The 70932-nt window shown below is 39.7% G+C and overlaps 2 protein-coding genes across 6 annotated transcripts in view; both read right to left on the reverse strand.

Moving 5' to 3' along the window:
• The window catches only part of LOC121869406 (sesquipedalian-1-like), a 15611-nt gene extending 1750 nt beyond the window's left edge, over positions 1–13861 (reverse strand). The window contains exons 1-6 of the mRNA XM_042370785.1: positions 13771–13861; positions 10904–11025; positions 10173–10314; positions 9818–9935; positions 9147–9335; positions 419–513 (exon numbers count right to left, since the gene is read on the reverse strand). Coding sequence (XP_042226719.1) covers positions 419–513; positions 9147–9335; positions 9818–9935; positions 10173–10259 — 489 coding nt within the window. The 5' untranslated portion in view covers positions 10260–10314; positions 10904–11025; positions 13771–13861. The remainder of the gene's footprint in view (positions 1–418; positions 514–9146; positions 9336–9817; positions 9936–10172; positions 10315–10903; positions 11026–13770) is intronic.
• Positions 13862–23670: 9809 nt separating this feature from the next.
• Positions 23671–60639, reverse strand: LOC121869506 (nocturnin-like). 5 transcript variants are annotated; one of them, XM_042370901.1, is made up of 5 exons: positions 59684–60639; positions 45261–45523; positions 35578–35699; positions 31193–31399; positions 23671–24923 (listed from the first exon to the last, which is right to left on the reverse strand). In XM_042370901.1, exons 1-5 carry the CDS (start codon positions 59845–59847, stop codon positions 24387–24389), a joined length of 1293 nt encoding a protein of 430 aa, XP_042226835.1. In that variant the 5' UTR covers positions 59848–60639; the 3' UTR covers positions 23671–24386. The 5 variants fall into 5 exon arrangements, with proteins under 5 accessions (XP_042226835.1, XP_042227012.1, XP_042227183.1 ...); XM_042371078.1 differs by lacking the exon at positions 59684–60639 and adding an exon at positions 57924–58018; XM_042371249.1 differs by lacking the exon at positions 59684–60639 and adding an exon at positions 51291–51337.
• Positions 60640–70932: the final 10293 nt, after the last annotated feature.

Consider the following 70932-nt stretch of genomic DNA (forward strand, 5'->3'; position numbering starts at 1 on the left):
ACATAACACTACAGTACTGTTGTACACCCACACGCCAGGTTTATTATGCAATACCCAAGATGTTAAATTGACAGAAAAATAAAATAGCCACGAAATAATATATCTAAATACCAAAAAAATATATCATACTAAGGTAGCCAGAAAATAACATGCTATGATATAAAAAACAACAAAAAATATCATGCTAAATCTGTCACATAATTTGGGGCCAGATCACAGATACAGGAGGAAGACAGAAAGAGAGAGACAAGGAGGAGGAGGATGAAGAGAGAGAGAAAGAAAAGAGACAAGGAGGAGAAGGATGAAGAGAGAGAGAGAGAGAGAGACAAAGAGGAGGAGGATGAAGACAGAAAGAGACAAGGAGGAGGAGGAACTAGCAAGACACTAAAGCTGAAGTGTCTGTAGTAATAACTCTCACCTGTGTTCTGTTGAATGGGTTCTGGCGCTGGCGTTGAGGGGCCTTGGGAGGATGCATGTTATTGTCGTCACCTCCCTTCCCTTGTTTCTCTGCATCTGGAAATTGACCCCCAAAAAGAAAGAAAAAAATCACAGGATATAATTATCAAACAGATGAAAGTGCAAGTGTCATGTGGGATACTGTACTGGTGTGTGAATCAGTGCAAGAGATTATGACTGAAATTTTTTTTTGGATTGCATGCCATTTAATATCCATCAGAAATATTCCATGATGTAAGTAGAATTATGAATATGGAAATTCTAGGAGTTATTTGGTTCCTCTGAGTACAAGTTTGTCAATTGAGACAAAATTTACAAAGTACCCTGTATTAGCATTTATAATGATTTACAATGGTTATGGGAGTAAGGCATGCAAGCAGTGGACACTTGTGGAATTTAAAGCAATATGAATGAAATATTTATATAAAAAGTCACAAAGGAATTTCAAAGGACTGGAAATTGCTGACCAGTGGAATGAGATGAAACTGGGAGAGCTCACATACTGTAGACACTACTGGGCCTCAGTTGCCACACATCATGATACAAAAGCAACTCCTAATTAAATGCACATCAGAAAAAGTGCTTCACATTACTAGGAATCCACATCACACTATATATATGTATGATGAGATGCAATAATGACATTCCTTATCCATAAACATATAAAGAAACTGGATATGAAGAGAAAAAACACTGAGTTTAAGTGAAAATTGACAGATGGGAGGAAGGAAGGTTGTAAGAATGTCCAAGTATGATTAAATGAAAAACTAAGGAAATATTTGGTCAGGGTGGAAGATTTTGGGAGAGGTTTTACATAAAGCCACCTATGGTACACTTCAGTGGGTTACTGCGTATAGAATTTAGAGACAGACATGATAAGAGGCAAGATATGTCACACTGGGGGAGTCGGTCCCTTTGGCTAATGGTGCTCATGCTAACAGCAGCATCACAAGGCATCTAAAGAATACAAAAACTCTTCATATCTTTCATAGTTGTCATATATACAGTGTGTTCCAGATAAATGTATACACACTGCCTTAAAGATTTTCATGGAGATGTAGTGAATGTTTGGATAACATCTGCAGTATTATCTTCATTTATTGAAGAGCTCAAACATCAACAAGTGATGAAAAAATTGCTGTTGTAAGTACAAACATTCAAGTGATCTCCATGAAAATCTGTATAGCAGCGTGTAGAAATTTATCTGGGACACCCTATATGCAGGTACTGTACAGTATATACAGTACTGTATTTATTAAGCTCTAATTCTGACCTGATACAATAGTAATAGGTGAGCAGCCTGAGTGTAAGTTATGGCTTACTGCCTGATATTCTGATCAACAAGACTCCACCTGTAGAGTAAATTCTATGTCCCTTGTATCTAATGTTCACAACACACCAGAGTACACACAATACTTCATTACCATTGTGATGCCCGGGATTAACTACTGTGCTCTCAAACATAATAGAAAACAAAGTGCTAAATTAATATAAAAATAACTATCACTTTCTTCTGGCCCGTCTCTAAACTGTACACCAAACCCTCCCCACACTGATATCCTACAATGGTAAAATATTTTTGTCCTGGCCAGTCAATTATAGCAAGCCTGTTTTCATGTATGTGTGTGTGTGTGTGTTTTAAGATACAGTAATATTTCCGTGGGCCGGAATCCCTCAAACCCAGAACTCTCTGATAGCCGGAATTGAAATTTTCTCGGAAATCGTTCCCAAAGCCAGAATTTTCCGGAAAATTCCAGCTTTGGGAACGATTTTCCAGAAAATTCTGAGAAAATTTTCCCAATACTCATAAAATTCCAAGGATAGGGGAGTTTTTTCCAGGTTTGAGAGATGAAAATCATGCACATTTTCTGGAAATTCCGGTCATTTTTCCGTTACCCTGAAAATTCCGGGGATGAGGAATTTTTATCCGGCGTTCAGTCGTCTCATTACCTGGAAATCTCTAATTCCCAGAAGTGCTCTGCACCAATTGTTCCGGCTAACGGGGATATCACTGTACTTGATTACAGGTCTTACCTTTAAAACTGTTAGAGGTACTTTGAGATTTCACTATTCTTTGTAACATCTTTGTAACATTAGTTGACACTAATCTGTTTTTATTAATATTAACATGTAAACCATTATAACAGATACACTGACAGTCATCATGTGCCTCAGAGTACAACTTGAAACTCATTTCTAAACTTCAAAATTGCTAAAGAAATTGCAGTATACAGCTCCTCCGAGACTTACGACGGGGTTAGGGACCCAAATCCAGGTCGTAAGTCAGAATGGTAGTACGTCGAAAATGCTTAAATAATACCTGTACATAGAAAATCTATAATGGGTGTCTCTTTTTCTTCTCAGCACCACAAAACTCTCAGTTTTAAGCTTGCCAGCCATTTTAAAGTGAATTACAAACGGAACTTTAGTCTGTGTACTGAAATTGGGACTCGAAAATACGTAATTTGACAAAATTTTGGTACGACTGAGGCAGGTCGTAAGTACGGGTGGTCGTAAGTCAAGTAGGTCGTAAGTCGGGGAGGAGCTGAAATTATAAGTGATTCCTCCAACATTTTCTGTTTCATCAAAATAAAAATTATTCCTTTTTCTTAAACCAAATACTGTAAACCAAAACCAACAATGGGTCACACTCTAAAACACTCACTACAAAAAGAATTAAGGAGTTGTAACAGAAAATTTCCTAATTCCGGTAGCTTTGAGGAGCATAACCCTACAGCAGTAAGCATCATCACTCAGAAAACAACTTGTCCAGTAACTTTGTAGTTGGTTATATTCACATAAAACATGACCAAAGGTCACCTGAAGATGAGAGCCCTGCCTGTAGCTTTCTGACAATTGGGGACCACAAATCCACCAAAAACCATCATAGTGAAACCATCTACAGTATACACATGCATTTCCCCAATCCCTACACAGTACACCATCTGTACCAAGTTGAGACAAAATTCTGTAGGGTATTACTGTAGTAGCACAGTTGGTTTTAAAAATTTTAATTTGACCACACACACACAAAATTACAGATAAGCATGGGTACGTCACCAAAGAATGGGACTAAATGTGGGGATATATGTGCAGTCTCGTTCAAGATTCTTCGAACACTGCTGGAAACAGCTAGCAACTCAAGGCCGTTTGTTTACTATAGTAAGCAGTATAATATAATACGAAACAACAAAGCCCAACCATTAAATTAAGCAACGGGGAACGAAGTAACCAATCACTGATCACTTTAACATTTCTTCATAATTTTTACTACGTACTACAGTAAACAAACGGCTTTGAGTTGCCAGCTGTCTCCCGCAGTGTTCGAAGAATCTTGAACGAGACTGTACCTGTATAATGCAGAGCTATATGGCAAGTTACACTTATCTCAATTCTTGGCAAGAAGTGATCAGTTAGACTGAACTGAAACTTTCAATGTCTTTCTCTGAGGTTTTAGATCTTCAAAACAACATATGTGGTTAGAACTGCTTCTGTTACAACTGTACAACTGAATGATATGAACTAAGTGGACACAGTCACTATGTTACACAATGGAGAAAACTTGAGACCTTGAGTGAGTTGAAATATTTCTTATATGAAGTGTCTATCACCTGTTGGTGCTTCACACTAACAGTCATACCATTGGCATTATATACTGAAGGATATCTACGTAGATAATAACTTGTGCTAATATTACACAAATCATAAGCAAAACTGTCCAATGTGCAGTACAGGTACAGTACTTCATTTAAGCACAAATACTTAAGAGTTGTCAACTCCTGCTGTTATTAAACTACTACAGTAATAGAGAAAATTAAACAATGAGATTGACAAGAAAAGGTACCGTGACCGACATGACAGAACAAGGTAGAAGGAAGAAAAACGGAAGAATAAAATGCAAAATATCACAACCATCAGAGCCCCACTGACTAGCCTGATCTATAGACAGGGGACATGACATGCTCCTGCCAAAGGTTACACTATCCAGCTGGATAAGAGTAAGTAATGTTCACAGTTCCACATCTAGTGAATCAACTTGGGCAGGCTGGTGAAGGCAAGCTGTCATGGTGGTGGTATCACAGGTCACTTGTTGACAATTTCTAGGCTACAAAAATTATGCTGGTAGGCTGGGTTCTTAGCCATAGGTAGAGTGAGGGGAGGACAATATTTGGTTGGCATTAGCATAACTTTATTTATAATCAGGTGCAGAGCTTGTGTTTATATTCATAGTTTAAGACTTAAAGTACTTCATGAATTATTTTTTCTCATGCAATCATACAAAATACATTCACTGTCTGTCTCTTTTTATTTCATCTTTAAACAAAATTACTTCTTCTCAGCATGAAAGGTGGCTCATTCAAGACCTCCTCAGTACTTCAGAACCCATACACTGCTGAAGGCAAATATCCAACGAATTTCTGGTGGTGACTTGAGTAAACATCTTGTGGGGAAAACTGCATGAGAGAGCCAATACAATCAAGTAAAGCTAAGACTAATAAATTCTATTCTTAAAATCTTAAAACAAAATCTCATGAGATACTAATTATACAGTAGTATTTGTATTTAATATCTCCTATACCATATCTACCACTCACCAAGGGGCATAAAAAATGTATTTGCTTTAATTATAAAAAAAAAAACCAGTACGGTACCATATTTTTTGGAAAAAGTGCGACAGGCTGGACAGTATCACTAATAATATAAACTACTGTATAAACACACGAGGTTGGTCTGGTCTAGACAGTAGCAAATAGGGTTCACAATATGTTGACCTTACAAGTCTGAACCACAAAGCTGAGCAAAACTGATGAGTGTTACTTGCCATTGTGAATGAAGAACCTGACACTCTTGCTCTCTTGGCTCCTGGTCTACTAAATTCTTTCCCTCCTTGGAAGCTTCTAACATAACTCAGGGAAAAACAGTGTAAATATTGGAAAAAAAAGTAAAAAAAAAACAGAAAGACAGAGAGAGAAAATATGTCAGTTTTATATTTGTGTGAAGACTAAAGCAACACCTTCTACATAGTATATACATTAGTGACACAATCTTATAATATTCATGATAATATCTGTACAGTGCCATCAACCCACAGCTGCATATCCCCAAACAACAAATGTTCATTAGACACTGAAGAAAAAGTTCTCTCACAGAACACAAAAATCTTTCTCTCATAACCCCTTGTACATCCTGCACAGTAGAAAATGACCTGTTCTATTAGGACTGTATACACACCTTACAGTTACACAATTTATACTTATCTACTTTTGCAATGTATAGTCAACTATTAAAGTCCATTCACCTCTCCCCTTGAACTACAAACCCTGAGATTGAGATTCATAAACTCAAAGGAGTAGACTGATACATTATTCTGTCCATAAATACTTCAATTTCATGAGTCTGAATCTCAGGGTTCATAGTTCAGGTGGGAGAGGTGAACGGACTTTAGTAATTGACTGTACAACTTTAGGATAGAGAACAATAACAATACATGTACATTCTTCCTCCGACATTGCCATTACTGAACATCTCTATACCTTGATGTGTCTGAAATTCATATACAAAGCATAAAACAATGTCAGAATTCTGAGTGTTGGATTGATTAGCCTAAGTGAAGCTCCTGTCTACTGCCTGTACTGAGAGCCTAGTTATAGTCCATCATGATTCAAGGGAATAATCCTGTTTGAGAGCCAATGAACCTTGTGACCTTGAAAAAATAAGTTAATGGCATTCTTCTCCAATCCCAATCTGGTCCACAGGAAGATACATACTTGGTAAAAATTTTGAAAGCCTCACTCTCATCTTTCATGGCAGTTAAATGTGGTGGTGTACAATAAAGAGAAAGATAGTTAGATGGATGGACAATCTGGCAAACAAATAGAGGGATTACTAAAGGACAGCCTATGGTGCACTAACTAGACAAGTTCTACTAAAGGTGACTTTATCTTGCCTGTACAGGTACAGTACTAGTGTAATAATTCAAACAAAGATTTAGGATTATGTTGATAATCAAACTAGACCCAGATAATATTAATTTTATGAAGCTACAACCCAAACTACCCATTACCCAAGGTGTTTAATCATCAGGTGAAATAAGCTGGAGGAGGGCTAATCCTCATGAGAAAATATATACGTATAGGTCTTTTATAAACCATTATCCATAACCTTGATGAAACTTTTGAAATGAGGGGGCAATAATTTAATACTCCAGACTTCCATATACAGTATCAGTACCTTAAAAGACTCATGTACCATTAGTAACAAGATTTTTTTTTAGCCCTGTAATATTGTTTTCAATAATATTACTTGGATAAATATTGATTTAAAACTCTCACATTACTCATTAAAAAATCTTGTAAGGAAATTTATAAAAAAAAAGACATGAAACACATGAAGATTAAGACACCCAAGCTTATTTCACTTGATGAGTAAACACACTAATGCTACTTGGGGTTAGGTTAGGTTAGTGTCAAGGATAGGTTATGTTAGATTAGGTTGGGTTTGGTTAGGTCGTTGGGTTAGATTTCAATGTTAAATTAGATTGGATTATATTAAATAAAGCTAGGTTGGTGTTTGGGAGTTTAATCCTCTGGTAAAATAAGGTATGGGAAACTACTGTAATCTTCATGTGATCTGCTAATCCCCCAAGAGTTTGAATGTGAAGATACTGACAACTGAAGCATCCATCTTAGAGCAGAAGGAGCTAGTAGGCATACGACAATTGGGCACAGTGGCATAAACCTTGAGGATAAACATATGAACTTCCACCCATTGAGTTAAAAAGTATCTCAAATAGGCAAAGTAAAATTAGCAGTCATAAAAAGCAAGAAAGATCTTTAACTGAACTTCCACCAAACAAAAATATATGAGTCAAGAAAATAGAAGCATAAAGTAGAAAAGATAAAAGATGGAAAATTTAGTAAATAGACATCGAGTGAATGACTATATAATTAACAATATGGATGATCACCTGAAGATTAGCCCCCACCCTTAGATTATTTCATCTTAAGATTAATTTAATTACTGCAACTCTACCTAGAGGGGAGGAGTTAGTTTGGGTAAGGTTAGTGTTGTGTCAGGTTAAGTTAGGGTGAAAAAAATTTTCACCTCTGGGTGCCGGGTAAGCTACCTGACTACCAGCCATGATGACTTGGGTACACGACAGGTTCTGAGATTCTACATAGTCTTAGGATGGTTAATCTTATGGTGAATTAAGCTTTGGGGCTAATCTCCAAGTGATACAATAAAATTCCTGATAGTACAGTACATACAATACTAGTAAAATTCAACAAGGTACTGTATATATGAAACAAACTTAAAGATAAAGCTATTAGCATGATGAGTGAGAAACTATGTTAACACAAAAGAGAAGAAAATTCAATACTTAAAAGTCAACTCCAAAGAACAAATACACCTCAGGTCTGATGTCATTAACATACTTTCACATACACAAAAAAACAATTTCAAGAAATGCACTATAAGTTTTAATGTTTGGTTTGTATACTGCAGTGTATTTTTAAACTATTGTTTGATGTTCATGTACACTTACTAAAAGATTATTCTGCACCTTTATGGGGTTATACAATATGACACACCAGACCAAGAAATATGATAACACTCATCACGGCTTCTGTCGCAGTGATCGTTGAGGATGGTTTCAGGGCCAAGGGTGCAGTATATTTTTTTTACTGAGTGCACGGAAAAATGAGCTGGGTCCATACAACTACGAAATTGGGCCTTTTGTTTTAACCTCATACAGAGTGCTAGAAAAGTCCCTGTGCACCTGCAATAATTAACAAAATAGTTGTTCCTTTACAGTTATATACTATTCCTTGTTGCACTTACAGTAAAAACTGGAAATGGTTACAGTAAATGTTGGAAGTGGACACCATTCCCAATATTTTCTGTAAGTACAACAAGATAAAGTACGAAGGTATAACAAGGAACACCTGTACGTATAGTTAATTATTGCAGGTGCGCAGGGACTTTTCTAACACCCAGTAGTTTCAACCTCCGATTGTTATTGATAATTTTAATAAATTACCTGAATTAAGACTGACCAGTTATATATATATATTTATGATACCAATGAATTATAGTAAACAATTCATTATCATTCAATAAAATGCAAGATTTGCAGAATTAGGTATTTGGCAACACAATGTGAGGCCTGTACTGTACTGCAATATATAAAGGTGAACCTGGCAGAGGTATCAGTGGTTTCCTGGCTGTCAGTGGATGAGTGTTTGTGGTTATATGGTTACTGCAGCATTAGTCTTTTTAAGAAGATTATTTCCAAATAGTGAAATAGGCTGTACAGTGAAACCTGACCAAATCAAGTAAATTATGAAGGGCTCTTGAATGATGCAAAATTTGAATTAGCTGTACAGTTATTACAATAAAAAAAGACAGGAATACAATTTTGTGCATTCCACAAAAAGTACAAATAAAAGGACAGAAAAAAAAATATAGGACTGGAGTTGACCTTTAAAGGATACCTTACAAAACATAGTACTATAAGAAAGCAGGACACAACAAACAACACCAATAAACTGAACTGCATAAAGAAATAACAGAAATACAGACACAGAAACAAGAAGTAAGACTGTCTATTGTAAGCATTATTAAAACTCTGGTTATGGAAGGAGAATCTCTGCATACTATGATAACTTGGTAATGATGTTGATACTAACCATTTAGTTCATCTAACTGTTTCTGCAGCTCAGCCACCATTAGCTTGAGGTAGTCATAGGAAGCACGAGCAAGTGCCTTCATCCATGCTTCCAGAGATTCTTGAGAGTCAGCTGCAAGGACGTAGGTTCTCCCTCCCCCACCATGAAAGAGTAACTTGAATGTGAACTGGTCCTCACATTCTGCCAGTTCTAGGGATAGAGTAAAAAAACACACACACAAAAAAGATTACCAATATGCATTTTATGTAAATCCAAAAAAATCCTTATCATGCCAAACTTCAATGTTATAGAGCTAGCTTTCAAGAATGCTACTTCCTTAAAGCTTGTGTAAAGACAGAGAACCTCATCTGTGGGGGAACTGTTTCACCATGTGCTTTCCTTTAGGGAGATGACTACCATAGATATATGGTATTAGTTGGAATTATTCACATGATATTTCTCTACTGTAACATGATTATTGATAAAGCATTGTTGGGTAAAATTTTACATGAACTATCATCATGTGTAAATACTGTACTATTGTCCATTACAAAGTAGCAAAAATATAAGTCAAGAATATTCAGAAGACTAAACAGTACTTAAGTTGCTGAAAACCTCAGTCCTTACTTAACAATTAATATGTCACATCCACACACAAATATGTTTCTGACTTCTTATACGAGGATACTTACCAATAGTACAGCCCTCAAGAATGATGACACCAATGGGTTCTCGGTCACCTTTCTTTTCAAAGTAAAACAGCAAGTTTCCCTTCAAAACAAACCATCGTCTCTGGAAACTTTTATTTACCTGAAAAACAAAAAGTAATTACTGTACTAGTAATACCACATGGCTGCATCAATAAAGTACTGTACTACCATTACAAGCTCACTAGAGAACATACTTGAATATACTGTACAAGTACTGTACTATAATTTTCTTTGGAAGTACAGTACAATATTTGCAGTTGTAAAATATACAGTTAATACATATATACCTATAGTATACTGCATATTTTCAATATTAACCCATAAATGAAACTCTCACCTCGCCCTTCTTCTGCAGATATCCTTCTTTATCAATCTGTGATGGAGAGATACTGTATGCACACAAATTTTTTTCATTGATCTTCATTTTGAAGAGCAAGGGCCGTTAAATTCTAAGAAACGATGTCGTCAGTGAGGAAAATCTGAAGAAATAAATGAGTTCTAAAGGATTATCACATTCTAGCTTTCATTACTATCCCCTCCCACAAATAGTAAAACATGCAAGGCCACGTAAACATCTGGGTATCTAGCATGTATGACTACTGGTAAGTTTTGTAAATTATTCGCTATCTGTACACTGTATTAGGAAAAATCCACATGACAGGGAAGTATTAATATTTGAATAATCAAGTCAGTCAAACTTACTTGTAATAATTGAACTACCTAACAGCAAAATATCATCATTTCACAGCAAATAACATTATGTAATACTGTACAAACTCTTCCTGCTTAATGATCTACTACACTATGTCAACACTCTTATACTGTACTATGAGCCATACAAAAGTTTCAAACACCACTAAACACCCAACATCAAGTCACTGTATCTTTCTCTGTTTATAAATTTCCTACAGATATCAAAATATTATTACAGTATAAGGATCAATTCAATAATCTCCACCCCAGCTTATTTCATCTAAAGATTAACCATTCTAATGCTAACCTAACCTCACTCCCCCAAATAGTTAGGATGGTTAATCTTTAGGTGAAATAGGTTGGGGTATTACTTACCTATCTAGGCATTAGGGTGGTGAAAATGATGACTCTAGTTTATAAATTATCATTCCTTTAATGTCTTTGGTTCTTTATTGTGATAACTTGAAGCTATCCTTGAATATCCACAGAAGGGGACACTGAAAAAGATAATTATGGCCATGGTGAAATTTTTTACAGAAATAACTTAAATTTATTAATTAAAATTTATTCAGTAAAATCACTATACAAGATTACAAAGTCTAGGAAGTATATAAACAATACATACAAGTATATAGGTCAGCATGCAAATAGACAATGCAGGTATACATAAAGTGTACATAGACTGTAGCCAGGCAAGTACAGTATACTATTTCCAATGTGTCTTTCTATTGACTCGGGCACAACTTACTGGTGGTATCAAGCTACTCTTTCATCAACCACCTGATTATGACTAAAACAGTCAAATCAAGGACCACCTGAAGAATCTCCACCCCAGTGCCAGCCAGAAGAATTCTCCCTCCCTACAACCTAACCCAACCTAATCGAACATTATGTGAAGTAGTGTGGATCTCAGGTCATGTAAGTGTGTACATCAACTATACAGGTCACATCAAGGTCACAGAGCCAACACACATTTGATCTGACCTCACCTGAAGAATCTCCACTCCAGCCCACTCCACCTTAAAAATATCCACTCCAGTGCTAACTGAGGTGATCTAAAATCGGTTACAGTCCAACTCGGCCCATCATATACCAACTCAGACCACTTTGGTTAACGAACTCGGACTAAAAAGTAAAATTTTACACATTTATTTTTGCATGAATGATAAAAGTACAATGATAAAAAGCAGCATAGATTGTAAGTGGGGGGGAGGGGGGGAATTGATTTTGTTATTATTTATCTTTTCATTCTATCTTATTAATATATTAATGTACATAAGTGGAAGAAGTTACAACCATTGCACTGGAGTTCTTCCTGTTGGGGACGTATTATTGCCATGCATACCGAGCATTGGTCAGCCATGGTCAAGACTCAGAATGTGACTAATCCTGTAATCTAAAACCAACACAGAAGGCGACCTCACTTTGCCTGGAGACCTGACAACGATAACCTGACAAAATATGACGGTTGAGGATAACCTGACCACAAGATTTGATGTTGACGAGTTCCACAGCAATTTACATAACGAGTTACTTAATGCACAAAGGCAGGACATACCATACAGAAAACTCAGATCAAATAACAATGACCCCAAATAGGTAAATAATTATTTAAATAATATTATTGGCCAAAGGAAGGCTATAGGTTGGAGAATAAATCGTGAAGCTTACCTCCGAGATTATTATAAGGTATTGGCCAGTAGGGTTAAGACCGAGATAAGAAAAACAAAGAGGAATAATGAGCTGAAGGTAACAAGGGAGGCAAAGTTAAACCCCAAGGGATTCTTTCAAATGTATCAAACTAAAACACGAGACAAGATTGGACCAATACCAGCGAGCTAACTGATAACGTCGGAGAAATGAGCAATAATCTGAACAGGTATTTTTCAACGGTTTTCACCACCAAAAATTTAAACATGATACCCGAGGCACCGACTATATACAGATATAGTGAAAAAAATATATTAAGTAATGATGTTAGTAAGCAAATAGACAAGTTAAAGCCTGATAAGTCACCAGGTCCCGATGAGATATTTCCAGAGTATTAAAGGATGTAAGGACGAGCTTAGTATGCCCTTAGCAAATTTGTTTAACATGTCAATAAAAACGGCTGTAGTACCAGAATCCTGGATATGGAATGTAATACCGATTTTCAAGAAGGGAGATAGATCACTATCCTCTAACTACTGTCCAATCAGTTTAACATCAATATTGTAGGCAAATTGCTGGAAGCAATAATTCCAAACCCTATTCAAAATCACCTAGAGAAGCACAAGTTAGGAATGTGAATCATGGTTCATTGATCAAGTTCTACTGACATAAACGCATAAAATTCGTCCTTCATACCGATTGAACCCTCGGTATTCACTCACTCACATAAAACATATCTCAAACTCATTCCTGAACCTCTAGTGGGTGGGTCGAGTTGGTCATTTAAGATGGGCCGAGTTGGAGGTGCACCCTAAAATCAATAGTCTTGGACAGTTTCATATGAAATCCAAACTACTACTGGTGGTTGGCTGCTTTTTATTTACATTTTCTAGTATATTACAGGATACTTTATTTTATGGCTGTAATCCTCAGCTTACCACATCATCCATATATAAACAATAACAATATGGTGTTTGAGCAAAGCTATGTTTCATGATCAAGGGTGTGGAGCCATGATGTTTCTCATAAAATTAAGTGAATGACTAAGAAAGGTTAGGTCGATTAGGTATATTAACACAAAACAATAATACAGTGATGACAATGTAAAGGAATACGGTTAACTGTAGAAATAACTTTTGTAATTGAACCAAAATTTCTGGAAATACAATGTTAATGGTGCTAAACACTTAACTTACTACCCAACCTTACCTAACGTCTGTCCCACTATTACCAATACAGTAAAAGTATTAATACATTGAAATATTTAGTTTGGGTTACACTTACACACATACAGTACAAGGTCCCAACACAAATGAGGCTGGACACTACAGGCTCACAGAAACCTCTACCAGAATATTGTACAGTAAATAGTTCAGACGGGCAATTGGTCTGAAATACAACCATTAAAATTATCTAATAAATCCTGGAAAACGGATGAGATAATCTACACTCACGTCACTGTAACCTGAGAAACACTCCCCTAATATTTACTCCAAATTTATAATACCTTAACATGTCATCTACCTCTTCAATACCTGCTACTGGCATTATATAAACGAGCACCATTATTATATACATTTAATAAGACTTACTGATGTGTGAGCTGATCGTTACTCTCTTAATGGCCCAGGGAATATCGTCTACTATATCAGGTTTACAATATCTGGTTAGCTGATGGACTCGATTAAATTTATCTTTAAAATACTTATATAAATATAATATTTATTTAAACAAGATACAAAACTCATACATAACTTACTTTATTTATGATCAGATTAATAAAATGTAACGGTATTAATATCCATTTCATGATCCGTAAATATTGTTTGTTTTGAGTGCTATTTGGGTATTTTTTCCCAGTACTAAATATTATACAACAAATTTATTAACTTTTGGATGGTTTTGCTTCTGTTCTTCATTGTGTTTAGTCTTTACTCCCATATAGGACAGTTTCTTAAGAATGGTAACCTGTTTATATGACACACATACACTTGATTATTTTAAAGAACATCTTGTCTTTTCTCAAGTGTGGGGTTAGAGATGTTGGTTCACAGTCAGGATGGATGGAGAAAGGAAACTCACAATGTGCTCTCTGTATATATATTGTATTGGATGTACAGTGCAGCTTGGTGCTGTAAAGTTGCAGCGTGGTTACAAGCGTGGATTAGAGCTGGTTGGTGAGGCGCGTGCTCAGAGGAGGTGTTGCGTGCTGCGTGGCTGTAGGTAGAAGGTGCTGGTCACGGCGAGGTGAGGTCTTATATAGCAGGTGAGGTCTTATATAGCGGAGGTAGGCGTGGCTTGATAGTTGACCTCCGCTTTGTTAGGCGGCGCTAGTAGCTGACCTTAGACTACGAGGCGTTGGCTGGGGAATTCGAAGAGGGGTGGGCTAGTCAGCAACAAATGGCAGTTGTAGTTGTAGGGGAAATATCCACTACAATACTCCCCCTTCCCTCCGGGCAGTGCAGTAGACTTGTTGTCGGCAGGGTTGTATCCCACATATGAGACATAACGGGCGGGTGTGTGGATGAGCCTGCCGCTATGGGAGACGACTCTGTCTGAAGACACGAGATCTGTGGGAGAAGCAGAGGTAGAAGGAGGGTTGTGGGTAAGATAAGGTTATACAGGCGAGGAATGTGGGGTTTCTCTCGCGGCAGGTACACAGTCCTCAGTGGTGCCTGGTGGGGTGTGTGGGTCCACGTCAGGAGCAGGGGCCACGTCAGGAGGAGGGTCCATGACAGCAGCAGGGTATTGGATATTTGGACCCATAATCTGGAACGGGGTGGTAATATCGACACTATATACCTAGATTTTGCCAATGCTTTCGACAGTGTGCCCCACGATAGGCTGAAAATCAAACTGGAAGGGTACGGAATTCGGGGAAATGCCCTTGCGTGGATAAAAGACTTTCTACATGACCGCAAGCAGTGTGTGGTGATTGATGGCACGAAATCATCATCTGTACCTGTCACAAGCAGGGTACCACAGGGCAGTGTATTGGGCCTGCTGTTGTTTGTTTGTTTCATAAATGACATGCCTGATGTTGTACACTCCTCCATACAAATGTTTGCCGATGACGCCAAGTTATTTTGGGAAATCAAGAACTGTGTGGACTGTGAAGAGCTGGAGAAGGATCTCTGTGAGCTCCAAGAATGGTCGAAGAAATGGCTGCTGAGATTCAATGTCACGAAGTGTACAAGGATGCACCTGGGGCGTACCAATGGTAAGGAGGCGTATCATATGTCCCGAAAGGGATGAAGAAACTGAACTATTTGAGAGTGAATGTGAGAAGGACCTAGGTGTGTATGTTGACAATGAGCTGAAGTTCTCAGGCCATTGCGAGAAGAAGGTAAATCAGGCAAATAAATTATTGGGTCTTATAAGAAGGTCGTTCAGATATCTAGAAGGTCTGTCCCTCGTAACGATCTTCAAGAGTGAAGTGCTTCCCCCATCTGGAGTACTGTCACCCCGCCTGGTCCCCGAGATATGCTAGGGACTGTCACTTGGTTGAAAATGTTCAAAGAAGGGCCACCAAACTGGTGCCTGCACCTCGGCACCTCAACTACCCTGAGAGATTGGAGCGCCTGAACTTGCCTAGCTTATACTGTACTACAGACGGGCAAGGGGCACTACTCAGTCGAGTGTCCTTACTTGGAGCTGGCGGACGCTCACCCCACAAGGGGTCACAGCTCAAGATTGAAGAAGCCGCAGGTACAGAAAATTGTGAGGGCAAACTTTTCGGAGTGAGAGTAGTGAACTCTTGGAACAATCTGCCGGAGAGTGTTGTGACGGCATTGAGTGTGAGCTCTTTCAAGACATACTTGACCAACACTGGAGCAGGTTCAGGTACATTCAGGAGCCAGTGCATGCCCAGTACTTGCCAACAGTGCGTAACAAACGTAACTGATCGCCCAAGCGGCTAACGAGCCAATCAGTGGTGAAGAGGATAAAAGTAAAGGTAAACTACAGATGGACAAAGGGCGACCTAACTGAAGTGCATAAACATCTCAGGGGGAACTACTTGATTGAATGTACATACCTGGAGCTGGCGGACGTCTGCCCCACAAGAGGTTGAAGAAGCCACAAAAACTGTGAACTCTTGGAACAATCTGCCGTGAGCATCGTGACGGCACCGAGTGTGAGCTCATTCAAGGCCAAACTTGACCAACACTGGAGCAGCTTCCGATACATTCAGGATGCCAGTGCATGCCCAGTATCTGCCAACAGTGAGTATCACAGACGTGACCGACTGGCCAAGCAGCTAACGAGCCGATCAGTTGCGAAGAAGATAAAAGAAAAAATAAGAAGTTGTGGGTGGGGGATCATGGCAAGCACAGCAAACCTTACCCAATATCATAGGGTATTTTAAGGCCATGTGCAATTGATATTAGGATAAATTCTGAGGTCAATAGTAATTACTTTTTACTCTACAAAAATTATTGAAATTTTCTGATGAAAAGGGGGGACTGGACCCCCTGGATCTGCCCCTGTGACTGATGTATGCCTAACAGCCTGGAGAGATTATTCCAGGCTTCTGTGACTTCGCCCGGTGGCCCATTAAGTCTGGAAAATGGCCTGCAAGCGAGAGTGCACTATTAGTACAGCAGGCAAAGTGACTAGGATAGTCATAAGTGTGTTTTTAAAAATGCAGTAATATGGAGGGTTGAGGAAGGTGAGGCAGACACGGGTCAGTCACACTTGACTTACTTGTGATTTTCTTTAATGTCAAAACAATATTCCATCAAAATTAGGTGGTGAGTGTTGAATAAATTTAGTTTCATATATTATTGCTGTTTATGTCTTTGTTTTATTTAAAAAAAGCCATAATAAATCTGCAGAGCCATTACCAAGGAAGCCATCCAATTGCTTTTATAGGGTAATAATTGACACTACCAGGAATATACCGAATACCGTATCTCTAGGCACCATGCTATAATGTCGTCTTTTAATGGATTAATTGTTTAAGGAACATGCCTCAGGAATATATCTTGTCTTTTGTAAGTGTGCAGTACTATTTAAGTTTTTGTCATCTTTGGTTTGATCTACTGACATAACACTAGATAAAACATTAAGTAAGCAACAGTTGTTTCTGGTTTAGTTGTGTTTATATATTTCAGGAAATGTTTATAGTAAACTTTATTTTGCTTGGGGTTTCTTTAATATTGAAGCTAAAAATTAAGTTGTAGGTCTAGCTACAGTAAAACCCTCTTAATCCAGACTAATCAGGGGAAAATCCAGTCTGTATTAGGTGAATTTCTGGATAAAACGATTTCCGAAGGGGTTAATTAATTCGGAATAAGTGTGGATTAACCGAGAAAAAATCCGAATGGTAATCTAGATTGGCATCTGGTGCACACGAACACCAGCCCCAGTCACACTGCTACAGCCATCGTGCACACCTGTACCTCCTATGGACTATTTGTGACTGGCCTAATTACCATGGTTTTCAAAGACAAGTTAACTTCTAAAGGAAGTCAGAAGAGGGCCAGAAAGGAGTCTAGCTTGAAGGACAAGCAAGAATTACTCTATAGTATACTATACTGCAGGCTAGTGATTCAAGTGAGTCAAAAGTGTTTATTTATTTTTGCCACATGATATAGCAGTGATAAAAATGTATGCAGTGTACATATACAGTACAGTTTCCCCACAACCGATTTTACACATTAAACCTGTACATAATGGTTACCCCTTGTGTTCAAGGATGGCCAGGTCTAGGGCCACCTAGGCGTAAATTTGTTTAAGGTGTAGAAGCTGTCGCCAACACAAGAACCACATCTTAAGTTAATGAGTTGCATTACCAAGTGTCAAGGAATAGTCCAAGAAGACTGGACAACTCGCCAACTGCACTGGCTAACCATTACCCCAGAACACGATCAGCAAACCAATTAACATCCAGGTCCAAGAGTTTACAATTCTCACTCTGAAAAAGTTTGCCCTGACAATTTTCCAAACTTGTGGCTTCTTCAACCATGAGCTGTGACCCCTAGTGGGACTGGCATCTGCCAGCTCCACATATGAACACTTGACTGAGTAATGCCTTCCGAGACACTTATAAAATTTAATTAAGTCACCCCTTGCCCATAGTATAAGCTAGGCAATTGTAGGCACTGTAAACTCTCTGGGTAACTGAAGAGTCATAGCACAGGCACAAGTTTGGTGCCCCTCCTTTGGATATTTTCAATCAACTAAAAGTCTCTGGTATATTTTGGGGACCAAACAAAGTGACATTACTCCAAATGGGGAAGAACCTCATACTTGAAGAGCAGTATAACCTTCTTCGAGAACCTACTAGCTCAGTTGATTGATTCACCTTTTCACAAAGGCCCGAGAACTTCAGTTCGTTGTCAGCATTACACACCCAGGTCCTTTTCAAATCTGTTTTCTGTTGATGCTGTTTCTTTGTCCTCTTGGGACATGTTTTAGGCCTACTTACTGTTGGTATGACCTGGGTGCCTCCTCTTACACTTCGTGACATTGAATCTTAACAGCCATTCCATTCACCACTCATGAAGAGTACAGATTTTCCTGTAGCTCTTCACAGTCTCTTGGTTCTTAATTTCTCTGAATAACTTGGCATTGTCTGCAAACATTTGTATGGAGGAGTGTATAGCTTCTGGCTTGTCACTTATGAAACAAAGAACAATGGGCCCAGTATATTGTCCTGTGGTACATGGTGGCAATATCAAGATCAGCATACCCCATGAAAGGCTGAGAATTAAACTGGAAGGCTACACGATTTGGGGAAATGTCCTAGCATGGGTTGGAGACTTTCTTGCATTTATATCTTCTATACCTGAATAAGCACAAAGGGGTGGCATTATTACTTCTTTATATACAGGTACAGTAGATTATAGGTGTTAATGCAAATGTTCTCGCCAAGTCCATTAGGTCTATACTGTACAGTACTCGAAAATTTGAGGTAAGTGTGGAGTAGCAGCTATGGGTTCATTGTATTCTTGTTGTTTGCTTAACAAACATAATTACCAGGTATTTATTTTAACAATACTGTACAAGGATTAAAATTATTTGGGGAAGTTTCAGCATTAGCTTTACCACTTTCACACTTAAAAAGTAGATTACAGTACAGTGAGTTCTGCTATAACGCGTGTTTTGATAACGCGAATTTGCTCTAACGCGATTTATGAATTCGGAACAATATTTGTATAACGCGATCGCTTGTTTGCTATAACGCGATTTTTGCTTACTATTTCTCCAATTTTGTGGTATTAACTGTGAATATGGTAAAGAAGAATATCTCCAAAAAGCATTCTGATGATAGAATTCCCGGTGATTATCGTAAAAGAAAGGATATAACACTTGAAGAGAAGCTTGATGTTATCAACCTCAAAATCACCCTTCTCCCCCATCAAGTTACATTCATATTTTTTCAAGGTAAAGTGTTAAATTTACTGTATGATTTCATTATTAGATATGAATGTAACATTTATTTAGACTGTGCTATCCTTTGTGTTAGGCTAACTACTAAATTTTTTCGATTTCGAGTAATCTGCACCTAACCCTATTTTCTCCATAAGCCCTGTTATTTCTATTACGCGATTTTCTATAACACGATATTTTACAAGAACACAATTATCGCGTTATAGCAGAACTACCTGTACTATACATTTGTACAATAATACAATACATACTGTTCATTGGTCTTTTTGACTTGACTCAGTATGACAAAAAATAAAAGATGAGAAGATGAAAGGCATGAAAGCTTGCCAACTGATGCCCTTAATAAACAAATGCAGGGGTATGAGACTACAATAAATATATATTTTTTGTTTTTACTTAAAAAATTCAAAACATTGGCCTGAAGTTGTCAAAGACTTTGTACACAGATCAAATGGCATTCAATCATGTATGTATATTACAGTATTACAAATGCCATGCAATAATAATGATCATATGTTATGGCAAACAATTTTAATTCTATCCAGTAAATGTCTTTGTAAAAAAAAATATTCCTCACAATGAATATCTAATCCCTGTAAAATGAAGGTTTATTTATGTGGCTAGAAGAAATAATTAATACAGGAGTTTACAACGTCTTCAAGGTCTGATTCTCTTCCACATAGCAGAAAAGTTAGTCAGAATCTCAATAAACCCATACAGTATATATATATATATATATATATATATATATATATATATATATATATATATATATATATATATATATATATATATATATATATATATATATATATATATATATATATATATATATACTGTATTAGTCTTTTTATAATTTACTATTTGACAATGTACAGTACTGTATATGTATACAGTACAGTCGTATAAATGTGACATTTACTACACATAAGCATTTCTTTTATTATACATTATACACTTTAATGATAGGGTTGTCTTGATTATTTCTTAATAGTAATCACAAACAATATATACAGCACTTCTCATCTGCCTCACAGTATTGTGCTAATAATTTAATTTTAAAATCACACCAAATATAAATTTTCAGATTTTTAATCATGGTAAAAGTTCCTGTCAACCGAAAATCTCTTCTAAGAAGAATCTATATACAGTACTATATATTAAATTAATATTGGATACAGTAATTTTATTTTACTGAACTTTCCACATACTGTATATATATATATATATATATATATATATATATATATATATATATATATATATATATATATATATATATATATATATATATATATATATATATATATATATATATATATATATATATAAATAAATAAATTGGATGAGCATGAATGAGGAAAAATGGATAATCAGGCTCAGGGACAGTGCTTGGTGGTTTGAGTGATGAGTCTTCCTGTCTTCACATGAGTGAGGAGTATGGTAAGTTATATGTTGATTGTACTGTAGCAGAGTGATGACACTTTGAAAGTTTGTATGTAGAATTAATAGTGTTGTGAGTGTGTAGAGAACTGATTGACGTGTAAAAACATCTTAAAGGGCACTACTCAGTCGCGGGTCCTTACCTGAAGCTGGCGGACGCCCGCCCCACAAGGGGTCACAGCTCAAGGTTGAAGAAGCCGCAAGTCCAGAAAACTGTGAGAGTGAACCTTTTCAGAGTGAGAGCTGTGAACTCTTGGAACAATCTGCCAGAGAGTGTTGTGATGGCACCAAGTGTGAGCTCCTTCAAGACTAGACTTGACCAACACTGGAGCAAGTTCAGATACATTCAGGAGCCGGTGCATGCCCAGTACTTGCCAACAGTGCATAACAGAGATGTGACCAATAGCCCAGGCAGCTAACGAGCCAATCGGTGGTGAAGAGGATAAAAGTAAAAACGAGAAAAATTAAGCTCTGTAAGGTGGTATACACTGTAGGTATTTGCAGAAACTATTAATATAACCAAAGTGACACAAGTATGGTAGCTACAGTATTATGGTTTACTGTATGCTTTCCTTAGACATGTGTTCATGATAGCACCAGTATCCCTTTTACGTAATTATCCACAGAAACCTTTTGGTCCCAAACTTTTCGGTTGACAGATAATTTACTGTACAGTACTACTATTTTTTGCAGTCTTTATACAGTACTGTATATAGAAACTAACTGCAGTATACTATTAAATACTTTGGTTATAATTTACCTTCAGAAATTATAACCTTCATAGACAGATTCCTTTCACTAATAATCAAAGTTCCACTTGATGAAAAAAGTTTCATGTGTTTTGAGAATAATGGATGAACAAGAGAAATCTTTTTCATTATCACCATTTGAACATAACAGGAATATAACAGTTCTGTACTATGACAGCTTTTGACAGTGTTAAGTAAAATGTAAATAAATAATGAAATAATATAAATAACTCATTTTGATTACAAAATGACAAATAAAAAATAGTACAGTATCCCTATACACACAAACCTTTACAGTACCATGCTTAGATTAATACACCTCAAAACTCAGATGAACTTGACAAAGGCAGCATCTATAGACCACTGGCCCACACCTCTATCAAAGTTGAAGTCTTAAGATGGCTTTGTATTACCATCACACCCATGAAAGGATGTAATGTTAACTGAAATATATACTGTACTGTACTCTAAAAAGTATTTCCTAAAAATGAAGAAAATGTAAAAATTCAAACTTTACTTGATTTCACTGAAGAGAATTAACCTATGGATCTTCACAAGCTCCATTTTAAGATTCTTAGAAATGACTTGTTATTCATTGACATATGTAAAAATAAATGTCTACTGTACACTACAGTACAGGTACATATCACTGAAGACTGATCCTGTAATTATTTCTTGAGCTACAATAGTACCAATATGCAGGTACAGAACTATAATAACTTAATTGCAGAGATTGATTGACCTTTGGTGAAATTATTAAAACAAATTACAGTAATTATATTCGCCCTCTTAACAATACTCTCAACAATTATGTAAAATATTTTTCCTCATTCCCAGTGTTGGGCATTCATGTCTGACAAACAAGAAAATGTGATAGCCATTAAAAAAAATTGCCTTATATCCATATGATAAATACCATAAGCTATGGACACTGTACAACATTATAATAAATTAATTCTTTGCATCTTGAATTTTCCTGTGCTTGATTACTCCATATAGCAAACAATTGCATTTCTACATTACCTAAGTCACTTAATGTTAGCGTTTGTGATTAAGTCCTTGAGTGACTAGGTACGTACTGCTATATGTTTATCTCGCCATTAAATTTGTTCTAATTGGAGCTTGTCAGTTCAGGGGGTCATCACATTCCTGTTACTGATATACAGTACAGTATAATAATAGTACAGTACTTTTAAAATCAAAATATAATATCACAAGCCACAATAATTTACAATTAACTTTATAATTTAAGTACATCCTTAACATAAGTCTGTGAACCTATTCAGAATGGCACTACCTAGAACAAATTGCCTAAAAGTAAAAGCTAAGTTCAGTAGCAGCCTCACAATATAGTTGATAGTGTGAGATTGCTCACTTCATCAAAACTCTTAAAAACTAAAAATTAATACAGTATCCCCTTTTGCTGCCTCCCACATATAAAGTTTTGTACAATGCCAACCTTCAGGCAATCCTGGTTAGCTTAGCCTGAGCCTTTCATAACAGTGACTGCCCTTGTCCACCATACACAATAATGCCAGCCAACACCACCTCGCTCTACAATTGAATTTGTGCCATATTGACCACTAGTCCAGAACATTACAAACTATACAGATATAGTAATACATTATAGTGAAAATGAGAAATTTGCAAATAGGAAGTAGTGCTCAACACAAGATCTGGACACACTGGTCACCAAATGATATACAATTAGAGTACAGTACCATTATGACAATCTAATATATAAAGCATAGTTTGTTTGTATGTGTGTTATAAATGACTGCAGTTTTGAAGATAGAGAGCTGAAATTTGGCATGGAAATGATCATGCACCCAAGATGTGTCATGAAAGTATATTTTTATGGGGTCAGCCCCCATAGTTGGAACCCCCTCATTAAAAATGTATTTACAGGGTACCTGTATTTTATTATTTCTTTACTGTACATGGCCATGGTTTTTAAGATTTAGATCTGAAATTTGGTATGGTGATGTAAACATCCTTAAGAATGTCTAATTTTGGGGCAGACACCCCCCTCCTCCTCCTCCTCAAAGCTGAAATTTGGTACACTATAGTTATAATTTGTATGTGCTCTTAATTTTTGGGAAGGGGGGGGGGGTGTCGTCAACACCATTGAAATTCTTTCTGGTTAACTTTACCTCATTAAAAACAAACCCAGGAAATGTCAGGTACCTTAACTAGTCTCAACCTAATTTACTCAAATGCAGATTTGTAATAAGTGAAAAATGCACAATTTATAGAATTTTTAATGTGGAATAAATATTGGAAATTGATCAGTGAATTGGTTTACTGTACATACATAAGTTTTAATGTAGTAGAAGCTCTAAATAAACTGTTATTGCAGTCAGTGCAACATTTTAATATACTGTACTGTACCTACACTAGTGAATAGTGACTGAGAATGAGATTCAGTAAGTCTAGGTTGATAATTCTCTGACATAATATACAATACTATCTGTATAGGCCTACTGCTATTAAAACTACCGTAGTTCCACAAGTTTGCAAACACTGAAATCAATAAAAACTTTTGTTCGTCTGCTAAAGGTCATATATTATTATTAAATTATTTATAGCTAGGAACTAACAAGAGATCATCAAACAACTGGTTATAGATTACTATCTATTTCTATTACATTAACATCAGTGGTGATATCTGCATCTTTTATTGGTGAGAAGGTGAAATCACAGATGAGAGAGAAGTGATCAGATGGGTAAGATAAGTTTGGGGCACGTCCAGGTCCCAAATCTTTTTCTGTAGGTACATCAAGACCTCCTTCAACATGTAGGCTTACTGGAGTGTAAAAGACATAATCTATATTATGACAGCAGTCCTGCTCCCCTCTCACTTTCCAGGTTGAGTAGCGTGGTTCCTGCCCTCCATGCAAGAGGGCATATGCTGATTCCAGTCCAGTAGTTTCTTCTGTCATGGTAGCATACACAGGCTCACTGGGCTCTGCATTAAAGTCTCCACACACAATGGTGGGTCGGAGGTGGCTATGTTCACTTAAAAATGATAGGAGATCTTTGCCTTGCTCATTGCGTAGGCTAGAAAGCAATGCCCCCTGTCGTGCCTTCAAGTGGGTCGTCAATACCACCAGCTGCTGTCCTGTTGTTCGTTCCTCTAGTACCAGAAGTATAGCCACCTGCAACAGTGCCATTTTAATATAATTTCTCACTTTTTATATATTCACAGATTAGGGAAAATTATTATCCTTTTAAAGCAAAATACCTGTACTACAAAAGCCTTGTCTTTAATGGTAGCACACACAGTGCAGCATTACCTTCATCAAAATAATTCTCCTGTATATCTTGAAGCTAGAACTTACCAGAACAGTTCAGGCATCAATAAAACTGAAAACATACACAGTACAATACAGTATGCTGAAAAATCTTTTGTTATTTTAAAACAACATATCATTAGAGGAGTGACACACACACACACACACACACACACCTTACACAAATAAGAAAAATATTTGAACTCTTTCTATTAATAACAATTATTAGGACCCATAAAGTTATCATATTACTGTAAGGACAATTATGCACATATATTACATAACATACAAATACTGTACCATATTGTATAAAATTACAATTTCACATCAATTTCTTTTAATCACCAAGTCACTTCTATGTCCAAGTTCTTAAAATAAATGCGAGTAAGAGAGAAATGGTAAATGATTGGCAGTAAAGTTATAGAAAGTTCCTTTCAAATACAGTACAGTACTACTGTAAAGGGTAAGACAGCATGGGAAGAAGGTCATCTACCAAAAGTAAATGAGCCAAGTTTGGATGAACTGTAATTATCATTGGGCTTTTAAGTTTGCTGAGTGAAGGGAGTCATGTGTACAGTTGGATAGAAATGAATGTTAAACAGTAGGTATGAAATCCCATTCTATAGTCTCTGTATGTAGCCCAGATTTGTCAGGTTGGCAGTTTTTATGCCAAATTTGAGTTGTTTTGAGTCTGCAGCGAACTTTTTTTTTATTGGCTGGTTTAAGTAAAGTGTGATATCAAGGACCTCTTTTCTCTGGGCCCTTCCTTCATCTCGGTAAGCTTAAATCTTTGACAATTCCTCTGTGTGTGAGAATTACGATGTCATTGGCAAGTAGATTAACGACAACTGGTGGTTGGGCCGGGCTGGCTGACTCGAGTCAAGCTGTCCTTTCAAAATCACAGAGGAACTGTGTATACATAATGTTAGGTCATTATGAGATTATAACCATAAGCGTTGTCAAAGGATCTGCTACAATGAGTTCAGCATAACACTCGCAAAACCAAATTGTGGTGGAAATATGTGAAAAAAGTCAGTGGCGTATGTTGTTTATGATACTGTATTTAATAAGAAATTATTTATTTTATATACTGTACCCATAATGCTATGCTATATTGTGTTGTCAATCTTTGAAAGTCATGTAGAGTATTGTTAATTAACAACCCCCTTAAAATGTTTTTGGTTTCGTTAATTTACTTGTTATTTAAATAAAATGTGACTACAGTATTTCTGTTCACCCAAAATCCGAACCCCTTCATAAAATCCTGGATCCACCCCTGGTAGTATAGTACTGTACAACAGTATTCCGAAAGCAGTATATTTTCCTTGAAGCAAATAAAATATCCTTTAACATACATAAAAGCAAACATACCTTAACTGTCAAAGAGCAATCCACAGAACATCAAGACATCACCAAATTTTCACTTCATCTGAAATAAACTGTACACCAACATAACTAAAGAAAAACAAAACAAGTGAAACTCAACTAACTTACCTACAAAACAGCAATCTGCACAACGAGTTGTACAAGTGGGACTTACTGACCCTGAGTCTTGAGTCATAATCCTGTATCAAATCCAAGTCCATCTCCTAAACTCAGACAATGAATAAGTGTTACACATGTTCACAGGTTTGGGCTCAGGTCTCATTTTCAAGTTATAATAGGGACTGGACTTTAAAAGTGTGTATGAAAAAAAGTGGAAATAAGAATGAAAAGTACAAAGTGGCCATGATTATAACTAATAATGGAGAAACACAAGATCATAAAGAATTAAAGATGTAATTAAACAATTCTATGCTTGGGTAGAAATTTCTTACAGGTCAAGTGCTAACTGAAACACCTACTAAATGGTTTTAGGAAAATAATTAAAGGACAAAAAAAAAAGAAGACAGTTGATCACAGTTTGCAAGGAGAGGTGTTACCACACAGTAAGACACTAGTAACTTGAGCTCTGTAACACACAATAGCTTGTCAAATGCAGTCAGTTTAGATGATTATTTTTATGTACGGATGTACACGTTCACAGGTACACTCGCCACAAATAGTTCTCGAACAGCTGGGCACAACAGATTTCAGAATGAACACTGTGGCTTGTGTCATCTCAGAATGATTGGTATGTCTAGTTGCACAGTGACTCAATAATTCGTAATAATAGAGGTTGTTTGTCTTTATAGTATTTACCGGTGAAAAGAAGTACCGTAATTAAATTGGCATTAACATTTCCTCAGAGAGAAATGTTCAGTTTTCTCATTTGTTTATATTGTATAATGCTTTGAGCGTTCTGGAACTTATTGTGGCGAGTGTATATTGTAAAGATAATTCGATAAAGGCATGTCCTATCAGCGTCAGTCACTTTTCATATAATCTCCAATGGTTCCTTAAGATAGGCCATTTCAGAAAATTGAGAGATTGATTCTGATATCTTGTTTTTTAGCAAAGCATATGTGGAGGAAGCTCCTACAATGCAGGCTACTCACTGGGGAACTACAATATGCCTGTACAGTACTTTCCTTTCTCCATATGTGCATGCAAAGGTGATTAATAAACCTCTTCCCCTTTACATTGTCCCCTTATTTTGGGTGACTAGGTGCAATAGCTGTTCTATTGGAGCAAAGTCATAAGTGGGCCAAGCCTCCACCTACACATTACTCATATTTCAGTTCCAGCTAAGTACTAACTAATCCAAGAAAAGGAGATTATCCAAGCTGCTTGACACTGGGTTGTGTTTGAAAACAGGATTGATTGTGCATCCACCTCTCGTTTTAAGCGGGGGTTACGTTCTTGAAAATCACCGCTTAATTAAAAAACGCGTAATTAAACATACTTTTCCCATAAGAATACCTGTACATGTAAATGGTACAGGTTAGGGAAACCTTCATATACAGTACAGGGTACGAACAGTGCTCTCACTTAAACCAAGCACGCTGCCAACCTCCAACACACGCTGTCCTCTCTGAAGGCGGGTGATCACATTTAATTTCACGGCCATTACGATTGTTTTTCGTGCCTACTTAGCTTTAGGCGCCCCAGAGGAGGCAGATGGACATATTCCAGACATGCTCAATGGGGAAAACAGCATTTAACACTAAAAAGGTATGTGATAAACACACAAGGCAAATGAAAACACAGAAAAAGTAGTGCTGGTATAAACTGAAAAAGCGGTATGCAGAAAGCTTGCTGGATGTCGTCACAGTTGTTGTACAGAATACTTCATTATCCTCATCATTAGTAGTAATAATCTTAATTATTACATTATTATAATAATTATTATTAATAACAATAATATTAAAATCGTTGATGTTGATATGACTGCGACTTTATAAAGCACCTCACCAGGCATCACACGCGACTCCACTGCCAGGCGAATACGTGCGGCAAATTTAAACTGTCTTGAGTGTGTTATTTCAAAAATAGGTGCGCGTAAATTAGATTTTGGTATTAATTGAACAATCGCGTTATTCTAAAAACACTTAAATCAAATGCGCGTAAAATGCGAGTTACCTGCTATGTTGCCAGGATAATTCCTGAGATAGCAGCTTGTACTTATCTGTGATAACCAGGTTTACCCAATAGCACTAAAAAAAAAACTGTAAGAGGGTCTTCCATAGTTGTGGCACCCTCCTGCAAATGTGGAATGACCTTTGGTACCCAGTAAGTGTTGCAGTCTAGTGGTGGCAAAAATTTTTTCTTCATTATTTAATAAAGGTATTGATGTTATACTGCCATATGCCTTGAAAATATATGCAGTACAGTAATACATATTATGATACATATGGTAAATAAATAAAGGCATGAAATCATAATGTACTTTTTTTTTTAGGTAAATGAAAGATTGTTTCGGCAATGCCGTCACATATAGGTGATTAGTGTCCCTCTGTCTCTGATTTTCTAGTGCTAATTTAACGTGATTCATCATTATGAATTACTATACAAAAAAGATGCAGGCACCTGAGGAAGATGATATCATCCTGTAGGAGTCAGATTCAATGTCAGAATTGGATTGTGATCCAGATAAACTAGATCAGAGAGATGAAGACAACCAGAGATTTTTGTTTTTGTTTTATCATTAAATCTTTTTTGCTTCTAATGCTGGTACTGTTTAACGGTACAGCTGTATCTAAGAATTTCTAACATTTGATATACAGTACCTTTGGCCAGTATAGGCATAACTAATGGAGACATTTAATAAAAAGAAATAACATCTAGAACTCAAATAAATTCTGGTGACTATCCCTTATGTGTCTCCCAAGGGCCTTTGACACTTAGGTTTTGTAGAAGTGGTCATAGTAGAGTCTGACTGGTGCTGTGCTCTCAATGGCTGCAAGCTAGGAAATAAAATAATGTATGAGTAATGTGTTGAAATTGGATTCTAACTGGTGGAGATAAACCTCAGCCTGGGATGTGATGACCTCTTACTGTAACTCGCAGAATGTAGCTGTTGTACCCAAATCAGGAGACAATGTGGTAGGGAGGGAGAGGGGATTGATAAACCCAAAGGGGCTAACAGAGTATATCTTAGCTCTAGTCAGCAGCCTGAACTGTATTACAAGAGCTACCTGGATTTAGGGCATAGTAAAAAAAAAAAAGGCTGCCAGTTGGCCATTCTTTTTTATTATACAGTACCTGTATACAAATATTATTTACTGTGCATTATTTATTGCAATACTCTTTTACTTGGCCAAGATCAATGAAAAACTTCAATGGTGTTGTATAATGAGCAGTATTGGGGATAGATAAATAGAGCAATACTTTTCTCTCCTAAGGTGGAAATAATGGCAGAATAGTGAAAGTTAGATTGCTAAGAACAGGGTGACAACAGTAATAACAGAGCACTTAGATGGTACAGACATATACAAGGAAAACAACTATAAGAAAGCTTGAGGTAACGGGTTAAAGGGAAAGACTAGAGAAGATAACCTAAGGTGATGGAAAAACAGTATGAGAAGACACAGATAAGAACAAGACAAAATACATCTCCTCCCCGACTTACGACGGGGTTAGGGACCCAAATCCAGGTTGTAAGTCGAAATGGTTGTAAGTTGAAAATGCTTAAATAATACATAGAAAATCTAAAATGGGTGTCTCTTTTTCTTCTCAGCACCACAAAACTCTCAGTTTTAAGCTTGCTAGCCATTTTAAAGTGAATTACAAACGAAAATTTTGTCAGTACACAGCGCAATCACTGACGTTGGGACTCGAAAATACGTAATTTGACAAAATTTTTGTGCGACTGAGGCGGTCGTCTGTCCGGGTCGTCGTAAGTCGAGTAGGTCGTGAATCGGGGAGTAGCTGTAATCATGATTTACGTAAGAGATGTCCAACTGTGCACGAAGTGGCCTCCATGAGTGTAAGTCATACATTTTTCAGAGGAATATGTAAGTAACATTAATGGAAGTCACATACTCTGATTTTAAAACAGTTTAGATGTCTTCACTTCTGATACATTCACTTAAATACAAAAACTGTCAAAACTAGACAATACAATCATCCTCTTTTGCACAACCTATACTTAAACATTCATATTCAATTTCACAGCCACAAATGTACATTCGTCTTTTTTCTTTTTTACAAAATGTTACTGCCCTATATCTATTGACATTCACAGGAGGCACCTCATATTTTGCCCTAAACTGGAGCCTTAATTAGAATTTCCAACTATAAACTTGTACCTGTATCTAAGTCTTAATTCAGTCCTCCCATAGGGCTCTTTCTATCCTGCCTCCTATTTTGTGTACTGTATTCTCTAAAATGAAAACTACGGATTACATAATTTTTTCTTTTATATAAAACTTTCTTCGCAGTCTTAAGGCACAATTCTAAACTACATAACCTCTGCTTCACATGATTATTTCTTTTACTCTCTTCATCTTCATGCATCCTATTCAATAGGTAATTGTCTGTAGCTTGTTACAACATGCACCACCACCACAACATGTACCAATACACATCACACATTTTGCCTATACTGTACTATAACATGTATCACACCACACAACATGCACCTCATTACTTACATGTACCAAACCAAACCCTAACTCAACACACTTAGCTCATTACTCTGCACAAACCAAACAGGAAAATTCTGTACACCACATCAAAATGTATTTCACGAACATAACACACTCAAAACGCACCTGGTTACTCTGCACATGCCACACCTCTACCACACGTGTCTCCTTGGTCACAAGTTTGAACCTGGTGTTGTCCCAGAAGATGGCACAACCATCGGGACCATTGTTGGTAGGCAAGTAGAGGCATGGCGAGTCTGGTTTGGGCATGAACACTCCCTCATACCCCACAGTGGCCAGAACCCGCTCCAGTAGGCTGTAGTGGTCCACCTCCTGTAGAGAAACACAAATTTCTGGTGGAAACATTAATGATGAAAAGACAAAAAAATATCAATTAGGTGAGGATGTAAAAGCTTGAGCCTGGTATAGACCTTTCGTGACATTTATGGCATTATGATAGTCGACACCCCATTTGGTCCAACAGGTGTCATCAAACTTAATGAAAGCCTGTATACCTCCCCACTACCCCTGGGGCTAATGTGTGTCCCCTGGCCTGACTCCAACCTAACGACCCCTGTTCATCAATGGACCACTCTTCTTTAACTCTTATTTCTTCTTCTGCCAGCAATGTTGCTGATCCTGGCTTTAGCCCAGACTGCTAAAGGGATTCTGTGAATAAAGTCTCAGGGATTGCCACCTTAAGCCCTTATAGTTTATTCTCATCCCCTTCAAGGGTGGCCAGGCAGCCCAAATCTGTCAAGTGACTTAATTTGCTCCAAGTTAAGCAGCTACTACCAATTACGATTTTGAAGGAGTAACATCTCTCTCAGGAGGCTTGGGTCTCTTTCTTCAAACATGAAAATGCCCTTACTTCATCTCGAGCCATCCCCACCACGGAAAATGACAGTAGGATTCTTATGGGTGTAGGGGACACCCCAAATTCACACGAGCATATGCTCACCTGCTCCACATGCTGATTGGCTATCAGACCAACCAAGTACAGACTGCCACTGGACCAATCACAGACCACCACTGGTTTCCCACACTGTTCCACACTGGGATAAAAAGGGCATGCCAGCAATCACCTTCGCTTTATTCCTCACCAGCTACGGAAAGAATAATACTTCTTACCCAGCACCAAACACAGCTCTCCAGACTCGACTAGAGTCCAGCACTCCACTGATCATTCTATAGAATAAACTTTATTTTTGTATGACAGTTTTCTTTTCCCATCTCCTGGTACTAGAGCATAACTTTATCTAACTGTGTATAAAGAGAATAGACCAAACACACTACAAAAGAACACATGTTCCAAAAATCTCCACAACCTGTACCTTGATGTTTATTGTCCACCTGATTGGAGAACTTGCATACTTCTACACAAACTCAGGCAGGGCAATCAACACAGACACCCCAAAGCATTGTGCTGATTGATTCTAATTGCCAGGGCTGAAAGGTGCAGCCTCATACAAATGGGTAGGCTCCTCCAACGTCAAGTTGGAGGAGCCTATAAGACCGATAAATGTTTTTGGAAGAACTCGGTTCTTCTTCATGCCAGGTCTTGCATGCTTAACATGATGAGACTGGAGCTGGATGGCATGATCAGGGACATTAAGACCCATGCATATTTTAGTTATGCCAATGGAATTGACTTTGAGACCGATCTGCATGACTTCGGGAGAGGAGATTCTTGATTTGTGCGAAGACTGTATGGAAAGTATATAAAGTCCTAACATTTGTTGACTCTGTCTTACCTTTTCACTTGGTCTTTGATAAAAGATAAAGATTAATACTATGCCCATATAAACCCATGCAATGTTACAGCTGCTATGGTTTTGGCTACTCAGTCAACAGCTGTAAAACAAGCAAGATCTGTGGCATCTGCTCTGGTCAAGAACATGGTCTGTGCTCCTTAACACCTAAGTTCATTAATTGTAAAGACCACAAACCTGTCAAGTAAATAATGCTTAGAATATCAGATCAACAAATCTGTTTTCTGCAAGAGTCATGCAAAATATACTACCATTGGCAAAGCCAAGTCTTTGCTAAATAATGGCAGGAAGTATGCAGCTGTTGTTTCCACTACAGTTCTAGCCTCCAGGGGCAATGTGCTACCCCCATGGGTTCAGCAACTCTCTCTCTTCCTCCCAACTACTTTGCCTATTAATTCCTCAACCCCATCCTGCTTGCTTACCAGCTCCTCCACCTGTTTATGTAATATAGAATCATTTTTATTTATTTTTTTGTACAGTATCTTGTGTTACTATATTTTTCTATGTACGTATGGTATTCTGTATGGTATTTAGCGCTTATTAAAGTTTTGTGTTACCAAACTATATTTTACGGGTATACTCTGTATAAAAAAAAAAATCTGGTAAAGTATTGTAACAATTTATCAGGAATAAAAATACCAAACTTTTTCATTGGACGATTTTTTTTATCTGGTTGATACAAAAACTCCTAATACCAAATTAGCTGCTCACCAATTATTTCGGTATAAAGAGGTGGTATGATTTACGAAAGGTTCTCCAGGAACAGAACCCTTTCATAAATCGAAATAGAGAAGTGCCAGTACTTCCTCTGGTGTGAACCATAACTTGACAGTCACATACTGTACTAGGAGAGTACAGTACAATGAACCTCTTAGAGCCATGTTCACAAAGCTGTTTCTGCTAATCATTTTCTTTGTTGAAGCTACGGTAACAGGGTCAGTTTATCTTGATATGTTTCAGCACTTTCTTGAATCTCAACTTCATTTAGAATAACACCATTGTCTTTCAATTAGAAGGAATTCCACAAGATTTTGCAAACATCATTCATGTGTGCCTTGATGAGCTCTTACCAAATAACTACTGTATACAGTACAGTACTGGACATGGTAGAAACAGACCCTGTGCAACACCATCTCTGGACTTTCCATCATAAACTTCTTTGCATGGGGCTCTGTGAAGTCATAGGTTTACAAAGCAAGAATTTCTGTACAGACTTACAAGATTGCTAAAACCTTACTGTCAGGACAATTGCTGAAATAATTCCAGATGTGTGTGAATATGTTCTGCAATGCAGTAGACAAATCTGGTGCTCACGTCAAATCTTAGACCTGTGCTCAATAATAAATACCTTACACACTTAATAAATTATTACATTTTTATCCAGAACAATCATTGCTTCAACAAAATAAATAAGGACCATTGGACCACCCTGCATTATGACCGACAATCATGGAAATGGCACCAAAAAACAGAATACAGTAATCACCAAGGTACAATACAGTACTGGCTAGTGAGCTGACTAGTGGCAAAGAGGATAAAGAAGAAAATGGTTGTCTTGAAACAAACTACAGGTACTCTTTTCTTTTCTTTTCTTTTATTCTCTTGGCCACTAATTGGTTTGTTAGCCGCTTGGGTGGTCAGTCACGTCTCTGTTATGCACTGTTGGCAAGTACTGGGCATGCACCAGCTCCTGAAAGTATCTGAACCTGCTCCAGTGTTGGTCAAGTCTGGTCTTGAAAGGGCTCACACTCGGTGCCGTCACAACACACTCTGGCAGATTGTTCCAAGAGTTCACAACTCTCACTCCGAAAAAGTTAACCCTCACAATAATTTTATATTTTCACTCTTGAAAGCCTTAACCTACTACATTATATTAAAAAGTGTCCAAAACGTTTCCTTCATCTACAGTCAATCAAAGACTCGTAACTGACTTCAACATTGCTAAAGCTGCCTCCCGAAAGCTGGGAATGCTGTACAGATGCCGTAGCTACTTCACTCCTGAGCATTTGCTTCAAGTATATAAGGGATTCATTTGTCCTAACTTGGAGTACTGCTCTCATATCTGGCTCCTCTTCAGTGCAATTGTTAGATAGGGTGGAATCAAAGGCATTTCGTCTTATTAACTCTCCTCTTTTAGTTGACAATCTTTCTTCCCTTTCTCTTCGCCGCAATGTTGCTTCACTCTCTCTCTTTTACAGGTACTTTAATGGGCAATATTCGGTGGATTTGGCATCCTGCGTACCGTCAGCAAGGCCGCTGGCTCGTAACACACATTTTGCCCGCGGTGCCCACCATGTCTCTGTGGATGTCGGACACACTAGAATAACCCATTATAGTACATCCTTCTTTCCTCACACAGTCAAACTGTGGAATGCTCTGCCTTCTTCTGTATTTCCACACTCAAACAATGTCTCGCTTTAAAAAGCTGGTTTTCCGGCATCTTCATGGCGTAGTTTAATATAACCCTTTCCATTCTATTTTTAATTTCTTTTTATTCTTATTTTTTCGCCCCCTAGGCCCTGATGTGGGTCAACGACCTGTGCCCGGGTGGGCTAATCCCCGTAAAAAAAAAAATTAATCTGCTGTGGTGCTCCTTTTCTACGACAAGGCCTAAAGACATCTATTTGGTACTCTGTCTGGTTTATTTATTTGTTGTCATTCTTCACAACATAACGGCACTCTTAAGCAGCAAATCCATTCTTAAATAAAAGAAATTATGAAAATTACTGAATAGTTTACCTGGAGACAGATGACTTGCGGTATGTGGGCAAGGATTTCCTCCAGGATGCGGTACCTACGAGTATTCCACTCCAAGGCTGTAGGTGGGCACTTGACAAAGTTGTCTGCATGCGTCCCTAGTGCTGTGACAACAAAAGATGATTAGAATAATTCCCTGGAAGAAAAAATTTGGAGAAGGATAATTTCAGTGTGGGTATCCCTCGATACATAAATGTTCGTTCTGCAAATATTTGCTTATACAAATATTCTATTCTTACACTTCTTTCCCATCAGACAAAACCTATGGTGCCTTAAGGCAATGTACCAAGTTTATATTCTTTAATTTCTTAATGTGCTAGGTGCTAAAATACAGTACTGTACAGTAATTAGGTTCTAAATTACAGTAATTAGGTACAAATATACATTAGTTAAGTAGGTTTTTTGTTGTTTGTGAAATGATTAAATTTTTTTTAGGTACTTTGTACACTGGGGTTTTTAATCTTATAGTTAGTTACTAAACTGCAGTGGTTAGGAACTAATTTACAGAATAGAATTTAGGGGAACCAAGTCCTATTTTTCCCATGTTATATTATTTGATAAATGGATATTCACTTAAAGAATGGTTTTCAAGAAACCTAACCCATTTGTATAGCAAGGGATACCTATAGTACAGTACAGTACCTTAACCTGATCTACAATACATGAATTTATGTAATCTTAAAAATGCATGTACTGGACAAATTTATAAATTAAAATTTTACCTAAGTTAATATAACCTAAAATGTTTGTATAATCTTGACCTGTTCAGTAATTCTGTTAGCCAAGAGATCACTGTTTCGTAATGGTTATTGATATGAGTTTGTACAGTCCAGTATTGTACTTCATTAACAATGGACAGTTCATAAAATGTATCATTTCACCACTAATCAGCTTACTAGTCATTTGGGCAAGGCAGTTGGTTTGTTCTTTGGTACTCTGTTACCACCACAGTAGGATAAACTAGAAGGGAGAGAGAGAAAGGGAGACAGGAGAGAGACAGAGGGAGTGTTTACAGCGAACTTTGCTGAGGTGTTAAATGTGAAACAGATGGCCCTCGCCTCGGGCTGACTAACTCGCTCCCTGTGTAGTTCAGAAGATAGTCTCTAGCCGTCCAGTGCGCTAACAAGTCAGGGAGCTAATAAGTCCTACAATAGACCTGAAACATGTAAGTTTTTATATGGCTTAACACCCTACTCTACTCAAATATATCATATGTAGTTGTTAATAGTGAAGGAACGTATGAGTGAATTAATTATCTCATACGTAACATATGTAATTTGTACTCTGCAGGTTTTGACCAAATAGAGAATAATCGAGTCCTACGTGCAAGGGTTGGATAAAAGGCTCGGAAAAGGTTAGATGAAAACATCCAGAACTTTTCGCTGAAACAGTGGATCTTGCATCATGGCAATGCCCCAATGCATACAGCATTGATTGAATGGGATATTTTTGCAGAGAAACTTGACCAACACTCGAGCAGGTTCCAATATATTCAGAAGCCAGTTCATGCTCAGTACTTGCCAACAGTATGTAACAGATATATGACCAACCGCCCAAGTGGCTAACGAGCCGATCAGTGGTAAAGAGGATAAAAGTAAAAGTAACTAACATCTTGGTCAGACAACAAATGATAGTTGCTGGTGTGTACAACTCCTCTGACAAGCCTGATTGACACTGTTGGACAGACTTCCTGTGCCAGACGGTATGTCAACAAGTGTGTACTAGATTTAAGACGGGACTTGACAAACACCGACACAGGTTTAGATATACAGTATTCTGGAGCTAGTGCATGCCAAGTACTTGCCAACATTGCGTAACAGAGATGTGACCAACCACCCAAACAGCTAACAGACCAATCAGTGGTGAAGTGGATTAAGTGCTGTAAGGTTATAAAGGCATGCTGTACCCTCCAGTCACATGAAGATACCTCATACAGGTACAGTTATGGTGTTGTGACAGTTCCACCCTGCAAGGTGGCAAGCCTGTTGTTTTGAAATCAATCATAGCATAGACCATATACTTGTCACTCGTATGAGCAATTCACCTTGTACACCCACTAAAAAATTATTCGGCACCCTTACGACGTGATACAACATGACACGGGTGCCGAATAATTTTTTTGTGGGTGTACATACTCTCATTATAGTTGTTAGCTTAACAACTAGAATTTTATTTCCATTTTTAGAACCTTGGATGTCTAATGTACTCATCTTTTTACTTTTATATTTATCATATTCGCCACTGTTCAGCTCCAAGAATGGTCGAAGAAATGGCTGCTGAGATTCAATGTCACGAAGTGCAAAGAGAATGCACCTGGGGCATACCAACGGTAAGGAGGCGTATCATATGTCCCAACAGGATGAAGAAACTGCACTATTTGAGAGTGAATGTGAGAAGGACCTAGGTGTGTATGTTGACAATGAGCTGAAGTTCTCGGGCCATTGCGAGAAGAAGGTAAATCAGGCAAATAAATTATATGGTCTTATAAGAAGGTCGTTCAGATATCTAGACGGTCCGTCCCTCGTAACGATCTTCAAGAGTGAAGTGCTTCCCCCATCTGGAGTACTGTCACCCCGCCTGGTCCCCGAGATATGCTAGGGACTGTCAGTTGGTTGAAAATGTTCAAAGGAGGGCCACCAGACTGGTGCCTGCACTTCGGCACCTCAGCTACCCGAGAGATACACGCTGTTGGTAAGTACTGGGCATGCACTGGCTCCTGAAAGTATCTGAACCTGCTCCAGTGTTGGTCAAGTCTGGTCTTGAAAGAGCTCACACCCAGTGCCATCACAACACTCTCTGGTAGGTGGTTGTTTCAAGAGTTTACAATTCTCACTTCAAAAAACTTTGCCCTCAGTTTTCTGGATTTGTGGCTTCTTCAACCTTGAGCTGTGACCCCTTGTGCGACGGGCATCTGCCAGCTCCAGGTATGGACTTGCGACTGAGTAGTGTACTTTGAGATGTTTAGACGCCTCAATTGGGTCACCCCTTGCCCGTCTGTAGTATAAGCTAGGCAGTTGCAGGCACTCTAATCTCTCTGGATAACTGAGGTGCTGAAGTTTGGTGGCCCTCCTTTGGACATTTTCAATCAACTGGCAGTCCCTAGCATATTTCTGGGATCAGACAGGGTGACAGTATTCTAGGCGGGGTAGCACCTCACTCTTGAAGATCGTTACGAGGGACGGACCATCTAAATATATGAACGACCTTCTTATAAGACCTACTAGTATACAGTAATTGCTTGATTCACCTTCTCATATCATTGTCAACATGCACGCCCAGATCCTTTTCGCATTTGGTCTATTAATGCAGTTTCTTCATGCCATTGGGACATAATATTATGATGTGCCTTCTTACCGTTGGTAAGACCCTGGTGCGTCCTCTTCGACCACTCTTGAAGCTCTCAGATCTATCTGCAGCTCTTCGCAGTGTTTGGTTCTTAATTTCCCTGAATAATTTGGCATCGTCCACAAACATTTGTATGGAGGGGGCAAAATCTAGGCATATACAGTATTGTCAATATTGCCACACTGTTCCAGAATTTGGGTCCAAACATCCAGTTCCTTGAGTAATTGAGTTAAACAGGACCGTCTCTGCGTAAAACCATGATAGCAATCTTTTACAAGGTTGTTTCGTAGTATATGTTCAATCATGGCATCTTTTATTATGCCCTCAAGTACTTTACACACTATGCTGGTCAGGCTCACAGGTCTATAATTATTCGTGGAGTGACGATCTCCTTTCTTGAATAAAGAACTCACATAAGCCATTTTTCAATCACGGGGGACCTTTTGCTCATCCAGGCATTTACAGAACAGGATCTTCAGGGGCTCAGCACTTGGAAGCACCATGACAGGGTTGGGATATAAGGAACCTTTTGCTTTGACAATCTATTTCTCGTACCCTCTTCTGAGAACACATTGTGGGTCAGCACTGTGTCAAATCGTCTATACTCAAATGCAGGAAGATTGTTTGCATACTTCCTTGTGAGCACCAAGGAAAAGAAACTGTTCAACACCTCCTCCTTGTCCTGGTCAGAATCTGCATAACTACCATCTTCAAGACTTGGGTCCAATATGCCTACTCACATTTTTTATTTCGGCTTTGCGTAGCAGTAAAACGTCTTTGGGTTTGACTTGACCTCGTTTGCAATCCGCATCATCCTACAGAGCCAGGGCGTGCCTAGTACTTGCCAACAGTGCGTAACAGAGAGGTGACCGACCACCCGAGCGGCTAACGAGCCAGTCAGTGGTGAAGATGATAAAATATAACCCTGTCCAGCTCTCACCCATCACCCTACACAACCCTCCTCTGCCCACCACCCTACACAACCCTCCTCTGCCCACCACCCTACACAACCCTCCTCTGCCCACCATCCTACACAACCCTCCTCTGCCCATCACCCTACACAACCCTCCTCTGCCCACCACCCCTACCCTCCTCTGCCCCACCACACACCTCCTCTGCCCACCACCCCACCACCACCCTACACAACCCTCCTCTGCCCCACCACCCTACACACACACCCTCCTCTGCCCACCACCCTACACAACCCTCCTCTGCCCACCACCACCTACACAACCCTCCTCTGCTCACAACACCACCCTACACAACCCTCCTCTGCCCACCACCCTACACAACCCCTCCTCCCCACCACACACCTCCTCTGCCCACCACACCCCCTCTGCCCACCAACCCTCTGCCCACCACACACCCTCCTCTGCCCACCACCCCACACTCCTCTGCCCACCACCCCACACAGCCCTCCTCTGCCCACCACCCTACACAACCTCCTCTGCCCACCACCTACACAACCCTCCTCTGCCCACCACCCCACACACACCCTCCTCTGCCCACCACCCTACACAACCCCTCCCTCTCCCTGCCCACCACCCTACACAACCCTCCTCTGCCCACCACCCCTACACAACCCTCCTCTGCCCACCACCCTACACAACCCTCCTCTGCCCACCACCCTACACAACCCTCCTCTGCCCACCACCCTACACCCAACCCCTCCTCTGCCCACCACCCTACACAACCCTCCTCTGCCCACCACCCCTACACAACCCTCCTCTGCCCCACCCCTACACCCTCCTCTGCCCACCACCCTACACAACCCTCCTCTGCCCACCACCCCACACAACCCCACCACCCCTCCTCCCCACCACCCCTACACAACCCCTCCTCTGCCCACACCTCTCTGCCCACCACCTACAACCCTCCTCTGCCCACCACCCTACACAACCCTCCTCTGCCCACCACTCCTACACTCCTCTGCCCACCACCCTACACAACCCTCCTCTGCCCACCACCCTACACAACCCTCCTCTGCCCACCACCCTACACAACCCTCCTCTGTGGGATAATAATAAAAAAATAGTACATAATATTCCAAATGTTGATGGAAAATATTCTGCACTATACTGCTATATCATCACTCACCAGATGCTCTGTTTCGTGTTTACATCCTCCCTTCAACAACTTCTGGTTCCTCGAATCTATTTTCAAACATGTTGGGAAGGGGGGAAGGGTTGGGTCATTGGAAGTGGCTGGGGGGCAGGTCTCATAGCTAGGGGAGGGGGGTTGAGTCACTTTAACATATATATATATATATATATATATATATATATATATATATATATATATATATATATATATATATACAATCAACACTTCAACCCGCCAGGATTCGAACCCACGGCCCACGAGCCCATGACTGTACAGTACAAACAATACCTCACTAATAGGGAATTGAATCCAGGACGTCTGCGTGTGAACAGGGTCCGGAATCACCGCGCCACCAGGACAACAAAAGCAGTTCTAGGCTTTGTTTTACTTCACTCAGTCTGTTCATTCGTCTTTGTTAAGCAAAGTGAACTTCCATTGGGGATTGCCCGTGCCAACTATGTGGTCGGAGTAAATAGGAAACAATAGGCTACATAAATATCTCATGAGTCCATATAGGGCAGGGACTTTTCCATATGCAAATTTAAGTTTTAAGAATACAAATTTTATCAGCGTATATAATCTGAACATTCTGAAATATTATGGTAAGGATTCAAAATCCATTTTGGAAATAAAGCCAGACAATACTTAAAATTAATATACCCTATGTTCAAATTAGATAGGTGTACACAAGTGATGGGCCTATCCTAAAATACTAATACAGTACTGTACTGATATAACGGTAACACTTTGGATAGTTCCTTTATTCTGTTTACTTGATTTCTGGATTTCAAAGACGATCCGAGCTCTTTTTAAATCCTACCCATACCAAGTCATAATAATATATTGTAATAAAGATGACAAGGCCGTTACATCCCGAGCTGCAGGTGGTGTTCTACATAGTGCCCTGTGAGTTCATTAACTTTATAAGTCGCTCCTTGCTCGCTTGTACTATAAAATAGACAAATGCAATCTATGTCACGAATTGTAAAAGGCTACACCTGGGACGTACCAACAGTAAGGAGGCGTATCATATGTCCAAACGGGACGAAGAAACTGCATTAATTGAGACTGATTGTGAAAAGGACCTTGGTGTGTATGTTGACAATGAGCTAAAGCTCTCGGGCCATTGCGAGAAGTGAATCGGGCAACTAAATTATTAGGTCTTTTAAGAAGGTCGTTCAGATTTCTAGTCCCTCAAGAAGGTCGTTCAGATTTCTAGTCCCTCAAGAAGGTCGTTCAGATTTCTAGTCCCTCATAACGATCTTGAAGAGTGAGGTGCTTACCCGTCTGGAGTAGCCTACTGTCACCCTGTCTGGTCTCTGAGATATGCTAGGGACTGTCGTTGATTGAAAATGTCCAAAGGAGGGCCACCAGGCTGGTGCCAGCAATTCGGCACCTCAGCTACCCTGAGAGATCAGAGCGCCTGCAATTGCCCAGCTTATACTACAGACGGGTAAGGGGGGACCTAATTGAGGTGTATAAACATCTCAAAGGGCACTACTCAGTCGAATGTCCTTACCTGGAGCTGGCGGACGCTTGCCCCACAAAGGGTCACAGCTCAAGACTGAAGAAGCAGTGAGTCCAGAAAACTGAGGGCAAAGTTTTTCGGAGTGAGAATTGTGAACTCTTGGAACAATCTGCCAGAGAATATTGTGACAGCACCGAGTGTGAGCTCTTTCAAAACCAGACTTGACCAACACTGGAGTAGATTCAGATACATTCAAGAGTTAGTGCATGCCCAGTACTAGCCAACAGTGCGTATCAGAGACGTGACCGACCGCCCAAGCAGCTAACGAGCCGATCAGTGGCGAAGTGGATAAAAGTAGACGTCAGGTGGGGAGGGTCGCTTGGCGTGTCTTCGGCTATTGGTGGCAGCAGGGCCGGATTCAGGAGTGGGCAAAGTGGGTAGCTGCCCAGGGGCCTCCACAATCTGGGGGCCTCCACATATCAGGGCTGGTCGACTTGAAACCACATGAATGACTCCAGTCATGTCTCACTTTTGTGTGTGTGTGTGTGTTGGGAATTTGTACACTATCAATAAATATACAGTTAATTAAAATTTTCTCAATGTTCTAATTTCCTCAATATAACTGCATTTGGCTTCAAAATTCTCCAAAGAAGTGTTCAAATTTCAAAATGCGCGCACGAGCATGCACACAAACACACACATCTTCCCTCTCCCCTACACACACACTTTACTTTTTTTACTTTTATCCTCTTCGCCACTGATCGGCTCGTTAGCCGCTTGGGCGATCGGTCACGTCTCTGTCACGCACTATTGGCAAATACTGGGCATGCACCGGCTCCTGAATGTACCTGAACCCGCTCCAGTGTCGGTCAAGTCTTGTCTTGAAAGAGCTCACACTCGGTGCCGTCACAACACTCTCTGGTAGATTGTTCCAAGAGTTCACAACTCTCACTCCGAAAAAGTTTGCCCTCACAGTTTTCTGGACTTGCGGCTTCTTCAATCTTGAGCTGTGACCCCTTGTGGGGCGAGCGTCCGCCGGCTCCAAGTAAGGACACTCGACTGAGTAGTGCCCCCTGAGATGCTTATAAACCTCAACTAGGTCACCCCTTGCCCGTCTGTAGTATAAGCTAGGCAAGTGCAGGCGCTCCAATCTCTCAGGGTAGCTGAGGTGCCGAAGTGCAGGCACCAGTCTGGTGGCCCTCCTTTGAACATTTTCACACTCAAATCTTCCCTCCCACACACACTTACCTTCCCTCACAAAAGTATCCCCTCACTAACCTACACAAGAAACTATGTTCATTTGTTAAATGTGGTAGCAACAATCTTTAAATTTGTATCGGCATTTGTGTTTGTAGTTTATATGTTTTAAGTAAAGTATTCATGTCTAATTGGGTAAACCTTATTCGTCTTTATTTATGTAATCCCTTTATCAAATTATACAGGCAAGCCCCTCCTGTTTATTTAAGTGAACCCTCTATATCTATTAGAAGGAACACGGCAGCTGATTGGAAACAGTAGTCAATCGACTCCTGTCTTTAGGGTCGTTGGGTCCCGCCAAGGCCAACCCCATTACTTTACACTGCTTCCTTGTGAACCATCAAAAATATTCGACTCCAGGCTCTACAGTGTGTTGTATCCGTTCTGCCCATACGGTTCCGTCTTTTCTTTTATCCTCTTCACCACTGATCGGCTCGTTAACCGCTTGGGCGATCGGTCACGTCTCTGTCACGCACTGTTGGCAAGTACTAGTCATGTACTGGCTCTCTGTTACGCACTGTTGGCAGGTACTGGGCATGCACCGGCTCCAGAATGTACCTGAACCTGCTCCAGTGTTGGTCAAGTCTGGTCTTGAAAGAGCTCACACTCGGTGCCGTCACAACACTTTCTGGCAGATTGTTTCAAGAGTTCACAACTCCGAAACGTTTGCCCTCACAGTTTTCTGGATTTGCGGCTTCTTCAATCTTGAGGTGTGACCCCTTGTGGGGCGAGCGTCCGCCAGCTCCAATTAAGGACACTTGACTGAGTAGTGCCCCCTGAGATGCTTATATACCTCAATTAGGTCACCCCTTGCCCGTCTGTAGTATAAGCTAGGCAAGTTCAGGCGCTCCAATCTCTCAGGGTAGTTGAGGTGCCAAAGTGCAGGCACCAGTCTGGTGGACCTCCTTCGAAAATTTTCAATAAACTGACAGTCCCTAGCATATCTCGGGGACCAGACGGGGTGACAGTACTCCAAATGGGGAAGCACTTCAGACCAATGTGACCCCTTGCCCTTTTAAAGGTCAGCTTTAAATACGTTTCTTAATTGAGATAATTTGGGGATTTAATTGAGATTCAAAGTTACTACTTTTGTGGATCAATAGTTAATGATAGATGAGGTGTGTGTGTTAAGCTAACGTCTGGCCACATGTAGCCCACACACATCTGTGACCTTTAAACGTATAAACATATAATACACACACACTTTGGTAGGCAGTGTACGAGGCACACAAAGATATGTAGAATAACATTCATACTGATAGACAAAGAAAGACAAGATCATCTGAAGATTAACCACTTTAACGTTGCCTGGGGACTTTGGGGGTAGGTTAGGTTAGGTTAGTTTAGGTAGCGTTTGGGTGGTTAATATTTAGATGAACTAAGCTGGGGTGTCTGATCTTCATGTGATCATGAAGAAGTCCATACCGATAGACAAAGAAAACATCATGACATATAAAGTGTGAAAGTGAGATACAGTATACCGGTACTTTACCTTGTGCCAGGATGTTCCACTGCATAACCCTGAAAGGCTGCGGGCGTGGTAATGGTGGCGAAGAGGGTGATGATGTGGGCGTGGTGGTAGTAGGGACGGGGCGTGGGCGATATGTACGGGGAAGATGGGGCGGGAGGTGGGCGAGGGGGGCGCGCACCCATGCTAGGAGCTCCTTCTGGTCACCCACGCCCTCTGGTACAGTCACCGACTCATCTTGACTATCCTCGCTATCTACTTGTGGCTTGGACGTGAAGCTGCCCATCCTGTGGCAATATTGATAATAGCTTAGCGGCATATAGAAAATTGCAGTTTTAAGTGTAGTGAAAGCACATAAAGATCTAAATGCATTATAATCGTCTCCTTCCTATTTAAACTATCTTAAATACTTAGCATTTATTAAATAAATAGTTAGTTTAACAAATTTATTGGCAAAGCTTGTAGTACAGTTTGCCTATTCTGAGTAATTCAGTCAGGTCTTGACACTGGGGGTGGTATCACTTCTCACTGCCACGCAGGACAGAGTATATGATGTATTTTTTTTGTGTATTAAATACATAGATATACAGTATACAGGTCCCATTTGAAAAAATCATGAGTTGAAACTTAGTGCAGGAGCTAGTCAGTAAGTAGAAATATCATTTATGGGGTAGGTATACGTGTGAACCCTTTATTAACAAATTCAAGATTTATAAAAAAAATAATAGAACTGTCCAGTACTGTACTAGAGTTAGTCCTCCAAATTGTTAACAACTGTAAATGTGGCCGAGAGATGGCGCGCGGGTTTGTTTATCCTTGACGAGCGTCGGCTGCAAAAACCCCGTTATGATGAACATTTATTTATTTTGTTGTCTTTAATCTTCATTATATCCCACGTTGCTTGTCTTCTTGTACAAGCCCGTAATATATGACGGTTACATTAGCCGTTCAGTAAAATCTGTCGTTATCAACTCTATACTGGATGTAAATATAACAATACAGACGGAACACGTACCCAAAACACACACCGACTTGACTCATAAAAATTCCATCACACAAGAACAAATCAATATTCCACAAATATTTATTCCTGTTGGTACGAGTTAAAACAGCCTACCTGTATAACTGTTCCACGATGAGTATCCACAGTTGTCGCGGTTTAAGAGAATTAAAGGGAAATCTATTGAGCATTAGCCCCACACGTCCGACCTGCACACAACCTTATAAGACTGTAACACCGACCTCCTGCTCCACGATTCTCACGATTTGCTTCCGTATCGTGTAATGCCGACCTGACACTAAGATTTATCCGGGCGTAAGTCTGTTACTCGCAAGAATATTGCACTGAGGGGGTGTGTTGACGGTGCAAGGACGTTGTCGGTGTCCGGTGGAACGCAGACGATTAGGTAACTTGTTTCAACGCGAATTTCGCTGGCGTTTATCGTACGGTCACTGCCTGGAGTGCCAGGGGCCCTCGTGTGTGTGTGTGTGTATATACATATATATATACATATATATATATATATATATATATATATATATATATATATATATATATATATATATATATATATATATATATATATATATATATAGTAACATCGATGTGATATCTTGCTCTGTGTTTCCGAGAAAAATTAACATTCCTTTTTCATTGGGCTGCAAGTTAAATTGCCTTTATACCATAATGACTGCGTCTGAAAACTTATTTTGTTATTTTTAACATAATCCGTTTTAATAACATTAAATTGTTATTATTATTATTAGTAGTAGTAGTCGTAGTAGTAATTATTGTTAATGACCAAGTGAGAAACTAATTAAAAAGTCAAACCATAAATCAAACTAAACAAGAAAACCAGAATTAAATTACGAGCTATTATATAACCCAGGATGGAAACTGGCTACACAGGTTGGCAGGATGACCAAGGTACACAGCGGGAAGGTGACGTGACCGGGGTGATACAGCCCCCACCTCGCGTGACCTGCAGTGTCTCCACACATCTCACGAGGTCACGTCACCCTTCTTTACCCTCCAACCTTGGTGTTCAGAAAATTCGACGGGATATAATGATTTTTAATTTTTAAGCTTAGATATTAATTATGTGTTAAAAAATCTAGATATGATCAGTAAGTTTCGGTAATATTAGATAGGTTTCAGTTGGATTATATGTTTCATAATATTAAATAGGTTTCTGTAACATCCAGGAATTTTTGTAAAATTTAATAAAATACAATAAATTCTGAGAAGTTTCGATAAGTTTCGGTGAGATGAAAGTAGTTTTAGTAAAATTGAACATGTTTCAGTAAAAATTATTAGGAGTGTACCATTCATAAAGTCGCAATAATTCTCAGTAATATTTAAGTTTAAGTAGTTTCAGTCGAATTATATAAGTTTCATTAAGACTCGATAAGCTTCAGTAAGTTTCAGTAAATTGTAGTTATTTAAAAAAACTATTTAATATTTTTGTAAGATTCAATAAGTTTTAGTTAGGTTTAATGAGTTTCAGTGTGATTTATTAAGTTTCAATTAGTTTCAGCAAATTTCAGAAGCATTCATTAGATTTAGTAAAAATTGGTGTTTTATAAATATTTTTTAAGATTTTGTTCGGTTGCTCACCGTGGAACTCATTGCACGGCATCATTGTGGCGTTTGTTCGTTAAGAAAGAACCACTTCTGGTACATGGAGGCTCTGCTGATTTCACTTTTTTCTCACTCGCTCTTACGGACTTTATTCTTTTTTCATCTAACCGAGAGAACCTTAGACAATATTCTATATCTTCGTACATTTATTGATAACACTTAATGTAAGCACAAAACCTAAAAATCTTTATATTTCCTGCCGGAAGTACTTCCCAATGAGGAAGACTCCCCCCCCCCCCCGGCGTGTGGGCGTGGCCTGAGCACCATCTACCAATAACGTCTCAGGAAACACTGCTTCGATGCCTGAGCCTCGATAACTCCCGCTCACAAAACCGGAACTTCTTTTTGTGTTTAACTTTTCAACGCTGTGTGCATTGATCATTAAGAGGTAATTCTCTCACCTTGGTTCTTAATCTAGAGTGAAAAAGGTCATAAGTAACTTCCTAGAGACCTTGCGTGCCAGGAGTGAATCGTACAGGCTTGAATGTGTTACAGGCCAAGCAAGATGTTGCCCTCGTAAATATATCTCAAACCACTTTCTATGCATGACATTCTGACTCGGAGAATATTTAATAGGAGATAAACGTTCATTCACAATGCGAGATGTTATCCATTCTTATACTTTATTTTTAAATAAAGGAACAAATATTTAAAAATACAAAATAATGATAAACTTTTAACATTTAGCAAAATTTAATTTCGGAAGAAAATAATGACTATAATAGTGGGTCAGAAGCGGGATTTATGATTATTATTATTAAGTTGTCAATATTCGCTGTTATTTTCTTGGTGTGATGGTTCTCCCAAATGAAAGATTCTCGATATTGCGAACTACATTTCATATACAGTATAATCATAGTGAACGGATTGAGGTCATGGAGACAGTTCATAAGAAAATAATAAGTAATGTAGGATGTAGGCTAGGACTGGACAGCTCCTAACCTGGGTCCTGACTCTCAGAACTTCATAATAACGAATATTCCTTTTAAGTGAAGAACCAAGAATCTCACTGGTTGATTTTTTTATTCATCACATAGCTAGCCAGCCTATTATAAAACATGCGGTGATGCACGAAGTTGATACGAGTCAAAAGCAACCCAAGTTAACACCACCGAGATTGTGGCCAGTGCACCTAATTAGGGCCAATTGCAAGAACAGTCGTTGGGTGTACGACGCCGTTTACGATGACCTTCTTGCTCTGATCTTGTTTCAGGAATACCACCCTTTTGAAGCTCTGGAGAGATCTCGAAGTTTCGATATTTTGAGTACAGCACTAGCTAATAATTCCCACCAGGAAACTTGTTTCAAGACTCCTCCAAAGCTTCGAAAAGTGCAGAATTCCATGTGTTAAAGGCGATATTGCTGAAAAAGACCAGGGCAAGAAGGTCATCGTAAATGGCGTCGTACACCCCATAACCGTTCTTGCAATTGGGCCTTAGAGAAAATTTAAATTAAATTATATCTGAATCATCTGGTACCAGCAGGTGGTGACTCCTTACAGCAAGAGGTCTCTGAAGGGTTGACAATGGTACTGTGAAACAGTTTGTGGGAAGATGTAGATATTGATATCAAAACAGTTTATATAACCAGAAAAAATGGATACGAAATGAACAATAACATTATTAATATGGCTGAGCCAAGCGGGGACCTTGACTCTTTAGTGGCACCTGATCTATACAGTAAACATCTCAAGGAATTATTATAGAACTTTTAGTACCATCTGCATTACAACATGTAACATGGTGTTAGTACCACGATTATATTTGTTTATTATTTTTACATTTGTCATAAATATATACACTTATTTACAGATTAGTGCAGTTGAAATGCAATAAGCGGGTGTAAGCGATACAACATGGCTGTTATAGTGAAAGAAAAATTACAATTACAGTCAGGATCATGTTGTGATATCAAAATATACAGGGTGTCCCATTTTATATAACTGGCATATTTAATTATTTTCCGTGTTACAGATAAAGTCCTGAAGATTGTAACTATGGAACGTTACGATGTGCCAACGCGGATTAATATTGTAGAACTCAAAATTAAATATCTCTTGTTGAAAATCAGAGAGCACTCAGAAGGTAATTTGAACGCAGAGATGCCCCGTGTCGTAACACTATTTTCACCTTCATAAAATATTGAATGAAGGTGGTAACGTGTGTTCATCTTAGCACGTGAGACGTCGTATAATAATACACACATAAAAAAACTGCCGTTAGCTGCAGCAATTGACCGAATTCCGAAGTCGATCTTTCACATCAGAAAATTGAGGTGGTCTCTGGCGTATTACTCCACAAAAATCTTCTGTGACCATATAAATTCCGTGTTGGCACATCGTAATATTCTATAGCTCAAATCTTCAAGTTTTCACCTATAACACTGAAGAATAATTATTCAAATATACAGATAGTTCTTAGAAATTTATACAATAAAAATGTGTTAGATATAAATGGGACATGCTGTATAATCATTGCAATGGTATTTCCTATCAACGTGACAATATATGTTATACAGTAATGTTTTCGAATGGTACAGTAAAAATAAAAAAATAATTGTTATAAACATCTTAATACTTCGACAATGGGTTTCTTTTGAGTTAATTTAAGAATAAGGTCACTTCCCACTTCGACTCTCCACAAAAGTCTGTTGCGCGTCCACACAATATTATGTACCTGTCAACGATACAAGGATGGGGAATAACTAAAAAAGAACATTGGAAAACTTTTCCAAGGGCTCGGTATGTTCATTTCATCACCTACCTAGTGAAGTGAACGTATCTAGTTGTCTACTTCTGCGTGAAGAGTTTTTACGTATTAGCTCAAGTCAACTAGTTGGGTGCACTCTTACATCTCCATTTAAGGATTGTTTATCTTAGAGAATACGGACTCATGCCTGCCACACTTCCAAATGTCCACAAGTCACCATTAATGTCAATATCACCTGTAATTACCCCGACAACTTTCTTGTGGTTAAAAAAATACTAAGCTTGTATTTCTCTCGTTCGTTGGAAATTTAAAACATACTGAACTGTTCATTTATGCACAACACAGTTTTTCATTCGAGACACAAAGATGTTCGATACAACGCTCGCTTCCTGTTCTATGGGTCGATTGGTTTGATCTCGGGCACTCCCAGTTAACCCAGCTGTAAATAGGTACCCAACTTTCCAACTTTAGGAAGTGAGTGCAGTACCAGTCAAGCTGCCTCCTTACAGTGCATCGAAGGCTTAGTGATAGTAAAGGAGGAAACCGGAGTAACCAGAGGAAACATGTTAAGTTTGGTAGGGTCACACTGGATCACACACCTCCCAAGCAGGACTCGCACCCATGGCATAGTTGGGAGAAAAATACGCGCGTTACCGCTGACCACCAACACCCAAATTTCCATAAAATAATGTAAACTTTTCTCACCGCAAGGTACATTGAGAATGACTGCACGTTAACCCCACCAGCGTGCGTGCTGGATCACTACTATGCGGCAGGTTCAAGGTTCCTCTGCGGCATCGTCAAGGCCATGACGTCGTGCCGCCGCCCGCCGCTGACGTCACTGCCCCCCACATGCTGACGTCATCACAACAGAGAAGCAGCACCTTAACACACTTTCCCTTTACTCGGAACACGGGAAAATGTCTTTTTTTTGTGTGTGTGCAATGATCTAAACACGGAAAAGAGTTGGATTACACACGTTTCTTGGTGACCTTACAGTTTTGGTTATACTGTGTGCGTTTATTGCGTTTTTCTGTGAAATAGTTATGTATCGTTTAATTCGTCTTCAGACTTATTGGTGGCTGTAAGAATCCTGGGGCTTAATTCTCAAACAGTTGTGCGTTGTTTTTTTTTTTTCGTTTACAGAGTTATGACGATGGTAGTCTCTCTGTCTGCTATCTTTGTGTTGTATCTTTCGTGAACTAGATTGATGCGTTGTCACTTTTGATTCCGAGTCGTTCTGAGTTTGTTAAACTGGTTCTTTGTTATATACATGTATGAAATACAGATATATGACAACCGTGGGATCACTTTCACTTAACCATATTGTGATTGTAAAATCAAAAGGTCGAGGAATCACCCAGTTAAGACGGTTAGAACAGTTACTTAATTTTCAGAGTCTTTAAGTCACTTTTGTTTTGTTTTCAAATTCCGCTCAGCTGGAGTATGCAACTTTAAGTCTGTGTCTTGAGTAGTTTCAGTTTTCTTTCCTCATGAAAAGGTAGATTCAATTTTATTAATTTTAGTAAATTAAGTTTTTTTGCTTATGAATAATTTGATCCGATTTTATTAATTTTAGTATATTTGGGTTAGGTCAGACTAGGCCATGTTAAGTTACATTAGATTAGGTCACGTTAGGTTCTGATACGTTTAGTTAAATGAAACTTATAAAAAAATAGTATCGGTACCTCTACACATGTTTGCAACACAGGTAAGAAATTTTCATTGAACCTGGGATGATGTAAATTAGTAGTCCCCTGTTGTCATATATACAGACAACAGATATGTACCGTCCAATAACGGCTATGGTGACCTGTAATGGAAACAAATGGTTTTTTTCGGCTGCTATAACAATAAAAAGATAAGCATATACTTAAGCTTTTAAGTTTAACTCTCCCCTGGACACAAAGTTTATATTTCCAAGATGACCTTAACAGCGAACTATCAAGGTGAATGTACCCAAGACTCACCATTATGAGAATTACTGTGATATTTCCACTCTGAGTCTCTGCCCTACCTACAGTATATGACGACTTACATCCGTCAGGTTCTTCCGGGTATGACGTGATGAATTATCCCACACTGTCTTTATGCCTGTAGTATTAGTAGTACTAGTTAAAATAATTCTTGTTCCCATTGTTGTTTTTTCTAAAAAAAATTTTAGCAGCATAATCATCTCTCATGAGGACTTTTGACGGCGACCAGAAAGACAGGAAGAGACGACAACAACAACCGTACATCAGGCAGCCGCATCATGTACAGGTATGTCCCCACAAGGTCGCCATCGACAGTGACTTCCGTTATGAACACCGGCACCTCTTTCCCCTCCCACCCCGAACACTATGTCCATCTCTATCACCATGCCCATTCCCCACCACTATGTCCATATCTAACACCATGCCCAACTCTACCACCATGTCCATAATATGAGCACAATAATACATACCTAACCCAATTTAACGTAATATAATGCAATGAAACCCAAGTAGCCGAACGTAGTTAACATAAACCAATCTAACCTAACCTAATACAAAATAACCAAACCTAGTGTACCTAACCTAATTTGTTAAAAAATTTCGCGCGGTCTGAAAAATGGCAGATGAAATTTAATGGGGACAAATGTAAAGTACTTGAGGCGGCGTCACACTAGTATTTATATTGTCAACTTTTTCATTACTCGTCGATTTTTTCACGAATCGTCGGTGTTGTCGTTGGCTTTTTGTTAAACGGTACAGACCGTCTGCACTGATGACTCTCACAACTTACCGGAGTCAACTCGAGATCTATAATTGATACTACAAATAGTTATAAAAAATAAGCAATTTTTTACTTAAAATGTAAAGTTAAAATTATGAATTAGTTATTACTCTTCTTCCCAAGATTACTCATAATGTTCAATTTCGTAATTTTAAAATGGCAAAAAAAATCATTTATTTACATTTTGACAACGCGGGAATAAAAAACAACATGACGGAGCCAACAGATAAATTAATTTTCCAAGTATGGACACTCCTCTCCGAAGAGTTATTGTTGGACCAGATAAGGCAGCGTCGCTGTCTCTGGGATCACCAGGACCCTTCATACACCAAAACGGGCGTAGAATTGCTGCGCTTTCTTCGTCAGTTGAATCCATCTTGTTTGTTGACAGGTGTCGAACGAGGGAAACTGGCGAGTTGGTTCTAAACGCATGTGTGATGGTGCTCAACAAAAAGTTTGACGATTTTCTGAAAGTTGACAAAAAATCGACGAAAGAATGCCAATGTGACGCCGCTTTTATAGTCTAGGACTCTAGGAGATGTAAACCGAGAAATCAGATATCAGATGAACAACGTTGTTATAGAGAAATACGATTGTGAGAAAGATTTAGGAGTACTGATAAGTAGGAATCTTAAATCAAGTCAACAAACAATGTGTATTTACTCGAAACAAGATAAACAAAGTACTTGGGTTCATACAAAGGAGTGTTAGTTACAAGACTAGCGAGGGTATCCTAAAACTATATCTTGCGCTTGAGACCTCACTTGGATTACGCTGTTACAGTTCTGAAACCGTACTACAGAATGGATATAGAATCCCTGGAAAGAATTCAGAGGAGAATGATAAGGCTAATCCCGGGCAATAGGAACCTTGAGTACAGAGACAGGTTAAAGCATCTTAATATGCACTCCTTCAAGAGATGTAGAATGAGGGGCGATATGATCGAGGTTTATAAATGGAAGTCAGGGCTAAACAAAGGTGATCTGACAAAGGCACTCAAACTATCAACCAGGAGCGAGCACGTAACAATGGTTTTAAATTAGATAAATTTAGATCAAGGCGCGAGATAGGTAAACATTGGTTTGGAACAAGAGTGGGACGAGTTACCAAGCATAGGTTGGATGGCTTTATGAGCGATAGGGGTTGGGTGTAAACGAGACTGCGCAGTGTGGGCCAATAGGCCCGCTGCAGTTTCCTCCATTCTTATGTTCTTAAGAGACTTACTAAGGTACAGCGTGTGAAATGTTATACAAGTAGTTCATAATGAAATGAAACCTGACAATTATTAATTTAATTCCATTTTTATATTGTGTTTCTTGAGCTAAGTTGGGCTAGGTTAGTGTTAATTTATGTTGGCTTAGTTTACATTAGTTTCGCCTAGGTTATGTTGAGTTAACTTAGGTTAGGTCGGATTAGTTTAGGTTAGTTTGGGTTAGGTTGGGTTAGTTTAGTTTAGTTTAGGTTACGTTGGGTTAGGTTAGGAATTTGTTTGATGACAATGTTTTTACGGGTATTATCCAGACAGAAAGAGAGCGATGACTCAAATAAAGCCTCACCATCTTGCTGTAGTGTCAAGATATGGCAGTAGTTAACACAGTAGGAGTTAGTGTGCTAAGCAGAGGTGAGGTTCGTCCTGTGTCCATTAGTGACCGTGATGAACGTGAACTAGGCGTTGTTCACCAGACCTTGACCTTCATGTCTCTCCTAGTTCTAGCCCACCACACTGTACCACACACTACCACGCCTCCTATTCCTAGCCCGCCGCTCTTTAGCTTGCCTCCTAACCCACCACCCTCTACCACGCCACATAACCCACCACCCTCTATCACGCCTCCTTATTGATGAATTTGACGCAATTAGGCAAGTGCAAACAGGCACTAGTCGATCCATAGTTTACCACGATGAGATGTATCAAGTGAAACATGTATATGGAGCAAGTAACAAGATCACTAGATTACAAGATGTTGTAACCACAGGATTAAGGTTAGGATATAGGTACCTCTGGCAGTATGTTCCTCAAGCAGATGTAAACAAGACTAAATGTAAGGTGTGTGGCCAGACAAATGGCCACACACTTGAACACTACGTCCTCGACCGTGTGAAGATAGAATATTTTAGGGACAGGTCCAAGCACACTGTGTGTGAAATGGCACAACACTTCATCTCTAATGGCAAGATAGCCGACATATTAAGAGTGTATAAACTTTTTTGCACTTAGTAACTATATCAGTTCTCATGTATAGAACCAAATACACAATATGCTTGAAAACTTCTCACGCAAATGTGAATAACAAAGTGTGCAGCCAGACATACTGCCTCGCACGCCTGTACTCACGCAGTTGTGAATAAGTTACCCTTTATGTATAGAACTAAACAAATAATGTAATTGAAATACTGTGTATCATTCAGTGCCATAGTATCCTGACCACGGGGGTTAATTATTATGACCCTTTGTAAACTCTACTCTGTAATCCTTTTGAACTACCGCTCACAGGATGAGTGTGGGGTGCACAATAAACTAGCTGCTGAAAGCGGCAAAATCAATAAAAAATCAAATCTCCTAACGTTTAACCCACCATCCTCTACCATGCCTCTTAACCCACCACCCTCTACCACGCCTGTTAACCCACCATCCTCTACCACGCCTCCTAACCCACCACCCTCTACCACGCCCCTTAACCCACCACCCTCTACCACGCCTCCTAACCCACCACCCTCTTAACCCACCACCCTCTACCACGCCTCTTACCACCAACCCACCCTCTACCACGCCCCCCACGCCTCCTAACCCACCACCCTCTACCACGCCTCCTAACCCACCACCCTCTACCGCCTCCTAACCCCACCACCCTCTAAACCCACCACCCTCTACACGCCTGTTAACCCACCACCCTCTACCACGCCTCCTAACCCACCACCCTCTACCACGCCTCCTAACCCCACCACCTCTACCACCCACCCGCCCTAACCCACCACCCTCTACCACAACTCTTAACCCACACCCTCCCACCCTACTTACCACCTCTACCTACGCCCCTAACCCACCACCCTCTACCACCCTTAACCCACCACCCTCTACCGCCCCTTAACCCACCACCCTCTACCACGCTCCCAACCCACCACCCTCTATACCTCTACCAACCCGTCCTAACCCACCACCCTCTACCACGCCTCCTAACCCACCACCCTAACCCACCACCCTCTACCACGCTCCTTAACCCACCACCACCACGCCTGTTAACCACCACCCTCTACCACAACTCTTAACCCACCACCCTCTACCACGCTAACCCACCACCCTCTACCACGCCTGTTAACCCACCCTCTACCACGCTCTTAACCCACCACCCTCTACCACCCAACCACCCTCTACCACGCTCCTTAACCCACCACCCTCTACCACGCCTGTTAACCCACCACCTCTACCACAACTCCCACCACCCTCTACCATGCTCCTTAACCCACCATACTACGCCCCTTAACCCACCACCCTCTACGCCCCTTAACCCACCACCCTCTACTACGCCCCTTAACCCACTATCCTACCACCTGTTAACCCACCACCCTCTACCTCCTTAACCCACCACCCCTACCGCTCCTTAACCCACCACCTCTACTGTACCGCCCCTTAACCCACCACCCTCTACCACAACTCTTAACCCACCGCCTCCCCACCACCGTCTACCACAACTCTTAACCCACCACCCTCTACTACGCTCCTTAACCCACCACCCTCTACCACGCCTGTTAACCCACCACCCTCTACCACAACTCTTAACCAACCACCCTCTACCACGCCTGTTAGCCCACCACCGTCTACCACAATTCTTAACCAACCACCCTCTACCACAACTCTTAACCCACCACCCTCTACCACGCTCCTTAACCCACCACCCTCTACCACGCTCCTTAACCCACCACCCTCTACCACGCTCCTTAACACACCACCCTCTACCACGCTCCTTAACACACCACCCTCTACCACGCTCCTTATACACGTCTTATACCATCTCTCACTTTTGAATAACAATACACCCGCAACGCCAGTATGGGGATAAAACTAAGAGTCTTTCAGAAACTCGACCCTGGAGGTGTCGTAAGAAAGGGGAATCTAAAATTTTTGCACTTTATGATCAGTAAAACTACCATTCATGGTAACTTGATTACAAAAAACGCGGGCAGAAAGGAAAAGGACTTCGAGGGAGTATATGGGAAACGGGGAAAAGACTTCCAAGATAACAATAACAGATGGCGGAAGGACTCATTAATATGATCAACATGTTGAGCAAAGTTGTTATATTTCCTGTATATGAAACTTCACTATTAACCATTCTTACAAATGTTTCTTATGGTTTATCTGTCATAAAAACGTGAGAAGCCCGGCACCTGTGCTAGTATTAGCTACAGCGTGCAGAAGCTGACTAATGGCTGTGTTAAACTGTAAATGAAAAATAACTATTCCTCAAGTGCGAAAACATCCATTAGTCAATAATCAGGTTTGGAAAAGCGAGCGTTACGCTAACTAAACTTACCAAAACATTATAGAAACAGTGGCATGGAAAATAAACCGAGTTTACCTACCAGTGTAAAGTGTGTTCTCTTCTGAACTACAGCAAAACAGCACACGATTAAGACTGAGGTTGGTAGTGTAGTAGTGTGGCAGACTGGGGAAGTAATGTGACCCCCGGCCAGGGTGTACAGTGACTCGCTACAGTGTTGCCACACCGGGATGATGTAATGTACGGATTATAGTATTAAATGTGCAGACAAAGTAATCTTTTCTCTTACCTGGGCATACACACATTCAGACAAACATACCTACAAATACAGTATACACACATATACTGGACGTGTATTTGCCGTGCCCACACAGTCCCGTTGGTGTGTGTTAATCGTCATACATCTTATCACTGGCCTTGAACTTGGTTATCACCGGAGACAAAACCAAGTTTTCATACCATATCTGGACCATCAAGCTCGGTCCACCACCTGAACTTTACCACAACAGACCAACAGGAAAGCCTTGAGCTAATAATTAACACACAAGAGGGGTTGTAAACGTGAGCCATTACTACCTCCATGTATGACCTTGTTTGGAAGTTTCAGTTAAAAAAAAGTCCTTGATCTCTGACTTCCAGATGATGAGGGTGATGGTGTATCAGGAAGCGGAAGTCAACGCCAGCCACGCGGAACGGACAGAGTGAGCGCGCGCCAGAAAACAAAATACATGTATGATTTTTGTCCATTTGATTAGTGAAGTACATAGTATTGAGTAAACAGTTTTAAATTAGATAACAAGGAATTCCTAGGTGATATATGCGTGTGTGTATGAATGACTTTTTTGACAATTAGAGATAATACAGTAATAAACGTCGGTATTTCGCTATTATCTCTATATAGCATGACACACAAACAGTATTGTGAGTATATAAGTAGTTAGAAGGGGAATATTATAATACTTAGGACTATAATTGACGAACCTTGAGGGGGTATTTAGGCGTCACTGGTGTTCCCTCTCTCTCTTCCTTGTGTAGCTGTACGTTAATTTTTGGTTTCATTTTCTTCTCACTCACTTGCCTGTCTACGTCTCGTTCTCTATTGGTCTTGTTAATCAGTACTGACCATCACAGCTCTTCTTTTTTTTTCATCAATCTTCCAACGTTATATTTGAGCCTCTACATTTTATAATCGCTAAAACATATTATTACCAAGCAAGCTTTGCCGACATTTTGTTGTAGTGTATCATTGTTTCTCAGCTACACTACCGTACACCATAACATGGGTTGGGTATATTGTATATCTTTTCTTTTTTTATAATTTGTAACTCGGGTATTAGTGATGATTGATCCCCTGTTTAAGTTAATTATTATCTATTAGTGAATTAAGTGTATAATCAATTACTAAAAGAATCAATGTTAGCCTTACTCAGTGTTTTGTCTTCATGAGGAATAAAGAGTAGTTTCGTCACTTGTCTGTTAATATAGTGGTGAGGAACGATTGGCTCCCGGCACCTCCCTCCCCTCAGTTTATCAAATGGTTTACTCATTTATTTATTTTACTTTATTTTGCGAAGTTTTAGGTCTCGAGTTTTTCTTGATTTTTTTTATCCTAGATTTCTGAAAAGATTCTTTATTACAATCCTTGTTTGTGTTTGACTCCGTTATTATTTTTGTCTGTCTCTCCCTCTAATATGTTTCCAAACATATTATGATTCTATTTATCTAGTGCATTTTTACGAAAACCACAGTTGTCAAAAGGCTGAACCATACTGAGGAATAACCTTATTGTCTAATTCACATCCGTTAATTTTGCTCGAATAAACAGTTTAATTTAACACTCACCTGACGAGGTACAGAAGCAGCTGCTTGGGCGGGACGTAGGGCTTCTGGTCATCGGGCACTTGCTGGACGTCCGAGTCCTGTCTGTCTCTACCGGAAGTGAGAGAGAGGTGGGCGAGGTGCTCGGCTATCTTGAGCGACTCGCGAATTTCCTGTAGGGACAACATCTTGAGCGTCCGCTACGAACACCGCCCGATTCAACCCTCGAATCTCTCGGTAGCTGGATAGTTCAACGCCTCTGTCCTCCTGCGACACCTTATTTGAGCGCCCCCCTCACACTATCGACAACACCGGCAGGCTAGAGAGACTAGGTGGATAGTTCGACACCTCGATCCTCTGATGAAGTGGATTGTTAGACGTCTCTATTCCCGCGACGACCTGCTTGAGCGCCCTCCGTGACCTAGCGACACCTGATGATTTCAACAAGCTCAGGAAGTGGTAAGATGCCTCGATCCTCTGACAGATGCCAGGATAATAGTTCAACTCCTCGATGTAGATAACTAGAGGTAAGGTAGATGGTTGAACGCCTCGATGTACAGTAGATAACTAGAGGTCAGGTAGAAGGTTCAACGCCTCGATGTAGATAACTAGAGATAAGGTAGATGGTTGAACGCCTCGATGTAGATAACTAGAGGTCAGGTAGAAGGTTCAACGCCTCGATGTAGATAACTAGAGGTCAGGTAGAAGGTTCAACGCCTCGATGTAGATAACTAGAGGTCAGGTAGATGGTCCAACGCCTCGATGTAGATAACTAGAGGTCAGGTAGATGGTCCAACGCCTCGATGTAGATAACTAGAGGTCAGGTAGATGGTCCAACGCTTCGATGTAGATAACTAGAGGTCAGGTAGATGGTCCAACGCTTCGATGTAGATAACTAGAGGTCAGGTAGATGGTCCAACGCTTCGATGTAGATAACTAGAGGTCAGGTAGAAGGTTCAACGCCTCGATGTAGATAACTAGAGGTCCAACGCTTCGATGTAGATAACTAGAGGTCAGGTAGATGGTCCAACGCCTCGATGTAGATAACTAGGTCAGGTAGATGGTCCAACGCTTCGATGTAGATAACTAGAGGTCAGGTAGATGGTCCAACGCTTCGGTCTGTATAACTAGAGGTCAGGTAGATGGTACAACGCCTCGATGTAGATAAAAGGTCAGGTAAATGGTTCAGTGCCTCGATGTAGATAACTAGAGTTCAGGTAGATGGTTAAACGTCTTGATCCTGATTCAATAATAGACAGAGTTCTCAGGTCGCCACATCAAAACTTAACATGAATCGTAAACAACCTGAAGGACGAGAGAATAAGTTTAAATCAAGAACAAGTGACTCACACTCACCGCCAATTTTCTTAAAGCACTTGTAATTCTTGTTGATTATTGTTGCAAGTTAAATAAATTCAATCAAAGTTTTGTGTGAGTATTCTTGAGGTATATTCATACATATTTTTTTAACGTTCTCAGTAAGAAGTTTTCTAAGTTTTTTGTTCTTGGGTTAGTAGAGAGTTATTGGAGACTTGGAAGATCTGCTACTGAGACATACAAACGCTAACAATATCAGAAGTACGATAAAAATCAACGTAATTTGAATGAGAGATTTTGGTTAACAGGATAATCCCTCACCAGTCAGATGAACACACTGCATACTTTACAGTCAACATTAGAAGTGAAACAATTTATATAAGTTGACACTTTACACTTAATTTTGTCGTGTTTAACAACTCAAAGATCTCCTCTGTCTAGAACAACTTCTGCCCAGCGATTATCTTCATCAGTAATAATTATTATTGTTCTTATAATTTCTATACTTTCACAGTTAACACAGGAGTGGAACACTTCACTGTCATTCCAAAAGGTCTCCGATACTTTAGACTTAATAAGAGGACCACAATTAAGAGATGGAGGTCACCTCAGAGTATGGTAGACAGGATGACACGTGCAGCAGTAAAAACGAAGCCTCTTGTTTTGCTTCGAGGATGAAGATTTGCTGTAAGATGAAGCAGGGGTCTTGTTAGCAGCGGAGGGCGTGGCAGCGGTGTTAAGCGGAGGCGTGGGGGCGTGGAGGCGTGGGGAGGAGGAAGAGGAGGAGGGATGGCGCGCGGCGCAGCACGGTACTGACGAACGACTGGTAGGATCAGTGCCTCACGCCATTGTTTATATATGTGTGTGGGTGTGCACACAGACCTGCCACCTCCACGCGTATGGGGGCATTGCATGCGCTGATTGGCTCATACCCAACGTGACACCTGTTGATGGATCCTAACCACAGGGCAGAGGGAGGAAGGGGATAAAGATGGAATAGAAAGTAAAGAAAGAGGGGAGAGGAAACCCGGAAGAGTGAAATAAAAGTAAAGCCAGGAGGAAAAGACAGGAAAGACGAAGCGAGGTTATAGGAAAGAAGTAGGAGGGAGGGAGGGCGGGAGGGAAGGGTAGAGGAAAAAAAAGGAGGATAACTCCGCCCCTCACCAGGTGTGACCTTCCTCAGATGATGTTTTATTATCTCTCGCTCTCTCACCTCCCTTGTTCCCTCACTCTCCCCCATCATCTCCATTCATCCACTCTTTACCTATTTTTTCTCTCACTCTCTCTACCACTTCCACATTTTCTCATACTATTTCTACCACCTCTATCTTTTTTCTCACTAGTGGTAGTAGGGATGTAGAGAAGAAAGCCGTTGACTTTGAAGATACAAGAAGGTGAATGAGGAAGGTAAAATAAGGTGTATGAGGAAGGTAAAATACAAGAAGGTGTATGAGGAAGGTAAAATAAGGTGTATGAGGAAGGTAAAATACAAGAAGGTGTATGAGGAAGGTAAAATAAGGTGTATGAGGAAGGTAAAATACAAGAAGGTGTATGAGGAAGGTAAAGCGAGGCAGTGGGAGATTGAAAGCAGGCGGGCTGTCCACCTTGCCGGGTCTCTCACCACTTCTATCACTCTCTACATTAGCCAGTTTATTGATGTGTTTTTATCACGTTTTGACGAAGCTTATATAATTATTCCACGTGTGAGTTTTATTATACTGTATTACAATTATTTAATGTGTTATAACAAAGCACGTACTGTACAGGCCATTTTAAAATGCCGATCGGGTTAATTTGATTTTACTTCCAGGTTCTTTCTGTGGTGGACCATTTGGCCCTTCAGTGGCATTCTATTGGCCCACTAGTCATTAACATCAGCTAAGTGTGGAAGGAATAAGATACATCTGTAATTGAGAAAACAAGATTATTGGGTCCTCAGATAGATACACAACCTTGGATGACTGGTAAAAACCCCAGCCCGAGAACGTTTAGAGTGGAGGGGGTGTGGTTGCCAGCCCGCAGATATGAGGACGGTACTCCGATTGATTGATGAATTGATTGAAGAGTTACGAACGTTTTATTTTGTTTCATTAACATTTGATATATTATAAACTATAAAAACTCGAATTTAATAATATAATAAAGTAATATATTATAGAAAGTTCTCGTCTTTATTATTTGTGTGCTCGAGGTGGAGAGACAGTCAAGTTCGTCAGCCTTCCTTATTGTGGAGTGGGAAGGTGGATTTGTTGTAGTGATGTTATTACTGCGCTTCAACAACGAGGGTCTTCAAGTGCGTAACAGGGTTAGTATTTACACTATTTTAAAACACTTGAAAAAATATGAGTTAAAATTGTGTAGGTTTGTCATATTCATTACGAAATTTTTATTCTTTAGGTAGTTTTGATATGCTGCATAAACATATACAGTAGAGTATATGTTTTTTTTAATATGAGCCACTTTACAGTGCGCTTAATATCTCAGCTAACTGGGGTCAACATCCCGTGTGTGACGAGGGTGACAGTCAATGTGGAAGTGATGACGCGTCACTGGGGGTCATGAGGTTAAGTGTCAGTGCGGGTGTTGGTCAGTGAAGTTACAGGTCACCTGATTTCCTTGGAACCTTTGTTCGTATGATAATGTTGAATGCATTTACTTTGTTGACTGAAAATATTATTAATTTCAGGAAACGACTAGAATTTTCTGTCTTTTCGTTAAATGTCTGATTACACTGCTCGATTGTAACATATATAATATATACAAGGGCATATGCGATATGCTGTTCTAGATATACAGAGACACACGCACGATGTATGGAGACGGGCCACAAGAAACGTTATATCAATGTTAGAGTTACAAAAAATGGAATAATCTGCTGGCAACGGTGACTGGAGCTCCAGCTGTCAATGGTTAAAAAACAACGCTTCAACGAGTTTTGGAGCAGATGCTTTATGAATATGGAGTACCAACACCAGGACTTAGAACAAGACAAACACACAGGCTTACATATGTTATTATAGTGACCAAGGCCTACAGTCATTAACTTGTTAAGGAATCTGATGTTACATAAGCTCACTGTTCTTCAGCCGACTGTCAAGGCCACCACAACAGAAGTTCTTCCGCTCGGCCACAAAACTCGACTCTCCATAATAATATTTAAGACTTCAGGCTTAGGAAGATTAAAGAGTAGGCCTAAAACCTCAGATTTGAAAATAAGGAAATACTGCCTAGGTAACGCCAAGTTAAAACCGAGAAGTAAAAACGAAAATGTAATCTCTTTAACTACTGAACCTATACATAAATGTGTCTCCCATGGCATTATCCTCAATGAATTGTCTATGGTACTGCGTTATCCTACGAAATGCTTAGTTATACCAATGGGCGCTGGTGGTACGGCAATAACGAGAGTCCTGATCCGGGACTGGTGTTGTCCAGAGTAACCCAACCAAACGTTCTTCTGGACGTAAAAGATATTAGTGTTTAGTGTTCAGAAAAGAAAGTAAAAGGGGGAGAGAATAATAGACAAGGATAAATTGAAAGAAAGGAGAAGAAGACAGAGAGAAACATGCACTGGAAGAGAAAAAAAGAGGGAACTGATAAAGAGAGAAGCAGTGCCTGATAGAGAAAGAATGAGATGTCACGCAGGACGAATATAAGGAAACTCTTCTTCGCACAGAGGGTAGAAGACTTGTGGAAAAGTCTACTAGCTGAAGCTGGGGAATAGAAAATAGTACCGGGCTTCAAAACATCCCTTGACAAGACTATCAAAAACACTAGACTTAGAGGGATCCTACATAAGTCAGTGGCCTCCTTCCTCGGCGCGACCACCTCTAGTTTGAGTGGTCATTAGGTAAATAAGGTACAACAAAAATAAGGAAAGCACACCTCGGTTACTTATGACGCTACGCTAAGACTTAAGTTCATGTGCACTAGTCTAAACAGATGAGGCTTCGACAAAAAATTGAGTATAACGTCGTATCCTTCAACTACAAGTTCATGATCCTCTCTGTGCTGGAATACGCCTTAATATTCTTGACAGGATTAAAGAAAGTATTTGAGTTGCTGGGAATTCATTACATGCGCAATAAAATACAATATGATTATAAATGAGAAACTGCTGAAGATTCATCCTTCAACTCTGTTACCTTAGATTTACCGCCCTAACACTAAACTAACCTCCCCCCCCCCCCCAGGTAGCGTTAGGGTTTGTTAAACTTTAGGTGAAATAAGCTGGAGGGATTACTATTCAGGTGATCCAAAAATAACATACAGTATTATAAAGAACATGTAATAGAACTCCGAGGATAACACAGCGTCCGGGTGTTCAACAAGAGCAGAGGTCATGAGAGAACAGCACCGCTTAGGCTATCAGTAGTTCTTCAAGACACTGCAACTTTTTATCCCTCACTCACCGCCTCTCAAATAACAACTGAGTCAGGTGGAAGTTTACCATCTTAGAGCAACAATACACCCACACCTCCTTGCCCTTGAGATGCCTCGTGACAACACAACACAATAATAGGGAAATTTTGTGTGTACAGTCCCTTGGTATCTGTTTACAAAGTCTTTCGATATACATCCAAAACATTGGTATGTACGCCATTGTCTTCCTTATAAAGTTGTATTCTTCTTTGCCACCCACAGTGAAATACTTTTAGAAAACTTACTGGAATAATTTAAAAAAAAGTATGGTATGAGGGGCAATCAGTTGTGCTTTCTTTACGTGATCGCCTGTAAGTCAAGTCTGAACGGATATGGTGAAAGATAGTTACGTATGGTACATGATGTTTTGTATGCAATTTCCTCTGCACTAGACAAGAGATTTGACCTTGTAAACACACTGTCAACATTCTTGTATATGGAATGTGCTGTACTTATGCTACACTCTATCACACACAACTTCAATTGTTTTACTAGAAGTCTGAATAAAATCTCATTTACATTTCATTCCAGGTTTTTAAGTAGAAAGGAAGTTTTTATGATAACACTTCTTTGAGCTTCATTTAAAATTAAAATATACGGTTTAAATAAAAGACAGAGAGAGAGAGAGAGAGAGAGAGAGAATAGTAGACAAGGTAAGAGAAAGAGAACCTTGAATGTAGCATGACCTCACGTTTCTATAGACCAGTTTTTAATAGTTTTCCTAGTGTCATCCGGCTTCTTTTTCATATGTTTTTTTTTCTCTACATTCTAACTCTATCCATCTGCCTTTCATCTGGTTGAATAAACTAGGAAGGGAGGGGGGGGGGGAACACTCGGGTAAATAATTTATTTCCACACACGAGCTGAAAACTGGTTCCATGATATCATACCTTTAATGTACAACAGGTATGGGTGAACCTTGTGAGAGAGACTAAATAAGTTCCGGGCTCCGTAAACGTGACTAAAAGACCTTCAAACTACTACACACCGGCAGAAAACCACCACAGACTACCATACATCTGCAGAAAATTACCACACACTATTATACACCTGCCAAAAAATACCTGTCAAGAACTACCACATATCTGACCAGAGCTACCTCATACCTGCCAAGACCTACCACATATCTGTCAAGAACTGCCACATACGAACCAAGAACTACCACATACTTGTCAAGAACTACCACATATCTGTCCAGAGCTACCTCATACCTGCCAAGACCTACCACATATCTGTCAAGAACTGCCACATACGAACCAAGAACTACCACATACTTGTCAAGAACTACCACATACTTGTCAAGAACTACCACATCTGTCAAGAACTATCACATACTTGCCAAGAACTACCACATACCTGTCAAGAACTACCACATACTTATCAAGAACTGCCACATACGAACCAAGAACTACCACATACTTGTCAAGAACTACCACATACTTGTCAAGAACTACCACATACTTGTCAAGAACTACCATATAACTGTCAAGAGCTACCACATACTTGTCAAGAACTACCTCATACCTGCCAAGACCTACCACATATCTGCCAAGAACCACCACATACTTGTCAAGAACTACCACATACCTGACAAGAACTACCACATACTTGTTAAGAACTACCACATACTTGTCAAGAACTACCACGTAACTGTCAAGAACTACCACATACTTGTCAAGAACTGCCACATACGAACCAAAAACTACCACATACTTGTCAAGAACTACCACATACTTGTCAAGAGCTACCACATAACTGTCAAGAACTACCACATACTTGTCAAGAACTACCGCATACTTGCCAAGAACTACCACATACTTGTCAAGAACTACCACATCTGTCAAGAACTACCACATACTTGCCAAGAACTACCACATACCTGTCAAGAACTATCACATACTTGCCAAGAACTACCACATACCTGTCAAGAACTACCACATCTGTCAAGAACTATCACATACTTGCCAAGAACTACCACATACTTGTCAAGAACTACCACATAACTGTCAAGAACTACCACATATTTGTCAAGACCTACCACATACTTGTCAAGAACTACCACATACTTGCCAAGAACTACCACATACTTGTCAAGAACTACCACATAACTGTCAAGAACTACCACATACCTGACAAGAACTACCACATACCTGTCAAGAACTACCACATACCTGACAAGAACTACCACATACCTGTCAAGAACTACCACATACCTGTCAGGAACTACCACATACCTGACAAGAACTACCACATACCTGTCAGGAACTATCACATACCTGTCAAGAACTGCCACATACTTCCTTCTACAAGTCAGACTGACGGATACACGGTCTATACTGCACAGACAGACAGACAAACAGACAGACAGACAAACAGACAGGCTGACAACTACCAAGACTGACACACCGGACCCATACGTGTCAGTCTGGGTGTTCGTCAGTTCGGACGTCTGTTAATCCTTTCTTGTCCAGACTTTGTGTCAACACAATCGATAATATTGTATAGAATTATGTATCTCCACTGAAGACCAACACCAAACCTAGTTTCCTGTGTCATAGGTCAAGGTCACATCTGGAAGTCAAGGTCATTAGTTAAATAAGAGTAACAACTTTGGTTTTAAGTCATGATCTGTGTATTGATCTTTATGTTACCTACTGATTCTCCTCACTAGTCTGCCCGGTCAGTCAGTTGTGTCTCGCACTGTTGGCAAGTACTGAACCCTTAAGTGTACTCGAACATGTTCCTGTGTTAGCCTAGCCTGCACTTGCAGCAGCTCACACTTGGTGCTATCATAACACCTGTTGGTAGATTGTTGAGGGAGTTCACAATCCATACTCCAAAGAAGTCAGCTCAGACAGTTTTCAGTGCTGACAGCTTCTGTAGGTTGAGGTTGTGACCCCAGCTGAGGGGGGGGCATCTGATACTTACAGATATATGTATCTGACTGAGTTATGCCCACTAAGGGTTTTAAACACCTTTTACTTTTCTGTTGTATAAACTGAACATTGTAAAAGTTTTGATCATTCTTGGGAACTCCTTTGAGAGCCAGCATCAGTTTGTTAACCATTCTTTATATTCCCAGTCAATTGGTAAGCTTTGGCATATCTCAGAGACCATGCAAAATTGCAGTACTATACTCCAAAGTCTTATTAGGGCCAGACCATGTAAGTAAGTTCTGTATGGTTGTATTAATTAGTTTATTAGCATTGATCCAATGACTGTGTTCATTATTGACGGAAGCACCAACATGTGTCTCGTATCTAGTTACAATTAGGGAACCTCATTATGTTGATATATTTGGTACACTTTCGATCATTATGGCTAAGGTGCAACCTCTTGCATTTTAAGAGATCATTCTGTAAGTCTTTGGAATTAGATGAATTTTTAATTTCCCTGAATAAATTCACATCATCAGCAAATATTTGTGCGGGTGAGTGAATAACATCTGGCATTTACTTTGTGAAACAAACAGCACCAGTACACTGCGTTGCTGCGCACTGCTTGTCACCTGTAAATATAATAATCTTGCGCCATTGACCATACCACCACCACCGTGTTGTAGGATCTATGATCATACATCCATTTCCAGGAATTGTGTATATAGGAGTGTCCATACGAAGATCCAAGTCGGCATTCCTTATACACATTGATCCGTTGTAAGTGATCCATCACAGCACCACTAAAGATTATTATGTTGAGCTCATCGGCCAGTTGTTATTTGCACAACAGAATTCCCTCACTTTAAATTAATTTAAGGCTCACTAAATTTCAGTTATTTGAAGTCATTCGCGTTTTCATAGTCCTGTTGAGCAAGACACTTGAGAGCTTATTACACAACTCGCTTTACACTCAAGGATGCCCATCATCACGGTCAGGACTTTTATTAATATTGAACGTGGATAACCTGTTTTACTACTCTTTACTGAGAACAATTTATATCTCAATGTTTTACTGATCCACCTGTCTTCGAAGCTGGGTAAGTTATTTGCTTCGTTTAAAGTTTTATGTTCCACTCTTGAAGATTAGAGGGGTAAATATTTACCTTGTCTGGACGAGAGAACTCATCTAGTTAAAGTAGCGTCAGTGTGTATTCAATACTATTTTGGAGCCTATCTACGTGTTGTAGCCAAACTGAATCAGTTCGACAGATATTTTCTCAAGTCATCTTTTGGGAGAAAACACTTAATGGATGATTCTGGTAATCCCAGTCCAGGGACTTAAGGTGTTGACGAGAGAGAAAGCGGGGAAGTTCACCACAGCTGGCTGGCCTGGGAGTGGTTGAGTGAACACGTCAACAAGTGCGTAACCCGGATGGTTGGCTGTCTGGTAGTAGTAACCACCGTGTGACCTTCCTCTAACTGCCCCGCCAAGGTCAAGGGTAGTTAGTCAGACACACATGATCAAGTAAAGGGGTTGTCTGGCGCCGTGTTTGTAAGTCTGCTGTCTATCCCTCAAACGATTCACGTATATAAATTATCTCTACTATTCGCTCACTTTGTCTCATTATTCTTGTCTCTCCTCGTCTGGTCCTCGCCACGCCCTGTATTATATAACTTCAGCATTTAGTAAATATTTTTCAAAAGCAAAAATGTCCAGCCATTTTCCCCAGCAAATATAATACGTCTCTCTTTGTGATCAATAACAAAGACGAAACAATACAAATTCAAAATCAGTCAGCATCGATCATTATATTATCAGTGGAGGCTGACATAAAGCATCTGTGTGCTGAGTCGTGTGTTAGTTAGCCTTACTATAACGGAAGGTAAGGTTAAGAATAAACGAGTTATGCCGGTATGGGCTGACCAAATTGTCCCAAAAATGGGGTTTTCAAATGGTTAGTATTTTGTTTATAAGTGTATTGTTGGGTGACTCTTTTACCAGATATCATTGTTTTTGCTCTGCCTCACCTTTGACTTCTATGAATCGAAGCTGACGTCTGTATTGAAAATAAAATGAAAACTTATCTGGGTGTGGTAGACCAAAGTATACACACACACACACACACACACACACACACACACACACACACACACACACACACATACACACACACACATATATATCAAGGTTCAAGATCTCAGGAACGAGAGAATGGTATGGCATAACCGCAAAAGGATTGGATTCGCAAATGTTTCTACCTTTAATTTGTCCCTTAATGTATTAACTACATTTAGTTACGGTGAAGTCCATCTGTGTGTAGAAGTTTAATTTAGCCACATAAATACGGTTTCGTACATTAATTTTTTGGGGGGAAACACGTAAGAGGCTATTCGAATGTTGACCCAGATACAGTACAACGGTAGAGGTATTGGAACGGAAATTAAAACAACGGGTCAATGTCAAGTGTAGTTACAGGAGAGCCTCGCCCTTTGCCTTCATTCTGGTGTGACAGACAACACTAAACACTAACGAACACGAAACACATATAGAGACAGTGCCGGATTTAGACCTGCCGAGGCCCATGGGCAGCCTCTTTGTGGAGGCCCCCCTCATTATAACTTCCCAAGAGGGTGGGGTGGCGAGTGAAGCGAGCC

This window comes from Homarus americanus, unplaced genomic scaffold (genome assembly GCF_018991925.1).
Source record: "Homarus americanus isolate GMGI-L3 unplaced genomic scaffold, GMGI_Hamer_2.0 scaffold51859, whole genome shotgun sequence".
In the NCBI taxonomy this organism is placed as follows: Eukaryota; Metazoa; Arthropoda; class Malacostraca; order Decapoda; family Nephropidae; genus Homarus; species Homarus americanus.

Bases quoted from the DNA above. Each gene is read 5' to 3' on its own strand.
- LOC121869506 (XM_042370901.1), bottom strand. From the start codon at position 59,847: ATGTTGTCCCTACAGGAAATTCGCGAGTCGCTCAAGATAGCCGAGCAC. The intron at 35,700-45,260 runs GTAAAGTACCGG...TTGTTGTCACAG, and splicing joins GTGGAACATCCTGGCACAAG to CACTAGGGACGCATGCAGAC. The intron at 24,924-31,192 runs GTGCGTTTTGAG...GCACTGTTGCAG, and splicing joins GGCATGTGCAGAGTAACCAG to GTGGCTATACTTCTGGTACT.